The sequence below is a fragment of the Lygodium microphyllum genome, chromosome 26, assembly GCF_053477565.2.
Source record: "Lygodium microphyllum isolate KBCC chromosome 26, Lygodium_microphyllum_v1.1.10, whole genome shotgun sequence".
NCBI lineage: Eukaryota > Viridiplantae > Streptophyta > Polypodiopsida > Schizaeales > Lygodiaceae > Lygodium > Lygodium microphyllum.
In genome coordinates, this window is record NC_141160.1 from 20,902,312 (window position 1) to 20,974,400 (window position 72,089).

The following is a 72,089-nucleotide window of genomic DNA, read 5'->3' on the forward strand; positions in this document are numbered from 1 at the left end:
AGCTTGCTATGGGTAGGAGGAGAACACATAGTCTCTGTACTAGATTTCTTTGATTGCATGGTAGGAGATTGATGGAAACCAAGGGCAGGAGGGATCTCAAGAGGGAAAGCTTAGGATCCACTAATGGCCTTGGCTCTTCCTCACTATCCTTATTATCTATATACACCTTCCTTGCAATCTGCTTTGTCTTGCCATCACCTACTAAAAAATGATAGGTACACAAATTAGAAACTAAAAACATAGGGTAAGATCAGTGGAAGTGATAGTAGATATGGTGCGAAGGGAAAGGATCGCTAGATCCAATGCCATGCATTCACGCCATATTTGCAAATAGTGACTATCTCACTTAAGACACATATGGTGCAAACGATGTAGAGTGGTAGATTGAAGGTGGTGCCCTCACACTGTATCTACAAATCCCAAGTGTGGCAAGGCCAATACGGTGCGAATAGAGGAGAGTGCCATATCGGATAAGATGTTATCATGCCAATACAACGTGAAGAGAGAAGAGCGTGCTATCGAATAAGATATCCTCACGCCAAATCTGTAAATCCCTAATTGCAAGACCGATACGACGCAAAGATAGGAGAGTGGGATATTGGATAAAATGTCCTCACATCGTATCTGTGAATGCACGAAGAAAGGATAGATATGGTACGAAAACAGCAAGGGGCAGGATTGCACATGACCTAGTTACACTATATTTGTGTCTACATACTGGTGATAAATTCCAACACCAAACCGAATTGCATATACGACATGAATAGAGCAAAGCGCAAGATGGCAAATGACCTATTCGTGCTGTATTGTGCAGTGCGGATATGGTGCAAAAGGAGGATACCAAAGTCGTGTAGTACCAAGCTTATTTGCATCGTATCATTGGTTGGATCCTGGAAAGCACTGCTATATTAGCCTTTTTACTGGATTATCCGATATGATGCGATGGTGGAAGAGCATTGGAAGTGCAAGAGGTCACTTGCTCTGTATCATTGTTTGCATCATGGATGTCAAAAGTGAGCCACGTAAGTCAACACTCGTCTTTTATACTTGTTTGGTAGGCATCATGTGGCGTTATATGATTGGTTAGGGTTTTGGAAGGCCAACCACATGGCTGTTGACATGGCTGTCCATGTGGCCAATCCCTGTCCTTGTCTATATATATGTACAATTAGGTATTTATGGATTTTAAAATAAATTTTCAAGTCTAGGCAGATTCGAGCTCCTCCTACTATTCTACGTTTGTTATCATGTGGTATCCCACTCAATGATATAGAGCAAGTATTGTCATCGCATCTTGTCAACTCTCTCGATTCACACTGTATCATGCACCCTTTGATAGAATTAAACGGGCTTTCTCGTTGTGAGGGAAATCATCTTTTCACACTATATCATGGATCCTTTGATACAACGAAGCGAGTGGGATTTCTCATTGTGAGGGAAATTATCTTTTCGCGATGTATCATGGATCCTCTAATACGAAGCAAGCGGACATTTATCATGTGGTCGTGTGCATCTTTTTGCACCGTATCGTACTTCCACTCATGTCTAAACCAAAGGATCTTGTAGGCTCCCAAGAGGTGGCCATCCCTAAGAGGAAAAGAAGAAGATTGTCTTCAGGAACAAGGGCCTCTGGTTGTCTTGCCTTTTCCCCTAAAATTTCCACTGCTTCTTCCCCTTATTCCAATGAGTGTTAGAATGCCTAGAAAGTCTCCAATCAAGGGCAAGTCACCATTGATGATTCTTGGATTGTCTCATTTAACAGAGGTTTCTCCCTCAAAAAGGCTCCTAGACTTTCTTCTTCAAAATGGCATGGAGTTATCTTACTATGGAATTGCAAATGATATTTTCAAACCTGACTGGGATATTGACCATGTCTTGAACTCTTGCAAGATGTTTTTGTGGAGGATTGTACTTATTTTTAAGGTCTTATATTTCCTGTGGTTGAAAAGGATGCAAAGGAATATGTTCATATACTTATTGGGAGCTCACTCTCAAAGAAGGCTTTGTTTTCAAGGAAGTGTACATCTCATTCTCTTGATTGAATTTATGCACTATATTTGTTTTGTTCTTTTCATTCTAGGAAATGCAAGCTTATGTCAAAAGCAATTACATTCATTACTTATACTCTTGTTAAATATCCTATCAAATTTGATGAACAACAATTAGAGGATCCCAAATGTTCCAGATTTTGCCTTTTGGATGAGGTGGAAAATGATAGGGATACAGAGGAATGTTTGGACCCTGAGCAAGAAGCATATATTGCTGGCAAGAAAGATGTTGCCCAATTCAAATCTGAGACCATTATTGAAGAAAACCATGCAAATGTAGATATTGTATGTGACTCTTCTTTCTATACTATTCCTTCCCTTCCAACTTTCCCTATCAAGGATAAGGAATATATACTGCTATCAGACATCCAAAAGCTTTTCAATCTTAGGGAGGATTATTATTTAGCGATCATTGCAGAGGCTTCCGATGCTACAAATGGCATTGTTGATGTCAAAAATGAATCGAAAGAAGAGTTACTTAAAATGGATATTGAAATTATAGATGACAAGTTTATTGAAGCAGGGGATGCCCTTTCTCTTTGTTTTGACAAGGCAAATAATGTTGAGAAAGAGTATACGATTTACTAATGAGGTGTTCAACCACCTTCAAGACTGACTTGCAATGCCCAATTTTGGAAGAGAGGAGTTGGAGTATATTAAAGAATTAGGAGATACCAAATGAGGCACAATCATTAATTAATATTTTATGGAATACAACTATGCTAGAGAATGATGAAAATAAATTGGTACTATTATTTTGAATTTTGTAAGATACATTCATATGTTTGATTTCAATGTTCATTTGACATTCATCTTTTTTTTGCAGTTGGAGATTGAAGATTTTGATAACTTCTTGGGATGGGGTAAAGGGTCAAGAGCTAGTATTAGTTCACTCAAAGATGTTGCACTTGGCCATTACTTAGTAATGATTGATCCCCATGTTTTCTTGGTATTTCATAACATCTTCTCAAAGGAAGCAACATGGCCTATACTATGTATCAAGGCACTTTACAAGGCTACTTGGTTTCTTTGGGTTACAGTACAATGCACACAAGCTAATGTTTTTGCAGAAGACTATAGCAATTAGGAATTTTGGTTATGGTCTTGGTTTCTTTGCTTCTAGAGCAGGATACTTTCTGGTCCTCTCATCTTATGCTTTGTAGCAAACCCAACTGACATAAAATCAATACTTGGCTACAAGAGAATAAAATTTCTACATTCTAGAGGAAAGATGTTTACCGTAGCACAGAGGAGCGAGAAATGGAAAAAAGAAAATAGCAAAAGGCATAGGACAAAAGGAAGAAAAAGGCGCCTTAACCAGTAACCAGACCCTGAAAAAATTAAAAGCACGGGCACGACCTTCAGGAAGTCTTAGAGTCGCCCAAGGAAAGTAAAAGAGTAAAAAACGCACCATTAAGTGTGAAAGCGCTCCCAAATCCTTGTAAAAGAGCATCAAGCTCACTCCTGTGCAAATTGTATGCATTAGTTGGGAATAGGATAGATTAGAACGGTGGGAAATGAGAAATGGGCTTAGGCTAATGGCCGGCCATGTAAACAACGGGATGACCGCCCATGAAAAGTAGGGCACGTATATAAAGTTCAAAAAGTGAATGAGAAGATCATTCTTGTGTGTGGCCAAAGCTTCTTCTTCTTCTTCTCTTGTTTCTTGCCTTCTTGCTTGTGCTTGAGAGAGGGATTGACAGAGTGTGAGGGAGTGAGGGAGTGATCATGTGAGAGTGAGGGATCTTGGAGAAGAAGCTCTCAATCTTCTCTCTTCATCTTCCCCTCCTCTCTTCTCTTCTTTTGTCTCACGTGTGGCTATGGAGGATGAAGCTCATGGGAGAGGGATTGAGGTTGCTTGAGCTTGCCTCAAGGATCGTGGAGCTACCAGTGTGCAAGAAAGAAGAGGGTACTCGATTGAGCATCAAGGTAAGCTCACTACACCCGTAAGGTAGGCATTGTGCGTCGGCTATGTGAGAGGTAGCCATGGCCACTCAGTTCGAAACACTTGAGCAATAAGTGGTCCGTAGGTCTCGGGGTAGAGCTTGTAGCTCCCCTTCAAAAGATCCCTGAGGACAAGGAAGATATAAAGGCTCTTGAGACCTAGCTTTGTACATTTCTATCTTGAAAATTACTATGAAATCTCAAGTTTCATTATCATCTTTAGTATTCATTCTTTGAAGATGTCGTTGAAAAAACCAATTGAATAGCTCCTCAAGAGCATTGCTTTTTGTAACTCCTCCTCCATGTCTTGTGTTTTGAAAAAACTTGTACATGTGAGATTTTTTCATGCCTTGGTTGCTATAAGTTGCTAGGGGGCCTTGCTCCTCCACAAAGTAAGGCCCATGGATATGAAGGATATGCTACAAATACAAGAGAGTAATAATCATTTTATGCCATTGGAAAATTTATCAAAGAAAGCTTGGATTAAATATTCTCTCTTACTAAATAAAATGTGATATCCTTTTCTCCGCCTCTTTTATTTCTTGAATAAGAATTGTAATCAAACATTTGAACTCTTCTAGATATGTGTAGGTTGTCTTTTGTTGCTTGAGGAGCTTTAGGAAGACATCGAGGTGTCTCCAAACCTCCATCCTTAGAAATTCAAGTCATGGTGTGCTTGCAATGTTTGTCATTATCCCACATAGCTCTCTCCAATGCTCCGAAGCAATGCTCACTTGTTTTCTTGTATGGTTTCCTAAAAACTAGATTGCTAAATGCATTGTGTTCAAAGCTAGATCTTCTTTTTGTCTTTTTGTATGGCATAGACGCTTCAATATGAATGTATTCCCCAAAAACATGTGGAATCTTATGATTCATGGCAGTCCTTGCAACCGATACTGTAAGGGCTCAAGGCAACCCAAATGCAGCTATTCTATTATATTTAATATTTTTAAACCATAATCTAGAGATAGCACGATAACCTTTTTGACTTATATCCACAGTATCACATGTCTCTATAATTTTGTTTGGTTTTACTGTGTCATTTTAAGTATTTTACCAATTATTTGAGAGTTAGGTCTCTCAAATCCATGTTCTGAGGTGACTTAAGAATCCTCAAAGTATCATTCTTATTATAGTCTTTTTTAAAATACAGATTCTCTCCTCACTCTCTCAATTATTAATGCCCGATATGCTAGAGACATATTTATTTGCAAGATTCAATCTTCTTTTCTTTACTCTCTCACACAAGCTAGTTATATTTTTTAATGGTCTATTTCTCTCTCTGAATCCTATTGGAGTTTTCTTTAAGTGTGCTAGCTTGCCTTCTAATGACTTATTAGCATTTTCTAGAATGTCAATCTTATTTATAAGCTCAAAAATGCTTTTCTGTGCAATTAATAATGCTTTTTTCATTTCATTCATTTGAGCTATATATGTGTAAGATGCAGAGTATAACCTTTGACAATAGCCAAGCATCCCATTGTAACCTTCCCTAACATATCTCATGCAGCCCTATCCGACTGCAAGAATTGGACCGTCCGACTACTAGAGTCGGACCAGCCCTGTTCGACTGCAAGAATCGGACCGCCGTCCGACTACTAGAGTCGGACCAGCCCTGTCAGATTGCAAGAATCGGACTGTCCAACTACTAGAATCGGACCAGCCCTATCCGATTCCCAAAATCGAACAGTCCGATTCTAGGAATCAGACCATCCTACCAGAAGGAAAAATAAGGATCTTTAGTTGACCCTGCCACAGACCTGACCCCCAGGACACAACCCTGAACACCCCCAAGACCCAGTTTGACCCATTAGAACCTCAAAGACCAATCGAACTTAGAGTAGAATAGAAAACGCAGTAGAGACCTTCAAAAATACCATAGAATAGGCAGAAACCGAGCTTAGAAATCAAATTAGGCTAAGAATGTGGAGAGAAACAGAGTGGAGTTCGCATTAAACACTTTCTGCATCTGCACTTCACTCTTGTGTTCCACTAAGTTTGCACTGCAAGAAAAGAGAAAAGCATGTTTTCGCACCAAGCACCATGAAAGCACTAAGCATAACGTGTGAATAAGGATTGCAACTGCTTTCAAATAACAAGGAACACATCAGGATATCTAATAACATTAAGGAACCCACTAGTAGGAGAAGACCCCAAGACTTAGACAAGTGCTTGAGTGCCCTACTAATAGGACCTAGAGAAGACACGAAGACACAAAAAGCAACAATATAGAGGATTGGATGCTACCAGAGCTGCTTGGATTTATTGACAACCTCGTGGAGCTAGAAGCAGAAACAATGTCGGGATCAAGAGGCGAATGAGGAGAGGACCAATTAGACTTAGGAGAATTTCCAACCTCAGTCTAGGAACTAGTCCACAACTACGATTTACTCACTAGGACCGTGATCCAGGGCAGACCTATAGAGAAAGTGGTAGCAAACCTGGAAGAAGAGAGAAGAGCAATCAAGAGAGCACTAGAAGGCATAATTGCCTACAACCATGAGCAAAGGGCTAGAAGGCTACAGCAAGACGTAGATATGTACGAGGCTAGACGAGTGCTAGACCTAGCTGGAGCGGCCAAATCTGGACCGAATGTAGAGAGGGAATGGGCAGCAGAGGCTGACATGATATTGAGCGAACTGGTAGCAAAGCGACTCTTGGACAATACGTCCATTGAACAGAGCGCTACTACCCTAGCCACCACGCTACTATCGGGATTGGGAGTCACACAAGGGGCTAAACGGCAGGCTAGAATCCCCATCGTAGCAAAACAACTAGCTAGATACGAACCTAGCAGTGACCCGTACAGCTTCATGGAGAAGTTTGAGCAAGTATGTGAGGTAAACGGTCTTACTGACCCTGCGCAGCGAGCTCAAGTTTTCGGCATGTGCTTAGGCGATAAGGGGAGGACCTAGTATTCTAGTCTAGATGACATAGAATGTACGAACTTTGTTCGCCTTAAGGGCCTCTTTATCAAGAGGTTTTCGGAGGCAGGGTATTCGGATAACCTCATCGTTAGGTTGATGAATATTAGTTAAAGGGAGAAGGAAGACGTTAGGGATTGCGTCACTCAGGTGCGTAGCCTCTACAAGAGAATCCCTGCCAATGAGCGACCTACCGAGAGGGCAGTGTCTACAGTGTTCATGAACGGGATTCGGAGTGAGGAGCTCTACAAGGCTTTGGCCAGTAACTCCACCTAGCAACGAGATGTGATAGCTAGAGTTTTCGAGGAGGCAATACACGTAGATGATCAACTCAGGGAACGCAGCATGAGGACTACCAACCGAGAGAGTGCAAGCCAGAGGGACCCTGAGAGATCAACTACTTCGGGGGAAAAAGCAATTGCTAGTGTGCAGGATAAGGGAACGAGTGTAGACCACGACCAGGGGATGGCAGAAATGAGAATGGAGATTGCACGGTTGCAAGAGCTGGCAAGGAAGCCTGTGAGATCGCATGTACAATGTATATACTGCGGTGGCAATCACTTCCCAGTTGAGTGCCAAGATCCTAGATCTCAGCCGTGCTCAAATTATGGTAGATTCGGGCATGATGCAGTGCATTGCAGAATGCCAAGTGTAAAATATTACACGGCGCAGCGAACAGAATCTGAGAAAGAGATAGAGAGTACACAACAGATAAGAGGAGAATCAGTAAATTCTTTAACTTCAAACAACTGATACAAAGATGGCTCTGTCCACCCATGCGCTTCCACTGTGTGAAGCTTAGATGGCGATCTAGACAGAAGATAGGTGAAGAGCTTAAGGCTAGCTGGAACAACAACTCTGACTGGGTGAAAGATGAGTGAATGATGGCTGCGAAGGGGTTTAGCTTTTATAGCCCACGAAGGTCGTTAGGTCGGCCTGCTGACCAACCTACCATATGAGCCTCCACTAGTCGGCCAGGGAATATTCCAGGGAATATTCCCTTTACCATCGGGCCGGGGGCGCTGCCCCCGGACCCCCGCCAGGGGGGCCGCTGGCCCCCCTGGGAACCCCCAACCAGGGGCCGCGGAAGCGGCCCCCGGACCCCACAATAGGGGCCCCTTTTAACTCCCTTACACCGCAACTCGATGCAATGCGCCTCGAGTTGCTACCAGCTTAACCACTCTGTCTAACCCAAAGATTAGACCCACAATGGTCACCTTTTTGCCATCCGGTCACATAGACCTCATCTGATATACAAGTCAGGACTCCACCAATGTCCGGGCTCACACTTGGCTTCTCCTCATAATGGGGGCCTTACAACTTTGAGCACCATGGATCATTGGTAGCACCTAATGAGGGTGGGGCATTGATCATATCTAACACCCCCCCTCAATGTCCACCCATATGTGAACTATCTCCTTGGCCCAATGTCGAGTCTCTGAAGATGAACTTGAAGCAAATCCTTCGTAAGTGCTTTGGTGAAGATATCTGCTCCATTCTCCTCTGTTGGACAGTAGACCAATTCCACTATCCCATCCTCCATCAAATCACGCACATAGTGATACTGGATCTCTATATGTTTGGTGCGTGCATGAAACACTAGATTTTTGGCAATGGCGATGCAACTCTAATTGTCACATCTCAGCACAGTTGGTTCTTCATCCTGCACTCCCATATGCCATAGAATCCTTCTCAACCATACGGCCTCACATGCAGCAAAACAAGCTGCCTTGTACTCTGCTTCGGTAGAAGACAATGCCACTGTTGGTTGCTTCTTACTAATCCAAGAGAAAAATCCTGAACCCAAAGAGAAACAATAACCAGAAACTGACTTCCTGGAATCAATGTCTCCTGCCCAATCTGAGTCACAGTTCCCCACAAGAGAAGTTCCGAAACTGTATGTGATACCATAGTCAAGAGTTTTCTTCAAGTATCTGAGCACCCGCATCCCAGCCTTCCAATGACTCTCATGAGGTTTGTTTGAGAACCTGCTCAAAACACCAATAGCAAAACTGATATCTGGTCTGGTGTTACACAAGTAGATCAGACTGCCGACCAACCTCCTATACCTTCCAATACCATCGGGCCGCGGGCGCTGCCCCCGGACCCCCGCCAGGGGGGCCACTGGCCCCCCTAGGACCCCCCAGCCAGGGGCCACGGAAGCGGCCCCCAGACCCCACAATAGGGGCCCCTTTTAACTCCCTTACACCGCAACTCGATGCAATGCGCCTCGAGTTGCTACCAGCTTAACCACTCTGTCTAACCCAAAGATTAGACCCACAATGGTCACCTTTTTGCCATCCGGTCACATAGACCTCATCTGATATACAAGTCAGGACTCCACCAATGTCCGGGCTCACACTTGGCTTCTCCTCATAATGGGGGCCTTACAACTTTGAGCACCATGGATCATTGGTAGCACCTAATGAGGGTGGGGCATTGATCATATCTAACACGAGGAGATTCCCATATGCGCAGCAGTACAACCCTCCATACTTAGCTAATAGGCCACCCAATTTCTTTGGGAGGGGAGCCCAGTTAGCTCTCCTAGCACCGACTGACTCAAGACCTGCCGTACCTAGGATGGAGATGAACCCAACTGGTATACCCAGACCACCAGGGCCTTTTGTAACCCACCCATCTAGCGATGCTCCTGTTCACTTTGTGGAGGAGCCTAATGAGGAAGAAACATATGTCAACCCATACATATCCTATGACGAGGAGGGCAACCCAGTCCTGATGGACTATCGGTCGGTGCCGGTGATGGCTTTAGAAAGAGGAAGAGGCAAAGGCTTTGGAGGGCCAAGCCAAGATCCACTCACATGCTGGACTTGCGGCCACCCAGGCGACATTTCATCACACTGCCCAGAATGAGAACAAGCTAACAAGGACAAAGCGGATCTCCGATGCACAGAATGTGGAATCACACATCTATTTCCTGACTGTCCTAGGTGGAAGCCATCAACCAGCTCTGCCAACATGCCATCGGTGCCTTTGGGGCTTTTTGGAGTGAAAACCTTTGATAGTGAGGATACACCCATCCCACTACATGTTATGACACGAGCTCAAACAAAATAGGCAGGCTCCTCCAGGCTATAGCTCGAGGCTATAGCTAAGGTCAAGGAGTGGGTCAAGGATGCCCAAAAGCACCTCAAGGATGCTGAACCCATATTAGAATATCCTATTGACGATTTCTCCAGCGTGAGCACACCAGTCTCACCTTCAAAACCACAAGCTGCGAGCATACATGCACCACTGGGGGCAACTCAGCAGCAAGGCCAAGGGGAAACTTGCCAGGGCAGACAGAACGCATGGCCTAGAAATGCTAGCCTCAGGGGAAGACAAGAGCCCAGTAGCCTCCTCACAACCTTGTTGTCTACTCCAGTAACTCTAAGCTTGGAAGACCTGCTTAGGTAGAATCATTCCTTATGGCAAGAGTTAAAAGACTTGATGGAGGCACACACAAGACTTGCGGGTGCTGATCCGCAAGATCATGATGTGGTTACACAGATCCCAAGTCTAACTCAACACTCAACTTCCAAGTCTTTGCACATCAATGCTTTTTGGAAAGGCACTAAAATGCATGTAGTTTTACCCGTCCTAGCCTTAGGAGATATGACGCAAAAAGGAATTGTAGACACAGGCGCAGGTGTTAGTGTACTAAGCCATGCAGTCTTTGTCAAGAATCGCGTGGTGGGGGGACTTGCTCAAGATGCTGCGCCGATCACACATAGAATATACAAGGAGAAGCTCACTCAAGAGACAAAAAGAGAGATGGAGGCTAAAACGTTTTCTTTCTGGTTTCTTCTTCTTCTTTCACACACTTTACAATGTACACAAATTATAGATAAGATACAACATAAAGGAAAGTGGCCTGCTAAGTCAAACAATGCATAACCGACTACACTAGTCAACTGGTGCTATAACTATGCCAGCTGTAAATAGGTGTAACAACCTGAATATAATAAGTAATGAGTCAGTGGCCATGTGAGAGTCATAATGACCACTGACGTGCTTAGTGTAGACGTGTGGGCCCATCTAACCAGGCAGTCCATCATCAATGTTCACATGTGTTGAGCTTGTCATGTCAATAGTCTTAGAGGCATGGGGAAACCCTCCTATAGAGACTGCCAGGTTTAACGTCACGTTAGTAAATGGAATGAAGGTAAGACCATTCAGGGTCTTAAAGAATTGGCCAGTAAAGATTGCCGGTGTGCAGTTTTCCGTAAACTTCATTGTCATGAAGGGAGTGGATTATGACATACTATTAGACCGAGGACTGTGCATGTCATTGAGGACTCGGGCAATGGTTTGATTTTCCTAGGGAACAGAACTAGTGTAGTAAGGGTAGAGATGGACACTTGGAAGATGACCCCTGTTCCATTCCATTCTAAAGCCTAGTAACTAAAGCCTAGTTATATAACATTGAACTACGATCCCCTGGGGAAACACCTTCCTCAAGTGAGGGATGCGAGTTTAACTCAGAGTCGAAAGTCAGCACTGAGAGTGATCCCGAGATACCACAACCTTCTAAAGTCAAATGCACTAAGGGAGACTTGCCATTCCACCTAAGGTGCAGGAGGCTAAAGGAGGAGGCCAGGAAGCAAGCAAAGGACTCAGAAGCAGCAAGGCAAAAGAAACCGCAGGATCTACCCAAACGGTTTACAAAATTTAAAAAGGGTGACGGAGTGGTGATTCTGCTAGGTGCAAAAAGACAAGGCCAAACTAGTGAACCGATCGAGGGACCTGCCAAACTCAAGGAAGTTAACTTAGCTGGGGAAGGTGAAAAGCCAAGACATGTATTCATTGCAGATGACTTGACGGAGGATGAGGAGACCAAACTTGTTGCACTCTTGCAAGAGTACATTGATGTATTTGCCTGGATATTGGATGAACTTAAGGGAGTTGACCCTAGGGTTGTGACTCATAATATCCCAATGGTCCCTGATGCAGTGCCAATGAAACAACGACCTTACCCCATGAATCCCGAACACGCCCATGCAGTAAAAGAGGAGATTGATAAACTCATGAGGGCATGATTCATATATGAGATCGAGCACACGGACTGGATATCACCTATCGTGATTGTCATGAAGAAAAATGGAAAAATCCGAGTGTGCGTGAACTACAAGAAAGTGAATGCCACTACAAAGAGGGATAACTATCCTTTACCTTACACTGAGCACATGCTTGAGAGGATAGCAAGTAAAGAAGCCTATAGTTTTCTGGATGGTTTCTCGGGCTATAATCAACTACAAGTGCACCCCGACGACAAGCACAAGACTACCTTTGCCACGGAATGGGGTGTATTTGCCTACATTGTCATGCCTTTTGGGCTTATGAACGCACCTGCGACTTTTCAACACCTAATGTGCACTATCTTTAAGGACATGCTTAGGCGTGAACTGGAAGTGTTTGTAGACGACTTATGCATACACTCTAGTTGGGCCGAACACTTAGAGAAATTGAGAGCTGTCTTTGAAAGGTGTAGGTTGTACCACCTCTCGTTGAACCCCTTAAAGTGCGAGTTCTGGGTGAAACACGGATGCATCTTAGGGCACGTAGTGTCAAGGAACGGCATTGCCACTGACTTTTCTAAAGTCAAAGTCATTGTTGACTTACCGCCACCCGATAACTACAAGGAAGCTCAATGCTTCTTAGGACACATTGGATAATATCAACGCTTTGTACTAAATTACGTACTAATTGCTAGACCATTGTACAAGCTGTTGATAGTGTTCGAGTGGACTGAGGAATGCCAGCGCGCATATGAGGAGTTGAAAAAGGCTCTTACTACTGCACCAATCTTACGAGCCCCAGACTGGAACATAACGTTTCATGTACACATAGACGCCTCTAAGTTCGCTATTGGAGCCATGGTGAACATAACTTAGATTACCCAGTGAGTTTTGCCAGCAGGCAGCTCACAGAGACCGAGATGAACTATTCCACGACAGAAAGGGAGGGGTTGGCCATGGTATTTGCAGTAAAGAAATTTAGGCATTACCTGTTGGCCACTCCCTTTGTCTTCTTTGTTGACCATCAAGCCTTGCTATATCTTGTGAACAAGCCTTGCGCTACGAGTCGCATAGCTAGATGGTTACTCCTTCTACTAGAGTTTGACTTCTCTATGGTTGTACGCAAAGGAAAGCAGCATTACATGGCTGACCACATGTCCCGCATACCCACAGGAGAAGCCGCTAGACAAGGCATACCTGACGATTTACCAGATGCTCATCTCTTTAACCTGTCTAGCGAGAGAGAATTGTTTAAAGCTGATCTCACACTGTATTGGACCGATGACATAGTGCAAGTGCTAGAGAGCGGACTACCTGAGAGACCCATTGAGAAGGCCAGGCTGAGAAGACTTATCCTGAAAATTCAGCCATACCAACTGAGCCGGCCAACTCTACACATTGGGACAAGACGGTTTATTACGCAGATGCATATGTGAGCACGAGATGCACGATGCATTGAAAGAAGCACATGGAAAAATTGCTGGAGGACACTTTAGCGGGGACACAACAGCCGGAAAGGTGCTACAATCCCAACTATGGTGGCCCACCCTTTTCCGCGATGCAGCTAAATTCGTAAAGCACTGTGATGAGTGCCAAAGGACCAAAGTGTCTGTGCGGAAAGACAAGATGGAGTTGACCCCTGTCATAGCCCAACAACCCTTTGAAAAAAGGGGCATCGATTTTATTGGACCTATCAGTCCTGCGGCACAATATTCCCAAGCTCGCTACATCATAGTGGCAACAGATTATCTAACGAAGTGGGCAGAGGCACGAGCCATGAGGAAGAATGATGCTAGAACCACTGCAAAGTTCTTGTGGGAGTAGGTCATTTCACGGTTTGGCTATCCAATCAAACTTGTAAGCGACCAAGGCACGCACTTCATTAATGAGGTGATTTCCCACCTACTCTCTACCTTTCTAATAATTCATCAGAAGTCCTCTCCCTATTACCCTTAGGCTAATGGCCAAGCCGAATCCACGAATAAAATCTTAGTCAACGTGCTTACAAAGGTAGTGTCTACTTCAAGAAGTGACTGGGACAACAAGCTAATGGTGGCCTTGTGGGCCTATCGCACAGCTTATAAAACGGCTGTAGGACAGATGCCTTTTAGGTTGATGTACGGAACTGAAGCCATTTTACCCTTAGAATTCTTCATTCCTAGCTTAAGGATAGCAGTCCAGGAGCGTTGGGAGGGAAGAGAGGCTTGGACCAATTGCTTAGTGGAGTTAGAGCGCCTAATGGAGACCCGACTCCTCGCCACTCACTCTGTGATTTGTGAGAAGGCTCGACAAAAGATGTGGTTTGACAAGCATGTCAAACAGCGAGACTTTGAACAAGGGGACCTTGTTCTGCTATACTTTGTAAAAGGACATAAACAAAAGATGAAGTTTCGGGGGCTAAGGCCTTTCACAGTACGCATGATTGGTAGAACAAGGAATGTTGAGTTCGAGACACTTGAAGGTGAAGGAATAGGCTTTTTTAATGGCAGCCGCATAAAGAAGTACCATCCTCCTTCCCATCCATTACATGAGCCACCCATGCTAGAACCCCCAATGAACGTCTGCATGGCTACTATAACCGACCTTACAGATCAAGACGAAGAAGCAGTGGCACCGGCGTATCTACGAATCACAGTCACAGCAGGAGCAACGTATTCTTTCGATGCCTTGTTTGATGAAGGTTCCGACTACAACATCTTGACGCATGACCATTGGACACGCATTGGTCAACCGAAACTACAGCCCACTAATGCCAAACTCACCCCGTTTGGGGGTAATGCTTATTCACTCCTAGGGAAGTGCAAGGTAGTCGTTTCTATCAAGTCTGAAAGTTTACCAGCTTTCTTTCATGTGTTGCCTAACACTAAATGAGCCGGTAATATGTCACTATTAGGTCGTACTTTCAAGAAGCAAACGAACTGTAATGTGGATTACAACCTAAACCGCATTCATCTTGCTATAGGCAATGTGCATATAGTGACAACTTTCAGCAAGGGCTGTCCTGACTCCTCCACCATTACGAAGCCACCGGTAGAAACCCCTACGACCACGCTTCAGCCCAAGTCTAAACAGAAGAAAACTAAGGCCTCATGCCAGGCTCTCGACCCTAGGCCCAAACCCACCAAGAGTTCTAACAAGGCCAAGGAGTCCAAGCTTATATGGGTGCCAAAACGGCAAAGACCACATCCGGGTAGACCACCCAAACGTGATTCTAAACGCCAAAATAATCAGCCCATCACGGCCTAAGAGGCAGTCTAGACACTATCGACATAGACACACAACCACGCCGTGATGGATTCCCAAAGATCTCTTGCGAGCACAAGGATACTACGAGGGCAACCCCTGGATTTGGGTGCCTAAAAATGGCAAGTTTAAAAGCTCATCTACAAGCAATATCACCCCAGTGAGGGAGGCTTGCACACATGGTGCCCATGGCATAGTCAGCAAACCATTGCCCACTGTGGCTAGTAAGCCCCAGCTCATCTATCGACCAAAGCAAACGCCACAAGCCTTAGACTTACCTAATCCAGAGAACTTAAATACCCCCATGACTGCTTACTCAGAACCCGGCACAACTCCCATGCCCCCAGAGCTTCCTACATCACCTCAAAGTGTTTCGGAGTGCAAAGCCACACGTGCGACACCAATGATGGAGTCACTATTGAGAATCAGCAATCACACTCACTAAACAGCCTCTTTGTATGGAGCTTCAGGGCCAAGGACATGCAGGCTAACCTATCCCATATGCACAGTGGTGCCTACTGCAGTTTCCTACTTTCCTATAAAGCATTGTACTTGCTTCCTTTTCTTAATGCAATGATAGTACTCTTTTCTTTTCAGTGAAGTGTCAGTGTCATTATCCACATACACAAGATTGTGTTTATGAGTCCAAGTCTCAATCTTGGAACCTAATTCACTTGTGTAATAAATAGTGTCTTTGTCTTCTCCATCATGAGTCCACACTTCTCCTTCCATCCACCATAACTCACTGCCATGCTCTAGATCCCGCATGTTTCTCAACATGGTATCGGAGCCTAGTCGGGCATGGCTCAGCTCAGCTTAGCTCTCCTCTGTCCTCTCTCAACTCATGTTAATCTCTGGTCAGCTTAGTTCCATCCCATGACTTCATCTCCCAACTCTACCCTCACTGAAGCTTCCATGGCAGCCATAGCTAGCAGCACCCTGTCAGATTGAGCTACTTATATCTCACTCCACAGGTCAAATCTCTTGGAGATTCCTTCTGGAAAAGTATTCCCAAACTCACAAAGCTTCCTTGTATCACATCAATCCATGACATTTGGCTATCTGAAGCTCAGCATTGTGAAAATTCCCAGTCACTACCATAGTCTTCAACTGTGACCTGCAGGACATACCCTCCATGGAGCCTTCATATCTCTCTCTGTGGAGCATATCTTGATGAACTTTCTTCTAGACATATCTTCCTCTACTTAGGGCACTCCCTCTTGGCACAATAATTGACCACATTGGTGATCTACATCCCTGGCATTGTAGAAATTCAACGTCGCTGTCCAAATCTGCGCCATGGCTGTTCGCGCACTCTGCGTGCATCATGCTGTCCACGATCTGGACGATTTCCATAGGGCTTTGATAGCCCTTGACATAAGCTTCCTAGATATGTAAAAATTTTTGAAAATGATCAACTACAAGTCCTGCAATCCCAAAAAAACCAGGCCCCTATCTGAAACCCTAAATTGTCAGCCATAGCCAAAATCTCTCAAGCTTTTTTTTCCCTCATTTTTTCTCACTCCTAACACTAAACCAAGCTAAAGCCTACTCTAATCCATTGACCCAGCATCAAATCAAGGAGGGGAAGGACCTGAGAAGATTGAAGAACGACCAAACGATCGCGAACAAGAAGAATCAAGCTCAACATCAACACTGACATAGTGTGTTTTCACACTGTCATTAACTGTGTCTCTTGACGCATTGCAATCTGCTCTTCTACTGATAAAATCTCAGAATTCTGGTGTTGATTTGCTGCTGATCTTGCGACCTCAACATGGGAAAAGACTCTCCAAATGCTCGATTCAAAGGAGTCGGGTTTCACACATGGCAAACCCGCATCAAGCTCATCTTGATGAAAAAGGGTCTCTGAGCCATCACAAATGGCAAAGAGAAGAAACCTCGGGACGCGGACCTTGCAACTACTTGGCAAAAGAATGATGACAGAGCCCAGGCCATTATCAAACTGGAGCTAGACGATAGTTATATCCACCATGTGGATAACTGTGAGACCTCACAGGATACATGGAAGGGACTTGATACCTTGTTCGGTGCACAATCTAAATCATAAAAGTATGGTCTCCTTATTGAGTTCTTCAAGCTTGAAATGAAGTCCAGCACATCACTTGCCACACATCTAAATTACATGGAAGGACTCCTAACCCAACTTGCAGGAATCAATATTAAAATAGACAAAGATGTTTGCATCGGTATTCTACTTAAGAGTTTGCCTCCTGAATATAATAATGTATCAACAACTTTAATCAACATGCCAAATCTTGATATCCAGGCATCACTGTTAGAAGAGGAAAAGAAGCTAAAAACTAAGGAAGAACCAAGTACCTCTAGAGATGAGCATGCATTATATGTTGGCAACATGTACAAAGGCAAGAAGGATCAGCTCTTCTGTGACTTCTGCAAAAGGACCGAACACACCGAGAAGTTCTGCTACGCAAGAAAGAGATCCCAAAAGGCCTATCTAGTCGCAGTCAAAGAAGAAGAAGAAAATGGAGCAAAGGAAGAAGAAGATGAAGATGAAGACCACCAAGATCGGAAGGACAAGACTCATCAGTCCTTCTACTCTCATAACTCTGATAGACTGTTTTAAAAGCCTTGTATTTCCTTGCCCTAATGCTTCCTGCCATAAGCTTTGTAAACTCCTCATGTAACTTGGCATTACAGTCCCTGTACACTTTGTGAGGCCCCGGTTACAGCCTCTGGATGTCCATCATGTTTTGGTGCCCACACTTAGCCTTTTTTGTGGCAGCCTCTAGTGTCTACCATGTTTGTGGTATACCCACACTTTGCAGGTGGTTCTCATTATAGCCTCTACACACTTTGTGCCTTTCTAGTTGTGATTGAGGAGGGGTGTTGAGAATCAGCAATCTCACTCACTAAACAACCTCTTTGTATGGAGCTTCAGGGCCAAGGACATGCAGGCTAACCTATCCCATATGCACAGTGGTGCCTACTGCAGTTTCCTACTTTCCTATAAAGCATTGTACTTGCTTCCTTTTCTTAATGCAATGATAGTACTATTTTCTTTTCAGTGAAGTGTCAGTGTCATTGTCCACATACACAAGATTGTGTTTATGAGTCCAAGTCTCAATCTTGGAACCTAATTCACTTGTGTAACAAACAGTGTCTTTGTCTTCTCCATCATGAGTCCACACTTCTCCTTCCATCCACCATAACTCACTGCCATGCTCTAGATCCCGCATGTTTCTCAACAGTCACCACTATCCAGTCTAGTTGCACCATTCCCACCAGCAGGTCTTAAACCTTCCTACGCAGTACAACCTTTCCTTTCCTTGGCTAAAGACCTTGCCGCGACTTCTGGGGATGACTTAGTAACCTACATCAAGATGTTGGACAAAACTTTCACTACATTCGCTAGAAGTTATGAGAGGCTAGACCTAGGTCTTCTTGACAAAACACTTGCTTCGGATGTTCGTGCATTACCATGCACTTGGGAAGAATACGAACTTATGACCAGTAAATTCCCCAAAATTGCTGGCTAAACTGATAGCAAACGACGAAGTCTCAAAGGAGCAAGCTGCCCTCAGAAGACTAATCACTTCATATCGTAAGCCTCCTCATTCTATTTTTGAGCACGAGTTGCAAGAGCTCACGCAGATGGCAAGCTCGCCTTCCACGTTCTTGCAGTAGTGGTTTGCTTTGAGAATCCAATGGGAGAAAAAAGGTTGCCGAATAATGACCAATGCTGAGCAACACAGGGCAGTTAAAACCATTGAATATGACCCTACTTATGTTACACCTATCTCGTATAGGGTTTTGGCCATCACCCGCAACCAGCATTTAGACGACCATGTGCTCACTCACCCTTACATTGACCAATTCCTTACGGAAGAGGAATTACATATTGCAAGCTGCCTTAATACTGGAGATCTCTTTCACGATGTCTTGACCTACATCTCCCAAGTCTCCATCCAACCATCTGCTCTTGATTGTCATGCCCAACTCGAATACAATCCAAGCTTCTATGATTGGTTATTGGCTAAGTAAGTCAATCCACGAAAAACAGCATTTGCCTCGTACTTCCTGTGCTAATCCTAGGAAGGATTCCTTGAAAGATCCAAGACGGGGGAGAGCAATGTGAGCAAGAGCAGAGCAAAATGAGAGTCATGCTATCTAGTAGAATGTTATGATTAATTGAGTTTCAATGGAAGATATTGCAAAGGGAAAACAATAGTAATTGCTACTATGAGCCTGTCTCTAAAATTCAAGCCTCTAAGCAAGTATACCAATTTTTGACACATACATTTTTCTCTCAAAATTGAGTTTTGTTAGAAATAAGCCAATTTTTAAGCATTAATGTTGGCATGGTGTGTTGATAGGTAACCACCATGGCAGGACAAGACAAAGGGGGCAAACTCCCATTTTCTGAAAAAGAGATGACCAAGTTCGGCATCAGTGTCGAGACACGAGGATTCAGTCAATTCACCTTCAAGCACGCGCTGAACCTGGATAAGGCCATCTTGGAGGAACCTGTAGTCAAAGAATTGGTGGACAGATGCCACCTCCACAAGTATGTGGAAAAGGTGGGGCAGGCCGTGGATTACGGCATGTGTGTTGAATTTTTGAGGAACTTTGAGAAGGGCAGGAACTGTGGCACTGTCACAGTGAGGACAGGGGAGCAGGAAAGAAGATTTGAAGTGCCCCTCAATGCGGCAATCATAGAGAAGGCCTTGGGGCTCATACCCAAGAAAGAGAGGCGGCCAAGAAGGGATGTTTACGCCATGCTGGGGGTAAAGAAAGAAGAGGTGCACACAGTGGATGGAATCAGCTTGGCTGACATCCCGGATCCAACAGTGAAGGTGCAAGCGAAGATGATCCACACACTCTTCTCGGGCCAAAGGTACAACGCATTGATGAACAGGATTGGGGTCCCATTGTTAGAAAGCATCACAGCAGGAGTCCCTGAGGAGGTATACTGGAATGGGTTTATACAGAAAACCATTCAAAGCTCAGCTGCCCTTCTCACTCCAGCAGAAGCACGAGCAGGAGGAGAATCCCCTGCCTCAACAGCACTCTCTACAAGGAAGAAACCTGCCTCAAAGGCGACCACAATTAGATATGGTGATGTTTTGACAGCCATCATAAATGAAGCAATGAAGGATGTTGGAGTCATGGAAGGGCAAGCTGCACATCAAAGCCCACCGCATCAAAGCCCACCTCACCACGAAGGAGAAGAATCAAGTGAAAGAACGATAAGTGACAAGGGAGAACAGGAGGTGCCACCTACACAAGCAAGCAAACTAGAAGGACAAAAGAAAGGGGACAAGAGACAGAAGGAAAGGAAAGAGGAATTAAGCAAAGAAGAACGAGCTGAAATCAAGAGGGCTCAAAGAGAGTCTAGGAGGGCTGAGGAAGAAAGAAGGAGGAAAGAGGAGGAAGAGCTTGCAAAGATAAGAGAAGAATCAAAGAAGGTAGAAGAGGACAGGAAAAGAAGGGTGGAAGAAGAAGTTGAAGAGCAGAGACTGAAGGAGCTGGCCGAGTTGGCAGAGGCTACACGAAGATCTGTGGAAGAGACCCACGAGGGTGGAGAGCTCGAACCTATGAGCCCCCATCATAAAGCCGAAGATAGTTCAAGTGTGGAAGCAGCTCCAGTGGGCTGTAGGCAAGGGCAAGTCCCTACTACATCCCTTCCTTCCTCTTTTGTGCCTGCAACGACTGAAACCACGACTACAACCACCACACAACCCACACCTCCCCTCGACACGGCACAGCTAATGAACATGATGCAAATGCTAGTGAGCAAAGTGGCCGAGATCGTGCCAGAAACCGGATTGAAAAGGCCCACTGCCGCAGATGCAGAGTCACGGCAAGACCCTAAAAGACAAAGGCTGGAGGCATCAACCACCACACCCCATACTCCCATACCTGCCGACACTAACTATGATGCATATATGGCTAAGCTACTGGCACAACTAGACAAGGCGAAGGAAGAGAAGAAAGTGCCCTTGATGGAGCTAGAAAAAGAAAAAGAAACGTCAGCTGCTCTTAGGCTAGAAGTCTCAAGGTAGGGAGCCGACCGATGAAGAGAAATGAAGGCCCTGCAGGACCAGCTAGTAGCAAAAGCAAAGGAAGCCCAGGACAACGAAAGCTACCTTAGACAAAGGCTGGAAGCTAAGCAAAGGAGTCTAAAGCTACTAGTGCAGCAATACAATGATCTACAGCAAAAGGTCACTCAAGTGGAAACGCTAAGACAGGAGGTTCAGGAAGGCAAAGCCAGTACACCACAAGAACATACCATGGAGCTTCGTTTGTGGTAGGAGCTAGAAGAACAAAACAGATTAATAAGTGAAATCGAGTTTCTGAAGAGTGAAGGGCCAGGAGTCTCAGCAGACAGCAGAAGCAAAACGGCTACAAGATGAAGCGCAAAGATTACAAGATGCGTTGGAGACCTCCCAGGAAGATGTAGAGGCCCTCATGGCCATGGCTTTCAATCAAAAAAGGCTACTCCTTTGTTGCTGAGATCCAAAGCCAAGAGCAGCTGGTGCAGGAAAAATCAGAAGTACTAACCGAAATGCAACAAAGGCTCAGCATTGTAGATTAAGCCAAAGGGATTGCTAAAGAGCAGCTGGCTCAGAAGTCAAGAGAAAGGAACCAGTTGTGGTTTTTAACAAATGAGCAGCAAGTGACTACCCTGGCAAGCCAACTGGAGGAAGAGAGAACAAGGATGGAAGAAAGAGCTATGGATCGGGAAACGAATAATTTTGACAGGGTGAGAGACTTGACCGAACGCTTGGCAGTGGCAGAATGCGAAAGGGTGCTTGCAAAAGCTAGTGTTGAAGCTGCCGAAATAACTACTAAAACACAGCGGCATACCTTCCTCAACACGATACTCCATGTCACACAAGCTGAGGGTGATGATCTAGTGGAAAAGGTGAAAAGAAAGTTGGAGCTGACCACTCGAGCTCTAAGATATGGTCTTCAAGAGCGGGAGCTCCCAACGAGTACACGGATCACTAAGCAGCAACAATTCCACTACTTATGTTGTACGGGTCTTTCCACCGCTGAGCTCAAGGAGCTAGGTTTTGAGGAGCATGAACAGCCACCACCACCACCACCAGCCATCCCATCTGTGGTTGAGCGACATGTCGAAGAGGGTCCGAATTTCAAGCAAGGTGATGAAGAAGAGCAACAAAGAATGCCGAGTCCGCCTCAACCCGATCTCCCATAGGAAGAACTTGCAGATGCCCATCTGCCTGAGCGTATAGTTGTAGCAAGGAGGAGAAGACAAGAATTAGCTGAGGAGGCCCAATGCCGAGCACGCACAATTCCAAGACAACTTCCTGAAGAGCCCATGCCACTGAGAGGTGATGCACATCCTGTAGACTGGCCCTAGGAGTTGGTCATCTGGCGTCAGCGAGAGTTCCAAAAAAGGCCGTTTGAGCTCTCATTTGCTTTCCCACACTCTCTGGACCGGGCCCTGCCTCTAGGAGTCTTAGCCAAGATCAAGGATCTGGCTAATGAACTTGCAAACAGGTGGATTGAAGAGAGGAGCCTGATAATAACTAGGTGGCGACAAGAACCACAAGATTACTGGGAAGATAAGGTCAATCTGGTTTCCAAAACCGTCCAAGGCTACGAGGCACAGCCGAAATGGCAAAGGAGGATTTGGGACACCAATTTTGATGCATGGACCACCTTTTGAAGTTCACTCCCCGAAGAGCGCAATGATCCTATCTACATGCCCTACCCCCGTAGGTATGGAGTGGACTATGATAGAGACTTGCATGGGGATTACAACTTCCCAAAAATATATAATGTAAATGCTAGGAGCCCTAAGGAATGCTTAGTGTTTAGGTTAGAAGATATACTTCCTTCTATAAATCGTTTCCTTGCAAACTTCTCTTCCTGCCCAGATCCAGCGTTTTTGACCACTTGTAATTACCTCCGGCTTTTCAAATTCCTGCTACTCCAAAAACCCATAGCAGAGGAAGCCCATCTCCCCCCACTCTTCTTTGATATCAACCTAGGAATAGATAGTAGAGCTATGACTAGGTTAATGATGCGGGCTACTCTCCTTCCTGTTCCTTCTGTTTAGAGCTCTTAGAAAATATGAGTGACACCCGCTTCACAAGGTGTAATCACCCTTTCTTGTCAACCACTCCTCTGAGAGCTAAGGCCGATATTAAAGAATACCTACAAAGTTGTGCATTCTTATCTCAATGCCTGCGACCACCCCGTGATTAAATGGGTGTGATATGTCTTGACAATTGTACTCCCTCTCTCATTCTCAAAAAAAAAAAAAGCAAAGAGAGAAAAAGCCACAAGGAAACAAAGACAAGGTGACTAGAGAGAAAGACAAGAGCAAAAAATAGCAAAGATAAAAGATGAATCTACTACTAAGCAAGTTAACAAGGAGAACACTTCACATGTGCTTGCAGTCTCCCTTCATTGTTATTGTGCACCACACTCACTGCATCTAGGGTTCTCCCTAGCCCCTTCCCCACTTCACACTTAGGGCACATAAAGGGTAGGACTTTCAAACCTGTCACCCTAAGTTTTGCACCGCACCTCCAACGACGCATGAACTGGGTCCTCAAGTGTGAGACATTACCAGACCCATCTCCTAATTCCATTGGCACAGGCACCATGCACTACACAGTGAGACTGACACATCCCCTAGGAAGTGCACAACTTTTCTTGCAGGTTATGTTCGTGTTTCAAGAACTGGCTTCTTGGCTGAAGAAGATCATCCACTACATCCTCCAATGACAAGGAATTTTTCCATGAGTCAAACATGACTCCATTACTGCAACTTCAGGAGCTTCGCTGCGAAGGTTTAATTGGCTTAATAGATTTCATGTTGCTAATCATCCGCCTACTGATGGCTGCCATGACTGAACCAAATCAAGCAAAAGGAAAACCGAGTGATGGATCTTCCATTGGCTTAGATTTTGGAACCTCATCTTCCAAAGATGCATGCCTACCACCTCAAGATCTACGGATCGCTTATTGATTCCACAAGCCTGAAGATTTTCAATGCAAGGTTCAAGATCTTCAGCTCAGCACTGAAGATCTTGAAATCAAACCTGAAGATCTTGAAATCAAACCTAAAGATCTTGAAATCAAAGCTGAAGATCTTCAAATCGAAGACAAGGATCCTCAGGATAACAAGATCTTCAAAACAAAGACAAAGATCTTCCATGCGAAGACAAAGCACAGGCATGACCCTCGGGAAGTCTTAGAGTCGCCCAAGGAAAGTAAAAGAGTAAAAAGCGCACCATTAAGTGTGAAAGCGCTCCCGAATCCTTGTAAAAGAGCGTCAGGCTCACTCCTATGCAAATTGTATGCATTAGTTGGGAATAGGATAGATTAGAACGGTGGGAAATGAAAAATGGGCTTAGGCTAATGGCCGGCCATGTAAAAAAGGGGATGACCGCCCATGAAAAGTAGGGCATGTATATAAAGTTCAAAAAGTGAATGAGAATATCATTCTTGTGTGTGGCCAAAGCTTCTTCTTCTTCTTCTCTTGTTTCTTGCCTTCTTGCTTGTGCTTGAGAGAGGGATTGACAGAGTGTGAGGGAGTGAGGGAGTGATTGTGTGAGAGTGAGGGATCTTGGAGAAGAAGCTCTCCATCTTCTCTCTTCATCTTCCCCTCCTCTCTTCTCTTCTTTTGTCTCGCGCGTGGCTATGGAGGATGAAGCTCATGGGAGAGGGATTGAGGTTGCTTGAGCTTGCCTCAAGGATCATGGAACTACCGGTGTGCAAGAAAGAGGAGGGTACTCGATCGAGCATCAAGGTAAGCTCACTACACCCGTAAGGTAGGCATTGCACGTCGGCTATATGACAGGTAGCCATGGCCACTCGGTTCGAAACACCTGAGGTCCGTAGGTCTCGGGGTAGAGCTTGTAGCTCCCCTTCAAAATATCCCTGAGGATGAGGAAGATATAAAGGCTCTTGAGACCTAGCTTTGTACATTTCTATCTTGAAAATTACTATGAAATCTCAAGTTTCATTGTCATCTTTAGTATTCATTCTTTGAAGATGTCGTTGAAAAAACCAATTGAATAGCTCCTCAAGAGCATTGCTTTTCGTAACTCCTCCTCCATGTCTTGTGCTTTGAAAAAACTTGTACATGTGAGATTTTTTCATGCCTTGGTTGCTATAAGTTGCTAGGGGGCCTTGCTCCTCCACAAAGTAAGGCCCATGGATATGAAGGATATGCTACAAATACAAGAGAGTAATAATCATTTTATGCCATTGGAAAATTTATCAAAGAAAGCTTGGATTAAATATTCTCTCTTACTAAATAAAATGTGATATCCTTTTCTCCGCCTCTTTTATTTCTTGAATAAGAATTGTAATCAAATATTTGAACTCTTCTGGATATGTGTAGGTTGTTTTTTGTTACTTGAGGAGCTTTAGGAAGACCTCAAGGTGTCTCCAAACCTCCATCCTTAGAAATTCAAGCCATGGTGTGCTTGCAACGTTTGTCATTATCCCACATAGCTCTCTCCAATGCTCCGAAGCAATGCTCACTTGTTTTCTTGTATGGTTTCCTAAAAACTAGATTGCTAAATGCATTGTATTCAAAGCTAGATCTTCTTTTTGTCTTTTGTATGGCATAGACGCTTCAATATGAATGTATTCCCCAAAAACATGTGGAATCTTATGATTCATGGCAGTCCTTGCAACCGATACTGTAAGGGCTCAAGGCAACCCAAATGCAGTTATTCTATTACATTTAAGATTTTTAAACCATAATCTAGAGATAGCACGATAACCTTTTTGACTTATATCCATAGTATCACATGTCTCTATAATTTTGTTTGGTTTTACTGTGTCATTTTAAGTATTTTACCAATTATTTGAGAGTTAGGTCTCTCAAATCCATGTTTTGAGGTGACTTAAGAATTCTCAAAGTATCATTCTTATTATAGTCTTATTTAAAATACAGATTCTCTCCTCACTCTCTCAATTATTAATGCCGAATATGCTAGAGATATATTTATTTGCAAGATTCAATCTTCTTTTCTTTACTCTCTCACACAAGCTAGTTATATTTTTTAATGGTCTATTTCTCTCTCTGAATCCTATTGGAGTTTTCTTTTAGTGTGCTAGCTTGTCTTCTAATGACTTATTAGCATTTTCTAGAATGTCAATCTTATTTGTAAGCTCAAAAATGCTTTTATGTGCAATTAATAATGCTTTTTTCATTTCATTCATTTGAGCTATATATGTGTAAGATGCAGAGTATAACCTTTGACAATAGCCAAGCATCCCATTGTAACCTTCCCTAACATATCTCACGCAGCCATGAATATTAAAAAAAGTAGGAGGTTTACCTGTTGAAGGATCCTTGGGATAAATATTTCCATCCACCCAAAAATCTATATATTTCTTTCCTTGAGATCACAATCTATTGGCCTCCATCTCATCTGTTAGTACTCGATGATGTATACTTCTCCAAGATGAATAAATTAAATCTAGTTGTATGGTAATTTTGTACTTGCATGTGCTCATATCTGTATTACTTGCAGAGGTATTGGTAAACATTTTAGCAAATCAATGACAAATGAATCTCGCAATGATAAGAAAGTGAGCACAAAGAAGAGAATGACGAAAGAGTGTGTGAAAAGAAGATGTGGGAGTAGACAAACACGATATAGATGGACATTTCTCAAAAATACAAATTCTCCCAAGTTTCAAGACAAAAACGGTCAAAAAGGTGACCCTGACATAAATTAAAGATGAGGGGCAATTAATAGCTGACCTCTTCAATGAATTAAATATTCTCTCCTTAATTGTGTCTAAGAAACCAAATTTGGTGGTTTCATTCTTCCAAAATCTCAACTAATAAGCAACTTAATCATTTTCTTACAAGTGCCTTTCTTGAATCGTTTTTGGTCCTAATGAATATTTTTAGTCCAACTTCACCTACATGGACTAAAAGTACACTTCACGAGCTCCACATTGACACCTCCATCATCCTATTTGAAGCTTCCCTCCCAAAGTTATGAATGTTTTTCTACAAGAGCCTTGTTCTATATAGCATGCTATCCACTTTATCTAGGGCCCTAATTTTCATGAAATGGTGGAGCGTCTCCTGTATGGGCCTCCCTTTATGATGCTCATACTACCTATGTCACTATAAACCCCATTTCACATAGATCTCAGCCCCCCATCCTCTGCTTATTTCCCTTGTATTACTACACAAAGTAGTACTCTGCTACCCCTTCCCTCACCCCTTCCCAATTCTTCTTTTTTCTTTGGGGATAAAAACTCTCTAAGTGGGGATGGATTATAACAAGTAGAATATACAAGAAAATAAGGAAAAAATAAGAGTCACCTTGATGGTATTTAAGGTATAAGATATTTAAGTCAATTATCATGCATTAATCAAGAAACTCTCTCTTCATATTCACAGCTTCCATGGCTTCCTTCCTCTCTCTCTCTCTCTCTCTCTCTCTCTCTCTCTCTCTCTCTCTCTCTCTTCCACACTCTTTATTCTCTCTCTTAGGTCTTGTTAGGTTCACTTCATTACACACTCTCTCCCTTGTCTCTTTCTCTCCCTCCCTTTTGCTCCCTATTTCTCTATCTCTCTCCCTCCCTCTCAATACATCTCTTCACGAATAAAAAGGTAAAGAGAAGAGAAAAAATTTCAAAAACAAGAAGAGGAGAAACAATGAACCTATCTCAAGGGCTTGAAGAAGAAACCCTTCGCTTTTGCGGCTTCCCTTCCTTTTCTCCTTCGCACTTCTCTCCTCCTTTGTGAATGGTGGTGGTGCCAATCTCTCTCTCTCTCTCTCTCTCTCTCTCTCTCTCTCTCTCTCTCTCTCTCTCTCTCTCTCTCTCTCTCTCTCTCTCTCTCTCTCTCTCTTTGTGCCTCAAGCTCTCTCTCTCTCTCTATTTCATTCACTTTTGTTTCTTTGCGCTAAAATTGCCACACTCGAGTTTTTACAACTATTTTTTTTCTCAATATGCCATCGTTATTAGCGTTGTGATGCTAATAATGATTGTACCAATTTGTATTGAAAACAATCATCACTATGTCTTAGTGCCCTTGTAGTGTTCTCTCCATGTGCATGTAGAGTTGGTTCTAAGAGCTTGGATAATACAAGGGGCAATGATTGAATTGTGAAGTATGTGACGAGCCTTGAAGTGGGACTACAATGAAGATGTAAGTTGATACTCACTGTGCTTGACATCAATTTGCATCTACCTCCTTGAATATGAATGGAAGGCACTAAATCTGTTTTGAGTAGAGCACGTTTAGTGATTATGTGAGGTATCTATGGCTCATGTATATCCAAGATTTTGAAGAAATAAGAGTGTGTCCTTTAGTCCTACGTGTTGCAGATGTAAAGCATAACATTTTGATTCCATCATTGGGACCAAAGTTGATTGCACACATAGGCCCAGTTGTTAGGGCTTTCCCATGCTATGTAGGTTTACATACGTATACACATAACTTAGGCACTTTTGCACATATTCTTACGTGCACTTGCACGCATAATCCAACGTACTCCTTTGTAAGCACACACAAGTGCATAAGAGGGACAATATAGTCCAGCACATAGGAACCATCCACATACAAGAACTAGGAACCCTTATGCTACAAGACGTAGCATCCTCACACAGAGGTTAGGGCACATAACTTGCACTCTTGCATCTAGGAGAGGCCACACATAACATTAGGAGGCACCCTCACATAATCACACCCCTTCCCATACTAACATAGGCGTAGCCATACACAGAAAGACACTTGTAACCACAAAATGCATGCTGGTTAATAATGCATAATGTTGATACCATATTCCTTGCTAACACCTTATGAAGCTCCATGCTACTTTTCTGTAGTTGGGTTATAAAGGAGGCAAATGAAGCTATTAAAGGGTCGATTGTGTTTCCCTACTTTAGAGAAATGATTCATCTTGCCTTTTATAATGGCTTACTAGGTAAACTTTCTCCAAGGAATTGCTTCATGGATTTTTTCTTTCTCATTGATGGGCCTTTGCCTTTTCATTTATTACAAGATACATGTTTTGGTTGGGAATTTTCCCCTTTGTTAAAATCCATTTTTAATCATCCAAGGGCCACTTTTAGTGCTTCTCATTACTCTTATAATTGTCGTCTAGCATGTTGCCAATAGTAGTTTGGATATTGTATCCAATGAATACCTAAGGAAGAAATTGTCTATTAAAGGTCTAAACTATATCCCTTCAAAGGCATTCCATTGTAATGAAGCCAAAATTTCCTTAATCCTTGGCTTTCTTGAATTTGTCAAATTCATTGGATTGGATGAACATGTTTATTTGGCAAGGTTAGAATGCTTTATACATAAGGAACTGCAAGATATACCTATCAAGGAGTAGTTCATCGATGATATGTATGATTATTTCCATGATATAAACAAACTCATATAAGTGGCATAGACAAGGCTACAAATAACCCTTCATTCTTTTGCAAGAAACACATGTCGCTTCTTGCTCAATTGTTTAGATATCTTGTGTGTAGACTTTGACATAAGTACCTTGTAGATGATATCCAATTTGTTGCTAGGACAAATCTTACTAGTGATGCCTTAAGTAGCCTTCCCTTTCTTATGAGTACATTTAAAACTCATAAGAACGAATTTCAATGGCTCACCAATGCACCTTGCAATCATATTAGAAACTTGCAAAGTTGTAATGATGAATCTAGTTAGCTTGCTTAATAAATAGGTCTACCTAATTTCTAAACTTCATATAGAGCCCTTTTGGTTGGTAAATTTAGTTCACTAAGACTTTATCAACTTTCCTCATTTAATATGTAGCTACTATTTAGATAATATTATGAAATGTTATGTGAATATCCCACATCATGGGAAATTCAACCTATGTGAAATCATTGGGGAAATCATTTATCTAGCTTTTAAACATAATAAGGCTAGCTTCTTAGCTATTGACCCAACAAGAAAAAAAGGTTAGTGGACAAACCAAATTAAAAGCAACCATTTATGCTTCAGTCCTAAAGAATCCCTCTATCTAAACTCTTTGATCATTGATAATACCTTTATTCAATTTTTTGGAGCAACCATGAGGCAATCTCATGGTATACCCATGGGGTTTAGGCGTTCCTCCATGTGGTGCTCTCTCTCTCTCTCTCTCTCTCTCTCTCTCTCTCTCTCTCTCTCTCTCTCTCTCTCTCTCTCTCTCTCTCTCTCTCTCTCTCTCTCTCTCTCTCTCTCTCTCTCTCTCTCTCTCTCTCTCTCTCTCTCTCTCTCTCTCTCTCTCTCTCTCTCTCTCTCTCTCTCTATGTGTGTGTGTGTGTGTGTGTGTGTGTGTGTGTGTGTGTGTGTGTGTGTGTGTGTGTGTGTGTGTGTGTGTGTGTGTGTGTGTGTGTGTGTGTGTGTGTGTGTGTGTGTGTGTGTGTGTGTGTGTGTGTGTGTGTGTGTGTGTGTGTGTGTGTGTGTGTGTGTGTGTGTGTGTGTGTGTGTGTGTGTGTGTGTGTGTGTGTGTGTGTGTGTGTGTGTGTGTGTGTGTGTGTGTGTGTGTGTGTGTGTGTGTGTGTGTGTGTGTGTGTGTGTGTGTGTGTGTGTGTGTGTGTGTGTGTGTGTGTGTGTGTGTGTGTGTGTGTGTGTGTGTGTGTGTGTGTGTGTGTGTGTGTGTGTGTGTTTTCTAATACAATTTTTGCAAAAGGATCACTATGGAGAATATATTTTATGTTCTAAAGCATTTCAATCATGCTTATAGGTTCTATGATGACCTAGTTTTGATCAATATCCCTGCACTATCTTAAATTGAGCAACCCTCTATATTTTCCATTTAGCCTTGGGTTCCCTTGCAATTTGACATCTTAGAACAATCCTCTCATTTCTTCCAAGGTGGACACTTCATATCCCTAGAAATCCACTTTTGGAATATGCATATAAGGCATTTTCCTTATGCTCTTTTTATTGAAACATGTGACAAAAAGCACAAGCTGCATTTCAGATTTATACGATACTTCCATAGAAGTAGTAATTGACCAACACATCACATAAGGTAATATTATCCAAAATGGGTCCGTTTTATCTATTCAAACAACTTAGACCCACCCTAAAGCATTATAATAAATCAGGGTACTGCTCGAAGATTTTCTTACAATGGATTTGACAATGCACATTTATGGTGGCTTATTCTTGGATATTGAAAAACCAGTCTACCATTGTTCAAAGTGGATTCATACAAATGTGAGAATTGTTGTGGGATTATACATGGTGTGTACCTTGGGACCACACCTACTCATAGCTCAAATGGTATGGGTAGATGGCAAGCTCAAAGTGGAACTGTTGATACCACTGCATGAAGTTTATAGTACAATATTCCAACTCTACAATAGTGTGCTCCAATTAAAGGAAAATTCCATATACATGCATGGTTACTTGTCATGTCCCCAACAACATTATAAACTCCTTAATCAATGGCAAAGGCTTTGAATACTCTTAGTAACTTGCAATGTACCTTATATTATCCTACAATCCTTTCTCTACAACACTTTTAAAAGTTTTATACTATGACACAAGATTAATCTATTAGTCCTTTTAAAATAAAATAATTAATCTCATCTTATTACTAGTAGAATATAATCAATATATTCTATTTACTTAGATAATGCCATGCAATGGGCAGGGGCGATCCATTGTTGCCTTAACTATTACATACCCCTTTGGGTAATATTACAATCCCTACCCCTCTTGATTAACTTTTACCTAATAATTTACTACACTACCTGCATCTAACTCCTAGAAACCCTAACCCTTGGCATAGCAAACCCTAACCCTAGGAGGGCTAACTCTTCGTAACTAGCCCTCCCTAGCTTACCCTCTTTCCTTCTCCCTTTTGGGGCACCAGTGAACTGGATGGCTACGTAACGCTACTCCTTTGGTTTCCATGCTACATTATGCTTGGGTCCCACAAATTAATATTCACACTGTGCATGCAATCACACCTCATGACGGTGATTCTTCATGGTCTCTCACTGTGAATGATAGTAGGTACTTCTCATGGCCCACCCTTGTTTGAAGTAGTATTCCTTTTCCTATGTCTCATAATTAGATAGAATGATTTTGACTAACCAATGTTGGCTCTTGTCCTCTCTCTCTCTCTCTCTCTCTCTCTCTCTCTCTCTCTCTCTCTCTCTCTCTCTCTCTCTCTCTCTCTCTCTCTCTCTCTCTCTCTCTCTCTCTCTCTCTCTCTCTCTCTCTCTCTCTCTCTCTCTCTCTCTCTCTCTCTCTCTCTCTCTCTCTCTCTCTCTCTCTCTCTCTCTCTCTCTCTCTCTCTCTCTCTCTCTCTCTCTCTCTCTCCTCCAAAAAAATTAGATCTATGATTTGATTATGGCAATTTTTACACATTCAGGGGCTAATTATCTGTGTCTATTTTGGCTCCAATTTAAGTTATTTGGAAATAACTAAGGTAGAATAAAATATGTGCATAGTTGGTACCCTATATTTGAATTTTTTAAATTTTTAAACCAATAATAGCTTTAAATTAAACCATTTCATCTGGTTTTTCTTTTTCTGATTGAACATAAATGAGCATAGTAATAATGTATAGTAGGTATACTTAACTGCTACTACTATTGAATTTTTGCATGGGACATTGTGGTATGAAGTATAGTAAATCTCTTCTAAGTAAAGGAATTTTTGTTTTACTTGTGGTAGTTTATATTCCTTAGTGGTATAATTTCGTGATTATTGTTTTTTTAGCATGTTTAAAATGGGGGGATTGTGCATATTCTCTTTCCTTTATATTTTAGCTACCTATTTATGGATTGTTATCAATTGGAAACAACCCCCAAATTTGTTATAAAGCATGGGGAATTTGATTACCTTTTCTAAATAACCATAGGTAGGCCATGATTAAGGAGATGCACTAAATTTTCATGCATTAATGATTACTAATTCTTGATTTCTTTTTTAAAAATAATGTGGATGGTAGTGTATCATCCCTTTATATATCCATCAAATATAATTTGAAAATCTATGTAAATAATCAAGTCTTGCTAATAATGATAGTTATTTCAGTCACCTAATCTAGTAATTTAAGTGGTTTTCATAAACCTACCTTAGCACAGTCTATTAATAAGAAAAATACCTCTATGGAGACAATGATGGTAGATGGTCAATCTTATGGCAAGTATCTTTTCACCTTGAGCCTCTATCCCTAATTAATCAAATACTTATCTACCTATTCTATTATTTTCTCTCACCCATTTTTCAATGAAGACTCATGATGGGATGGTCACATGCATGTATCCCCAAGCCCTCTCCATAGTGTATTGGTAAACTTAACCACCATACTTCTTTGATGTTATATAATCTTGTAGATTTAAATGTTTTAAATGATTTAAACCTAACTAGCATGTTTCATTTTCAAAAGAAAAACTCATTTCATTAGTCAACAAATTAGTAAAAATAGAATGTCCATCACTTCTTCCCACACGTGCTCACCATAGCATCTTATACCCAAAAGGAGGCTAATTGAAGAAGCCTAATTGTGGCTCTATGGAAACATACTTTATGCCCAACCCAAAAGGAGGCTAATCATGACCCCATGGAAACATACTTTATGCCCAAGCCATGTTACCATCTATGGGAAATGGGTAAAATACTCCTTTGGCATGAAAAGCATGAGTTGCTAGTCTCCCACTCAAAGTAAAACCCCATCTTGTGATATTTCATAGAACCAAGTTCTCTCTTGCTTTGCACCTATATATATATACTTGCTCCCAATGGTCCTTAGCACATTAGAACTTCATCAGCAATTCAGTCCCTAACATACTTCAAGCTCAATGGATAACAATCTACTATTTTTGGCATGTTCTATGGGATGATAGGGATGGCAACTAGATACTAACATTGACACCTACAATGCAGGTTAGTTAATACAGTTCTTATTAATAGGCTACCTAATTGGTTTTGTAGGCAACATGCAATACCCCTTCCTCTTGAATTTCCTATTCTTTTTTATGGTCTAACTACATCATCATGCTTCTTGTATCTCTTATTTGGTGCCTTGGGGCCCCTTGTGATGCTTCAACTTCAACGAATACATTGGTCTAAAGTTAATACAAGCCTTGATACATCCATTGTTCTTGATTGATGCAATGTTGTAACACACCATAGTGTATCTCAAGAACCACATAACCCAAGGTCAGTTTCCCTTAGAGCTAAAGCAAGATGAGTCACTCATCTACCCCCCATAGACTAAGCTCAAGACACATTCTCAAGGATCCAAGTTCAATTGGGTCCATAGCCTTTATTATATTAAACCGCATTAGCATTAAGTACAAGAGCATTCAATTTAGGCTATACAAAGTCATGCGTAAGGGGTACATGTAGAAATGTCTTCTCAAAATGGAGGAAGTGCTAGGAAAGGGCTAACACATACTTTGTACATATTTGATGAACTTCATAAAAACATGAGAAAATACCAATTCAAATTTGGAGCACAATGGGAAGGCATTGTCTAGGGTGGTTTTCTCATGAACATGAGTTTAATGCCATTCCATACAACACATACATAAGGAAAATAGGATATCAATTGAACCTATCTAATCAATAAGAAAGAAAATCTAACCCAATGACAAATCCTTGAGAACTTGAATATGTAATTACGTATTTAGCTAATTAGGGGCTTAGGGAACCATGCAAGTGTATATGTTTCAAGAGTGGTCTCGAGATCCTTCTTGTTAATGCTCCTCCTTGAACCATAACTTGATAGCCCTCTTGCACAAAATTAGAATTGCAAGCACAAGAAAAGAAGAGAAAATAGAAGAAAATTCAAAAATGTGAGACATGACACAAATTGGGTGCAAATTTTCCCCCATGCATTGGGAGGGCTATCCCCAATACATGTATTTATAAGTTTTTATTGATCTAGTGCCCAACATAGCACATTACATCCATAATTTATCATGTTTCTATGAGCATCTCCCCTCTCCCTAATATTTAAACAATATCTAAAAATCTATATAATATATTGGGGCTCAATAATAGTAATAATAGTATCCAATCTTAGAAGCATACATTAAAATATCTAGCACATCAAGTATCTTAAAAACACAAAATAAAATTTTTAGCACCTCAAGTATGCAAATGCATAAAAATGCCAAGATTAATTATTTGTGCTCCATCCAATGACTCATAACTTTCTCCGATTTCATGATCTAAATATATATCCACCAACAACACAAAATGCATTAATCCTCTTGAGGTTCACCTTGCACAATGCAATCGGTGCTACACATTCACATGTGTAACAAACTCACGATTGTGTGGTGAATTTATTGAAAGTAAAAATCCACACAAGATTTAAAAAATATGTCATTTAATAAATAAGTAAATAACCATAACATTCCTTGGGTGTAAAAAAGCAACTGTGCTCAATTAACAAAAAAAAGAATAGCATAGGTGATCGGCCACATGCAAATGCTTCCTCATGCAATGGATCAATATTAAGTCACCTAAGAAATAATAAAGAAAAACTTCAAAATTGATAATAAATAAGTAGGTTGTCTCAAGTAGCGAATCGGCACAAGAATAAGTGATCATGGATTACAAATATTACATCTTGTGGCATATCTGTTTTTGATTAAAAATATTAATATGCTTGTGAGTGGTAGAAAAATCATCATTAATATGCTTGTGAGTGGTAGGCAAATCATCATAAGTTTGAGAAAGAGATGTGTTCTTAATCCATTAGGATTCTTCTATGGAATGGTTTTTATATTTCACTAATATCTATGGTATTCATGATTAGTATAGGTAGTAGTTTTATTATCATCAAGAATGATGTACAGGGTTAAAACATTTCTTGGGGTAAAAAGGAAACTATGTTCAATTGATAAAATAAAGAAATAGCATTAGTGATCCGCCACATACAATTGCTCCCCTCATGCAAGACGGATCGATATTAAGTCAACTAAGAAATAATAAAGAAAAACTGCAAAATCAGCAATGAATAATTACGCTATCTTAGGTAGTGAATCAGCGCAAGAATAAGTGGTCATGGATTACACACACTGCCTTGTGCAACATATCTATGTTTGATTTAAAATATTAATATACTTTTGTGCGTGGTAGGCAAATCATCATAAGTTGGAGAAAGATATGTTTTTTAATCCATTAGGATTCTTCTATTGAATGGTTCTAATATTTCATAAATATTGATGATAATCATGACTAGTATGAGTAATAGTTTTGTTATATTGTCAAGAATTATGTTCGAGGTTGAAAATTTTCTTGGGGGTAAAAAATCAAATGTGATCAAATGATTAAATAAAGAAATGGCATGGGTGATTTAGCAGCAAGCAATTGCTCCCCTCATGTGGCAGATTGATATTAAGTCAACTATGAAATAATAAAGAAAAACTTCAAAATCAACAATGAATAAGTAGGTTATCTTAGGGAGCGAATCAACACAATAATAAGTATTCATGGATTAACAACACTACCTTGTCCGGCATATCTATGTCTGATTAAAAATATTGATATACTTGTGAGTGGTAGGAAAATCATGATAAGTTGGAGAAAGATATGTTTTCTGAATCCATTAGGATTCTCTTATTGAATGGTTCTTATATTTCACTAATATCAATGATATTCATGCCTAAGACAAGTAGTGGTACCATCCTAAAGTAATGGCAAATCATCAACCATTAGAGTAATAGACAAATTGCCTTTAAAGGGTTTGAGTAAATGCATATGAAGAGAATTATGAATTTGCCAATGGGAATGGGGTGGAATGCCTAAATGAAAGAAATTATCACTAATCTCATAAACAAGTCGAAGAGATTGATAATACATTGGAGATTTTATATGTATTTGGATGGTTTTCAATGAATTTTTGCTTACTCTTCTATATATATATATATATATATATATATATATATATCACTAGTTAAAGGATTAGCTATACTAGATCATTAGTGATTTTTTTTCATCAGAATGGGTAACTTCTTTAAATAGATTAAGTCAAAAGGTGGTTTATAAATAGAGGAATAAACATCCAATCTCAACTACGTGCCTAGACATTTATACATCTGGAGTGTTACACACTTGGAGTCCTTGGCTTAGTCAGGGACTACCTTCAAGAAAGCAAAGAATGATAAAATAATTCCAATAGAAAAAAACCATACATGGTGCGCAGATCGGATGTTGTATGCTCGCGTAGTGAATGCCGGAAGGTCCCCAAGAACAATGAACTCTACTTTTTGCACAAGTTACAAGGTAAAAAGCATGAACGACAAGAGCAAGAGACCAATTTGGTGCAATCTTCCCCCATGCCTTGTGTGAGCGCTTCACAAAGCATGTATTTTATGTATATTTCATCTTCATGCTCAATAATAGGCCAATTTACAAAAATATAACAAGCTCTTAGCTTTTGAGTTTGCTTTTACAAAAATAGAAGTAAAGCTAATGGACGGTGCCCAAAGAGTCTGGCATGCCCAATACAATGTCCAAATAGAAATATTATAACCGTGCGCCCATGCGCATACAAAATAATAATAAATAATCGATGCCTCAATAAATAGGCATGACAAAATATAGGTGTGGCACCTATCAAAATATAATCCATAGATCGAATACTCGCTATCCTCCAATGCTTTCCTCCGCCACTGCTGCTATCTCTACACATCAACTGAAGCATTCACAATCATTAGTAAAATAATACAATTAAACCGACAAAAGTGAATACCTAGCAGTCTTCAGCTACATAAATAAATCAACTGGTTAGAAATAAATCCTAACCTTAATTTGTTACGAGTGCGCACTCTAAACTCATAAACGTTTATTAATTTAATATGCATTTTGCGGAATCACCCGCTATGGAATCACCCATGTACACACTAAATTAATGAAATGTCCGAAAAGGACAGGCGTCGCCATCAACTTCTCGCACAAAGAATCCACTTTGTGTATGAGCCCCGGTCATCAAAGTTTACGGAATCCACCATAAAACCTCACGGAATCCACCGTGAAATATGCCTCCTGGCATCATATCCCCAGGGTGGGATAGCAATTGACCTCAATTGCTATTAGCTCAATGTGGAGCTAACAGAGTGGGGAAAGCATTTAAGTCTCTAGCGTGCATCCATTGTGCTTCCTCTACAAGATGGTTCTTAAATTTAACTAGATATCTAGAATACCTTCTACCAGTTCTAGTGGTCATAAAGTCAGTGTCTATGATAGCTTCAGGTTCAAGTATTTCAGTCTCTTCCTCTAATAAAGGTGGGTTTTCATAAACAGGGTGTACAGGTAATTGGCCTCTAAATGGTCTCAATAAACTAATGTGAAATGTGTTGTGAATTTTCCAATGAGGTGGTAATTCTAACTTGAATGCATTGTCATTAATTTTATGAATGATCCTAAATGGTCCATAGAATCTGGGGGCTAATTTCACAACTGGATGTCTATCTACACTTTGCAGTCTACGTTTTTCTATTCTCAGCCAAACATAACCATCAACTTTGAAATTCATTGCTTGTCTTTTCTTGTTGGCTTGTTTGGTATATGATTGCTGGGCTTTAGCAATCATATCTTTAACCTCATCAAGAATAGTGTTATGCATACTAGCAATATCATCAGCACTTTGAATTCTATTTGACAAAGATGCAATAGGTGTAGATAATCTATATCCATAAATCACTTCAAACGGTGCTTTCTTTGTAGATGTGTGTGGTGTATTGTTATATGCAAACTGTAATAAATGCAAATGTGTGTCCCATGTCTGTGGTTTAGAGATGGTATATGCACGTAAAAGATCTAGAATTGTGTTGTTAGTGGCTTCTGTTTGTCCATTAGTTTCTAGATGAAATGCAGATGAGAAATCAATCTTTGTGCCTAGGTTAGCAAACAGAGTAATCCAAAAGTTGTTACAAAATCTAGAATCACGATCTGAAATAATAACTTTTGGCAATCCATGGTTAGTAAAAACAGTTTTCAAAAATAAATGTGCTGTCTGTGATGCTGTTAAAGTTTTCTTACATGGAATGAAATATGCTTGTTTACTAAATCTATCTACAACTGTCCAAATCATATCATGGTTAGATTTAGTATTAGGTAAACCAGTAATGAAATCCATAGAAATTTGTTCCCAAGGTTTAGATGGAATAGACAAAGGCATAAGTAATCCATACTGTTTACCATGATGTCTCTTAACTCTTTGACAAATCAAACATTCAAAACAAAGTTAGATACATCAGCATCCATATGCGGCCAATAAAAATCTTCAGTTAACGTACGTAAGGTAGATATGATACCTCTATGACCTTGATATGGGGGACAATTAATTTCATTCAAAACAAAAGATCGGAATGGAATTGTAACACACAATCTCTTTTCATAAAACATAAATCCATCATTATATGACAATGAATCAATAGGAATGAAATTATTTTGAACTAATTTATTCCAACCAGCATGAAAAGTAATATCCTGATGATATGTATCTTTCATAGCAATCAAAGAATCAAAAGATATGACATAAATATTATGAATGGCAGGTCTTCTACTCAATGCATCAGCCACTACATTTTCTTTTCCAGGTTGGTATTGAATGATAGGATGAAAACTTTGAATAAAGGAGGCCCATTTGATATGTCGGTCAGAGATTTGGGGTTGGCTAAGTAAATGTCTAATACTTTGCTGATCGGTCTTAATCATAAATTCTAAACCCATTAAGTGGTGTTTCCACTGTCTTAATGCTTGTACAACTGCTAATAGTTCTTTGTCATATGTGGAATATTTTAGCTCAAAGGGTTTCAGCTTACAACTAGAATAGGCTATAGGATGATTGTCTTGCATAAGTACAGCTCCTATTCCTGATCCACTAGCATCAGTCGCTACTAGAAAGAATGGTCTATTAAAATCAGGCAACTGTAGAACATGGGCATGGGTTAATGCATGTTTCAGTAAGTCAAAGGATTTCTGTTGATTTTCGGTCCAATGATAAACAATTCCTTTCTTGAGAAGTTTGGTTAATGGTAAAGCAAGTAATGAAAAATTACGTACAAACTTCCTATAGAAACTAGCAAGACCAAGGAATGAGCATAACTCATGCACGTTTTTAGGTACATGCCAATTCAATATTGCATCAATTTTCTTAGGATCAACTTTAATTCCATCAGATGATACAATATGACCTAAATACTCAATTTCTGTTTTAAAGAATTCACTCTTTTCAGGATTTGCATACAGTTGATTTTCTTTCAATAACTGAAAAACCAATGACAAATGCTCATAATGTTCTTTCTCATTTTGACTAAACACCAAAATATCATCAAAGAAGACAATTACACAATACTGATATTTCAGAAATATACGGTTCATCATTCTACTAAATGTAGCAGGTGCATTAGTCAATCCAAATGGCATGACTAAAAATTCGTAATGACCAAACTGTGTTCTAAATGTAGTCTTGAATATGTCAGACGTATCTAGTCTCACCTGATGATAACCAGACTTAAGGTCGATTTTACTAAATATAGCAGATCCTTGCAGTTTGTCCATAAGGTCATCAACTCTAGGAATAGGATACCTATTCTTTACAGTGATCTTATTTAAAGCGCGATAGTCAATGCACATACGGTAGGTATTATTCTTTTTCTTGACTAACAGAACAGGTGCACCGAATGGAGAACTGCTAGGTCTAATCAATCCTCTATTTAGTAATTCCTCAACTTGACTCTGGATTTCTTTTTGCTCTATATGGTTATGCCTATATGGTGCTTTGTAAGGTGGTTGTGTGCCAGGGATCAAATCTATATTATGGTCTTCTAGACGTGAAGGAGGTAAACCAAGTGGTAGGTCTTCTGCAAAACAGTCCTTAAAATATGCAAGAAATTCTTTATGCCTAGGATGCATATGATTTTCCTTTACTTGCAATTCATTCACCCAGATGAGATAAGATTTACTACTCTTGCGTAATGCACGTTTAGCTTGAGTATGCGAAAGCAGTGGAAAAACATTAGATGCATGCATACCATATAATGTAATAGATTTTCCTTGAAATTTAATATTCATTGAGTGTGTAGAATAGTCTATATCTGGGTTATGCTGGTGACGCCAAGGCATACCTAAAATAATGTCACTCGACTGTAATGGAACAACTAAGAAATTTCTTCTTTCAGTGTATTGACCAATTTGAATCTCTAAGTCTTGCACTTCCTGAGTACTATTATACCTAGTGCCTAAGAATGCAGCTTTGATGCGATAATGCGTAGGTACAGTCTGTAATTTCAATTCTTTTACCAATCTGAAATAAAATCATGAGTACTACCGTCATCATGCAAAATAGTCTTTTCCTTTCCATGCACCAAACATTTCATAGTCAATAATGAATGTGGAGTAGGCATACCTGGTAAAGTATTAGAAGTAGTAGTAGTGTCGTCCTCATCTTCAGTGAAATCAGGCATATCTTCATGTTCGTCTTCGTCCATTGCTCCAAGGTAGTTTATATGAGCTGGTGGCTTCTTTGAATGACAATTTGCTGCTAGATGTCCAGGCTGGTGGCATTTATAGCATACTATTGGCTTGGCTTTGGTTACATTGTTTGCTATGGCAGGAAGTCTAGGTACATTAGGATTTGGATGTGGAATAGGCTTAAGGTTTTGATTGACATTGGATGGTAATGCAGGTGGTTTTGCCCAATTTTTGCGGAAAGGTAATGAAGAGAAACAACCTGGATTAAATCTTCTAAAATTGGAATTGAATTGTTTAGATCCATAATTACCATTAGCTTGGAATTGCTGTGGACGTCTGTCTCTACCTCGTAGCTTATATTCAGTGTCGTGAGCTAGTGAAATGGCGTCTTCAAGAGTAGCAGGCTTGAACATGTTAACTTCAGCGTAGTAATATCCAAGGAGTCCAGATATATACTTGCGCTTGTGTGTCGCTTCTGGTACGTCTTCAAGCATGCGTAGCTGGAGTAGTGCATTCCAAAAATGCTCTGTATACTAAGGTATAGGCTCACGATCCTTGCTGGAGAAGATCCCATTGCTTAATAGCTTTCTCATGAAATTGTGGTGAAAGGAAATTTTGCATGAACTTCTTCTTGAAATCTTCCCAAGTAGCACGACAATCTATACTCTTGTGTACTACAGTCCACCAAAGAGATGCTCTGTCTACTAAATGATTAGTAACACACTTGATTTTATATTTTTCTGCATAGGTTTCCTCATGGAAATAGTCATCAAACTGACTAATGAATGCTAGAACAGTTTTTCCTTCTCGTATGCCATTGAAAGTACAGAATTTGAAACTTCTTTTACGTATCTTTGATTCCTTGCAGATGGTTTGAGCTTCAAGAGTTGTGTCGATGGTACGTCGAATCAGATCTTCAGCTTGAGGTTCTTCTTTGTCGGTAGACGCTCTTTGTAAATTTGCCCGTTGAGCTTGCAATGCTTGCCTAGCCCTTCGTTCTTCTTCCAATTGCATCATGATTAAGTCGAGCTTTTGCCCCATCGTAGGCTCAGGTAGGTCGCCTTCAGCCCCATAAGATCATCCATATGTGGTTCCGTCATCCTGCAAAACTAAAAAGACCTTTCTCACTCAAAATCAAGTTAGCGGGATGAGCGTAGCTCAAGTTCGGGGTTACAAGGCTTATGTGTTTTTTGGGTATAGCTTTCTCAATCTTCGAAAAATCTGTGATTTATCCTTCTTCGTATGCTGAAAATGCTTCAACAAACCTGCATATGGGTAGAGTACCTTCCAATGAACAACTTTGCAGTTCGGAGTTTCTGCGCGCAGGAACGGCTCTTCTAGGAGTTTTGAGCACAAGTCAGTTTCTAACTCCAGTTGACTAATCTGACTTGCAGAGTTGCAGACTTATGTGACTTGCAGAGTTGCAGACTTGCAGTACTTATTCGATTTACGAGACTTGCAAAACTTGACCTACTTTACAGGACTTGCAAAACTTCAGTTTAATGGATTTACTGAACTTGATTGATTGACTAACTTTAGGTGACTTAGAGAAGTAAGAAGCTTTAGTGCTTCTGGTTGACGTCGATTTGGAGGACAAGAGGATGTCAACGGCGCAAATTTCGGCCTTCAGAACAGCTCGCCATCCTCACGATTCGTTTTTTTTTTTTAGCTTTAGTTCAATTAACTAAATCTTTTAAACTTTGAGGTTTAAGCTTGTTTAGCTATGGAAAATAGGAGCTTATCTCTGGTTGTCCACGACTTGATGAAGGAGATGTAGGAGTGGTCCTCCGCCTCTGTAGCCCGGTCCTTCGCGATCTAATGACAGAAACAGGGGTTCTTGATCGCCAGAAGTCTGCCTGTATCTACGGTTCGCGACGAGATTGACCGTACAGCCCGATCGTTCCAGGAGCTCCGCCTTCGCACGAGATGGGTAGCGATTGGAAGCTCTTGATCTCAGCTCCGCTCTGATACCACTGGTACGCAGATCGGACGCTGTATGCTTGCGTAGTGAATGCCGAAAGGTCCCCAAGAACAATGAACTCTACTTTTTGCACAAGTTACAAGGTAAAAAGCATGAACGACAAGAGCAAGAGACCAATTGGTTGCAATCTCCCCCCATGCCTTGTGTGAGCGCTTCACAAAGCATGTATTTTATGTATATTTCATCTTCATGCTCAATAATAGCCCAATTTACAAAAATATAACAAGCTTTTAGCTTTTGAGTTTGCTTTTACAAAAATAGGAGTAAAGCTAATGGACGATGCCCAAAGAGTCTGGCACGCCTAATACAACGTCCAAATAGAAATATTATAACCGTGCGACCATGCGCATACAAAATAATAATAAATAATCGATGCCTCAATAAATAGGCATGACAAAATATAGGCGTGGCACCTATCAAAATATAATCCATAGATCGAATACTCGCTATCCTCCAATGCTTTCCTCCGCCACTGCTGCTATCTCTACACATCAACTGAAGCATTCACAATCGTTAGTAAAATAATACAATTAAACCGACAAAAGTGAATACCTAGCAGTTTTCAGCTACATAAATAAATCAACTGGTTAGAAATAAATCCTAACCTTAATTTATTACGAGTGTGCACTCTAAACTCATAAACATTTATTAATTTAATATGCATTTTGCGGAATCACCCGCTATGGAATCACCCATGTACACACTAAATTAATGAAACGCCCGAAAAGACAGGCGTCCCCATCAACTTCTCGCACAAAGAATCCACTTTGTGTATGAGCCCCGGTCATCAAAGTTTACGGAATCCACCGTAAACCCTCATGGAATCCACCGTGAAATATGCCTCCTAGCATCAATACGCCATTTTAGGCATGTTTTAGGATCACACCACAATAAGAATTTAGTGGCAAACAAGCATTCACTTTCCTTAAAACAACATAAATACATGGGATGTTTAATGCAATGATAACATTACACATTACAATATTGCATATCTCTAAACAAAATAAAAGAGGAGAAAAAAACAAACAATATATTATTGAAAAGAAAACAACCACTTAAGCTCAATCTATATACTCAATAAAACTTGCTAGAAATATTAAATATCATATTAGGGCCAAAAGCATTTCAAAAAGGCACTTGTAAGAAAATGGTTAAGTTGCTAATTAGAGGAGGTTTTGAAAGAAAAAACCCTCCAAATTTGGCTACTTGGATGTGATTAATGAGAGAATATATGATTCATTGAAGAGTTCGGCCATTAAATATCTTCATTCTTTAATGGATGTTAAGGGTCACCTTTTTAGTCTTATTCTCTTGGAACTTGCAAAATTTCATATTTTTGAATTTTTGCACCAAAAGACATTCGTTTGCTCCTCAATGTTCATTTTCTACACCTTTGTTCTTTTTCCTTCTCTGCGACATTGTTGCCCCTTTAAGGGTTCTCCACCAAAATGTTTACTAATACCTTTTTTAGCAACACAGGTGCAACCCCACCATGCAAGTATAAACTTACTATTCAACTACATCTTGTTTATTCATCTTGGATGAGTATACACCATCGAGCATTGTTAGACAAGGATGAAACTAACAAGTTATGATTACAAGGAAAGAAGCATGTAGACTTATGGGTGGATTGAAATATTTATCCACCAGATCCTTCTACAGGTAAACATCCTCCTTTTTACAATATTCACAACTTCATAAGGTATGTTGGAGATGGTTGTGATGGGATGCTTGGCTATTGTATGAGGTTATATTCTGCATCTTATGCATTTAGAGAACAGATACATGAAATGAAGGAATCGTTAACATCGACACAAAAAACTATTTCTACTCACAAACAAGAATGATGTTCTAGAAAATTCTAACAAGTCATTGCAAGAAAAATTACTATGGTTGAAAGAAACTCCAATAGGATTTAGAGAGAGAAAAAGAGGGACTTGTATAGTCAAGTGAAAAAAATGAGACTAAATCTTGCAAAGAGATGTGTCTCTAATATTTTAGGCATTAATATTCAAGAGAACGATGAGAGAGTTAAGCTTATTAAAGAAACCATGACAAAGAATGACATTTTTAGGATTCTAAAATCAATTGAAAATGTAGACTTGAGAAGCCAAACTCTAAAAGAGTTAGTGAAAGATTTAAAAGGAACAATCAAACCAAATGAAATAGTGAAGATGTGTGAAAGTATGGGTATCAGCCATAAAGGTTATTATGCTCTCTCAAAATTTTGTTTTACAAACCTTAGATGCCATAGGATAAGTGCATTTGGTTTGCCTCGGCCTTTTACAGTTTCAATTGCTAGGACAACCATGAATCGTAGGATTCTAGATGACTTTGGGGAGTATATTCATATAAAAGGATCTATGCCCTATGAAAAGGATAAAACAAAGGCTTTTTTTGAATACAACACATTTAATAATATTTGTATTGATCTTAAAAGAGTCCAAATTGCAATGGTCTGTATGTATAAATTTATTGTTCAAAAATGTGATGGTATTTTGAAGTTTGCACTAAAATTGGATGAAGCACAAATTCAAAAGGGACAAAAGATAGAAAGAGTCAGCATTTGAATAATGAACATGGCATTGGATTTTAGTAATGGTAGGGAACAAAAACAACAATTTAAGATACAATCCAAGATGGAACTTTGGTGGATTGGTGCAACCCAAGTACCAATTGAAAGTCATGAAATCTTAAAATGGTTATTCTCTCATACAGGTATTCCTGATATTATAAAGTCTCAAAGTAAAGGGGAAATGTTAATAGTTGATGTTTTTGGTAGTTTAATGTTGAGTGGCATACGAGTGTTGACTTGAAAACTATCAAATGTATGCTTGGAGTAAGTAATGGGGCCAATGCAAAATATCCTTGTATTTATTGTATGGAGACTTTGGGATCCAAAGAATGGAGTACTTTGTAGCCAACAAGAAGAGTCCCAACTAGGAAACTCCATAGATTTGAGCAAGTTCAAAAATGTGGATGGCTTATGGGATCCTATTCTTTCAATCTCTTTAAGGAACGTTCATATTGCACATAGAGATTATAATAATTGATAAGTTGCTTAGGTTGCATCTTGACTATGTATGTTCAATAAAACCAGTGTCTTTGTCAAATGGCTGCATTGATAAATGTGAGGCTTTGCTCTCAAAAATGGGTTTTCATGGAGTTCAAGTTCACCTAAGAAAGGATCCAATACCCTTAGGGAAAACAAGAGATGTCTTAGCAAATGTCTCTAGGGGGGATGCAAAAGCTAGAAGATTTCTAGGAAATAATACATGTAAACAAATGCGTGCATTGTAGGAGTGATGGAGAGAGTTGTGTGCAATCATAACAAATGTGGCTAGTACGCCATGAGTGGCATTCCTACGAATGGAGGTTTGGAGACATCTTGACGTATTTTTAAAAGTACTCAAGGAACAAAAGATAACATCCAATTATTTAGAAGAGTACAAACATTCAATTGTAAATCTTGTTCAGGCAATTAAGGAAGATTAGGGAGAAAAGGATATTACTTTCTACTTGGTGAGATAGACATAAATTTGAGTCTTTGTGTTTTGAAAACAAGGTTTAATGATTCAAAATGATTTTTTATTTTATGGGTTGTCACAACATCTTCTTCTTGTTCATGGGCCTTATTTTGTGGAAGAGCAAGGGCCCCTAGCAACTTACAGTAGCCAAGGTATGGAGAAATCTCACTACCAAACATGTATGTGTTTCTTTCGGAGCACTAGATGCAAAGAAGGAGTATTTAAAACCAATGCCCTTGATGAGTTATTCAATAGGTTGTTTCAAAGACAACTTCAAAGACTGAAGAACACAAAAAATTGCGATGGAATCTAGAATACCCATACTATTTTCAAAATATTGTATACATGGCTAGCTTTCAAGATCCTTTACATCCTCATCCTCATCCTCCTCAGGCATTTTTCCTGTATAATGTAAAAACTTTATTCTCTTGTATCCAGCTATGGACTTGATTTGCTGCTAAATCATAATATGAGAATGCTAGGAAGTATCCAGCCCTGGAGGCAGATAAGCCGGGACCATGACCAAATATTTGGATGGCTAGCAGGCTGTAACTCTCTCTCAGCATCTCTTACCTTGCTTAAACATAGGAAAAATGCATCTGATTCATCTATAAACTTATCATTTGACACTTGAGTATCTAATTTTAGTAAGTCCTCCTTGGATTCATTCTCAACATCCACTATGCCTTCTACATCTACAGATGCCTCTGCAATAACTGCCAAGAAATAATCCTCCCTCAAATTGAAAAGGATTTGTAGATTAGGCAATAATATGCACTCTTTATCTTTAATTGGAAAAGTTGGCAAGGATGGAACAATGAGGTTGGAAGGGGCATCATATACTTCATCAACCTCTGCATTGCTCTCTTCAATTATTGTCTCTGCTTTAAATTGAGCAACGTCTAGGTCTTTTGCAATTGATGCTTCCATCTCTGGGTCTACTTGCTCCTCAACATCCACATCATCTACTAACTCTTAAGAAGACAACAGCTGGACAATTTTGAGGTTTCCTTAAGCTTTTCATTAGATTTGATGGGGTACTTCACAAGGGCAAATATAATAAATGCAACAGACTTACGTGTAAGCCTACATTTTTTTTTTGTGTAAAGAGCATAACTCAAATGCATAGAATCTATCAAGAGAATGATAACCACATTTCTTGGTGAAGGAAGACTTCTCAATGGGGCTGGCCTCCCAGTAGGAGTGTGAACATAATCCTTGGAATCCAACTAAACAATAGAATATGCCAACTCTGCAACGTCTTCCCTACAAAAGTCCTTTGAGTAGTTCACAACCTGATCAAGTTCCCACTTTAGATCAAAAATATCCCTAGCTATTGCAAAGAAGGATAAGTCAATATTGTTTTCAATAAGGAAATCCAAAAGTCTTTTTGAGGCTGTGACCTCCATAAGCTGAGTGAGGCATGGGGTCCTTAAAGGAGATTTTCCCTTTTTTGAAGCCTTCTTTGTAGTCCCAGCACTTGTCACTGACACATGAGATGCAACTGAAACTTCTGAGGCAACTGATTCCCTAGACAATGTGATTTAAGCCTTTTTTTCACATTTTCCAATTGTGGAGGGTCACATGGGTGGGTTCTCACTTGAAATTTTGAACTAGCACAAATATGGAGTGAAAAAAGTTTTTGCAAGAGGCCTACAAACATTATTCACATCGATCCTTACTTCAAGGTGATACAACATGAAGGGAGATAGTTAGGACCTAGAATGTATTCTTATCACACCATAGTAGACAAACCTCGACATGGCATGATCGTAGCATGTGAAAAGAGAAAGCAACATGCTATTGCGCCATATCACAAGCTACTGCACATGCTGAACACAAAGGAGCATGGGCATGTAGTAGGATAGCACCGTTGATGGAGAAGATCAGGTGGGCAAGAAGAGGCGACAGAGAGCTTGGGCAATGAAGCATTAAAGCGACGACAGGAGAAGACGGTGATGGCAAGAAGATGATGTAAACGGGAGGTGAAAATAGCAACAAGGACAATGGGATGATGAGAGAAGACAGTGAGCATTAGAGTGGCATTAGAGATAGGAGAATAGATGGTGACGACAGGAAGATGGCCTAAACGACAAGCGAAAACAGCAACGACAACGATGATGGTGACGGGAGAGAGACAAGAGGATAGTCACGGGGATGGCATGTTGATGGAATCGGGGCACGGGGATAGACGTGTGGACGGCACATCGATGTGAAGATGATGGCCATGGGAAGGAGCATGAAAATGTGGCAACAAGGATGGGGAGGTTGGACAAATGGAAAATCGCAAAAACAGTGCAAAGTGAGACCTCGATTCATTATATGGGCCGTGTGGAACAGTCTCGAACTGTTGGGAAACCCTAATTGGAGAATGAATAGCAAAATGACACATGTCCAAAAACTCCCACGCATATATAAGAGCCTCCCATTTCACACAAAGCCTGTTTCACACTTTTAGTCCTCCCTACCATATGTCCAACACTCCTACCGATTATGATAGTGTTAGTTCTGCATCAGGAGCCTCCTCTTATCGCGCCATATTGTCAAATCTACCCCAGGTACTCCTGAACCTTAGCCTACACAAATGATGGCTAGGACAAAGCAAACTGCAAGGAAGGTTTACTTGAAGAAACCTTCAAGGGAAGGTGAAGAGGAAACAATCAAGGAGACACGTGAAGATATTGGTTGCCCTAGTATCCCTACTAGTATTGGAGGTGAAGGTGAATCCTCAGAGAACTCCAAGTCAACTGGTAAGGTTAAACCTCCAAGTTCCCTTCTTCTTAAACCTACCCAAGAAGCCCCTTTGAAGAGAAAGAGAAAATCTAGATGGTTCTACATGCAGAGATGTTTTGGAGAGATCAAGAAAGCTCAAAATTCCACTAGCCATCTCATTCCTAAGGCTCCTTTTTTTAGAGTGATCAAGGAGATATCTGGCAGGTTGTCTTTAGTTGCTTCTATGGAGGGCCTCAATAAGAAATGGCAGTTGTCTACCCTTCTCTGCTTACAAGAGGCAACTGAGGATTTTTTAATTGGTTTTTTGAACGATGCATACATTGTAGATACTCATGCATGTCAAATTACATTGATGAATAAGGACTTTAGTATGGTTAGTAGACTTAGCTATAGGTTTGACAAAGTTTTAAAGCCTCTACCAACTACTAGTCAAAAGGCATTTGAAATCCTCAGTATTCCGCCCAAGGTGCCTAGAAAAAAAAAGGAGCCACCAGCACTCAAGGTTGAGGATGTTACTCACTTGTATCCTACAAGGGTTGCAAGTGAGTGGGAGGCTGTCTTGGAGGAGAAGAGGAAAGAGATAATAGAGAATGAAGATGTGATTTGGCAAAGAAAGATCAAGTCTCTTGGCCCTGTGAACTATGAGAGGATGGGCAAATTGTATGACCAAATGGTCGTAAATGTTTCTATTAATCCTGAAAAAGAAGAGTACATCAACCTACCTTCTGAATATAAGGCCCTATTCGAGAAAAAGGATTGTCAAACAACAAATTTAGTAGTTTGATGTTGTTTGAGGTAAGGTCTTTTGCTTCTCTTTGTTTATATTGAATTTTTCAAAGGGTCCTTACATTGCATTCATTCTCTTATTCGTTCTTTACTTTGTATACATGTGATATATTGCTTCTCTAAGAGTATATTTGTTGTTGATCCACTTCTCTCAGTGTATTTTTTTTCAAAATTCAGTTCAAATATCACAAATGCTTTTAAGAATTTTGATAGTGTCACAAACCATCATATATTTTTTCCTTATGTTGAAAGGTACATCCCTTCAACATTCTATATCTTGACAATTTGTCTTTAGGGTTTTCGCTCACTAGTGTTTTGGTTCCCAGAGAGCATTGGAGCCTAAACTATATCGACATTCCCGCAAGAGATGTCATCTCTATGAATTATCTTCCAGAAGTACACAGCGAATCAAAAATGTATTGTCAATGGACACTCTTTATTTTTTCTTTTATTGGTTAAAGTTTATACTATTTGCTAATAAGTTAATATTTACAGTGCTCCTAAACATGTTACTACCCACTTGGACACCAACTTTGAAAACCTTGCTAATCCTCAAAGGCCTTTCAAATTTCTCCTTTGAGAGGTCCCATTGCAAAATGACATATATAGTTGTGAGTGGAAAGTGATTTCAAATGCTTCAAGGACAATAGATTCAAAGTTATTGAATGTAGAGGGGATGAATGTAAGTCTCCTATGTCTTGTCTTTTTTATTTTAAAATTCTCTTTCTAATTCAAATAGCTTATATACTTTGTTGCAGTGTAGAGACTACCATGAGCCATACATGTGGTGGATATGGGAGAGGTGTATCGAACTAGTTTTGGCTAGGGAAATTACTCCAATGGACCTCGAATCCCCTCTCCCACCTAAAACTTCCAAGGAACTGGCAACAATGAAGGGCAAAGGAAAAAAGACAACCACAAAAAAAAAAAAGTCCTCAGGGTCAAGAAGGAAGGGGCACAAAAATAAGGGGATGCCTAAGCTTTCTCCATTGAAATTTAATCCATCTCCTCTAAAGCCCTAGGAGAAAAGAGTGCCCACGAAAATCAAGTTCTCTAAGCAACCAAAGAAAACACCTACTAAGAGGAAACTAGTGATGATAAATGAAAGTGATGAAGAATGAAGCAACTATTCCAAAGAAGGAGAAAAGTCTTGAGGGTGGAGAAGTTGAAGATCAAAGAGAAGCTTAGCCTAAGGGTGGAGAAGCTATAGACCAAGGAGAAACCAAAGAACAGCATGAAGGTGAAGAAGCTGAAGATCAAAGAGAAGCTAAAGAATAGCATGTTTGTCTATTTGTACATCAGTAAATTCACCTTGTATATTTGTAGTACAATATTCTAACCCATGATATAATGAAATCTTGTTTTGGTCTTACCCATATAAGATGATTTCTTGTTCATAGAATCAAAAAGAATTGTAAAGTTTATGCCAAGCATTTCCTACAAAATTGTACTACAATTTTATAACCCATGATATAATGAAATTATTTTGTTCCATGAAAGATGATTTGTTATTTATAAAATCACTACAAAGTTTATACCAAGAGTTCCTTTATAATACTAATTAGTATGTATAATTCCATGTTTCTGGCAACAATATCTGTGAGCAAAAGAAAAATTCAAAATTATTTATATGTGCATATTCATGGTCCAAAAGTCACAACACTAGGAGGCAAATAGCTCATACATGATAAAGAGTGCTCAACTCTTTTTCCAATTGTAGCACCATTTACCTTGAACTTATATCCAAGAGTAGCATTGTCTAGAAACTACAAGGTGTCTCTTACATCCTTAAGACTCCACTTTGAAGTAACGTTCACCTCCTTTACTTCTTGTGCAGCATAACTTGCACTGTAAGTTTCAATGCCTTACAATCAATCTCTGAATGTAAAGGAACCCAAGCCCCCAATCTAAGTTTGTATCTTCTGTAATAAAAACCTATGACAAGGGATTGTCAAGATATATTATAGGATAAACCCAATGACTCACGGCATACATTGTACCTTATAAAGTCACCTTTGTGGTTAGATTCCTTGGCTTTCCAAGATAGACCTAAAATTTTGTCCAAATCTTTCTCTGAAAAGTTTCTGTTTAGCCATGAAGCTTTCTCCTTTGTAAACATGCTGTTTTGAAGAAAGCTACAAAAACATGCAAGGGTAAAAACCACGATAAGCGTACTCTTCTCGAGATCCTTTCAGGAGTTGTAACCTTTTGAATATCTTGAGCAATTTTGAGTTTAAAACTCTCCATTGTTGCTTCATCAAGCATCTCCCAATCCAAAGATGAGAGACTTGGTGACTGAAAATCTTCAAGGTATCCATACACACCTCCTCTTGAGGGAACCACATATTGTGCATAATACACAAAAATTCTACTTTCATAAAAAAAACTCACGGTTTGATTAGCATAAATAATGTCTACAAATTCTTTATCAATGGCATGGAATGTTCCACTGAGGATCTCTATAGGTTGCCACTCAAAACTTGTCGATGTAAAGATATCTACAACCAATAATCCACTATTTAGCATTTGCTTCAAACCAAACAATATATTCACATATATTTTGTAACTAAAACTTACAATGTGCTTGGTGAGAAAAACATTTCCGTGGAGCCAAGTACATATCTCTAGCCATGTAAACATGTTGTACCAAAGTAAACCAACCTTGAGGCGTAGATTTGAAAGCAATGATATGTCCCTTCCAATGATATTTAATATACTGACATTTCATTCTTTTCACCTTATGAGAGCCCCTGCAAAATGGTAGCATTGTAACCCAATCATTTATAGTAAATGTTTTGGGTTCCCATTCTCCATTTGCACTTTTGCTATAGATGGTGCAAGAGTTTATGGAATGAGAAGGACGCCTTGTGAACGCCACGTAAAAGACAATGAACTTGTAGACAATGTGTAGAGAAAGAAACCTAAAGAGAGAGACCAAGGATTTAAGGGTGAACCTCAAGGAGACAAATCAAAAATACTACAAGTTCCAAGAAGAGCTTTGAAAATTCTCCCGATTTTCAAAATAGTCTAAATTAACTTAACTCTATAATGTCTTTGTCAGATGTTTTATCAACTTTTATTAGTTAATAGGGCCTTTGGGACTACCAAAACTTGTTAGGATTTGAAGATTTCGACTAAATAGGAGGGAATAACCACAAAATGGACTATACTATCTCAAAAGTGGAGGAGACAATAATACCATATTTTTGTCTAGATGGAAAAATCTCTTTGGCCCTTTCCTTAATCCAGTGATTAACAAAAGTGTCGATTTTAATGCTTTTTGGCCCTAATGAACTCGAGTTGTGAAAGATTGTTTCATAGAAAACTCAACTTCAATCCTATAAGTTGGTCAAAAGTCTAATCCTTTTTCTTTTTAAAGTTACTTTTTTGGAAATACTATAATCTTTATGGAATAGTTATATATTACACCAATCTATACCTAGCTAACCTTGGACTTGAGTAAGTACTTAATATTATATTTAGAAGTGAAACCTTGAATCTAATTGGAGTAAATGAAAATGTTGGTATATCTTTGGTTAATATGAAGGATCCTAGAACAATATGCTACATGATTCTAATTTCGAAACTTACACATGAATTGTCCACACTATGTGACACTCAGGTCATGTCAAAACCATATTACATTATTGGTTGAGGCTTATGAATGGTTGGATCTACCTCAAGAATGACTTTTAGATGAAGAAACTTTTTTTAAAGCTTATACTTGTAGCGATCTACTTCATGTGCAATATTTTGGAAGTCAATACCCATGCAAACCGAGACTTAAGATTTTCCAAACAAGAGCCTTAGTAATCCCAATGTTAAGCTTTAGAAAAGATTGGCTTGTGTTAAATATTTGTAGCTTAGCAAATTGAGATTCCTTACTAAGGAAGGGAAATAATAATAATAATACTAAAAAATAAGTAAGTAAGAAGAGGATAAGCAAGTCAAATTAAGGGCTGAAATTTAAGCTTTCATGCAACATGGATAATGACTTTTATGTAAGCCTTTTAGGTTAGAAAATTAGGCACAGTATGCCCCTTCAGCATTCTTGAAGATTGCACCCTCCTCTGTGAGAATCAACATCCCATTGACAACCATGAAAGACAATTCAAGCCTTGCTAATGATAAGGTTAGAGAGGGGCAAAGATAGATATAAGCATTGCATGGGAAGCTAGACATTGGCATGTGAGACTAGTTGCAGGCAACCCACTTGGTGGCTTAATTGGAGTGAGAGAGTGATCCATCTACAATGGTGAAATTTTTGAGAGGTGGAAAAGTAGAGAAGATGGACTAGTTGTGAATAAATTGGCACCCTCGAGGCTCTTTCTATTATGGTGGCTACAGGCTTGACTTGTCGATCTAGCAAGCTGCATGCATTAGTACCTTTGGCTCTTGGGATCTAAAGAATAGGAATCCCTCCCAACCCAGGATAACAAAATTTAGAGAAAGGCTTCAATTAAGCCTTTATAGGCTTAAGATAGAATCCACCCCCACACTTCATTAAAATAAGCATGTAGTTCAAAGTAGAGAAATTGAATACGAAATTCATTGACTCCCTTTGTCTACGTAAACAAGAAGCTCGAGATTGATAAATGAGGGTCTAAGGAAGAGATAAATGTTCTTTGAAGAGAAAATAATTGAATCCTAGCTTCAATGAGGAGAAAATTTTCCAACAAATGAAAGGGATTATCAACAAAAAACTATTGAATCAAGGAGAACCTAAGCTTTGGTACCAATATTGTTAATAATCCACCATGAACCACAACTTGATAGCCCTCTTGTAGAAAATTTAGAATTGCACACTGAAGAAGAAAAGAGAAATAGAAGGAAATGCAAAAACTAAGACACAACACGAATTGGGTACAATTTTCTCCCCGTGCATTAGGATATCACTAGAAGGTAGTACACAACCATGATATGATTTCTAATGAGAATATGATGCATAGAAAATTCATTAAAATACTTGATATCTACAACATAGTGTTCCAAGGTGGACATCCATCACATGGGTAGCATGTATTGCATGTTCCACATGATGTAGGGCTTGGATAACTAACTAATGCTAAGGTAGAGTGTCACAATTAGGTGGATAACCTCATGTTCTACAATATAGATAGGTGGGATAGAGGCACATGGTCCTATTGAGCCAATTTCATGGCAATCTACAAGGGTTCCTAGACTGCCAAAGAGATACACATCATCTCTAGACTATGCCCTCACTATGCCCAAGTTATGAATTGTGGTGAGCCTTCTTCTTGTGCTAATGTTATGATTAGGGGTGTGTGTTAATCATAAGTGAAACAAGGCTATCCAATCAAATATGGATTCTTTGGTAGAAAATGCTACTTAGGAGTTAGTTTCTTTGCCTAAGGGAAAGCATACACTACCATGCAAGTGGCTCTATAGTACACTACCATACAAGTGGATCTAGAAGTTGAAGTTATCCCCATTTGATACATTGCATAAGTACAAAGCAAGATGGGTAGCCAAGGGAGTTCATGTAAGAGAAAGGGATTAACTTTGGTGAGATCTTCTCACCATAGTCAAGATGACCACCCTTCATATGGTACTTGTATTGTTTGCCAAGGAAGACATGGAGCTTGTTAAGGTGGATCGAAAGATAGCTTTCTTGCATAGAGAATTGAATAATGATATTCATATGCTTCCTAAAGGTTTGTTGTGAAAGGCAAGGAAATATTAAGGAAATATTTGTGTGTAAAATACGTAAGAGCTTATATAATTTGAAATAGGCTCCTTGGGAATGGTATCATAAGTTTGATACCTTTATGCAATCTCAAGGATACACTAGAAGTGAGATTTGTTATTGCTATACACCAAGAAAGCTATGGATGACAACCTTATGATTTGATTCTCTATGTGGATGACATGTTGATCACTGAGAATTAAATCATGCATGTGGTGTGCTAAAGAAAAGGTTGCATGAGACTTTTGTCACATAAAGGACTTGGGAATGTTTGTCACATTATTAGCATGTGCATTATGCATGATACAAAACAAAAAGATACTCTACTTGTCTCCAAAGAAACACATTGAGAGCTTATTGGAGTATGGGCAAGTATAATAAGTTAGCTCAGAGACTTTATGAACCTTATCAAATCATTAAGAAAGTTAGAAACCTTTGCTACAAACTTGAGTTGCCTTCTACTCTTTGCATTCATGATTTTTTCTCTGTATCTCAACTTCAAAAGTATGTAAGTCTAGAAATCAAAGTTCTTGAGGACTTACCTCCAATCAATGAGGACAATCTTATCATCTATGAATCGGAAAAGGTCATTGGAAATCGAGAGAACGTTTTAAGGACCCAAACAACGCTATAATATATTATTAAATGGTGTGGTTTGCCTATGGAGTCCATTTAGCAAGTGTTGTCCTATCTTGACTCTTTTCATGGTTTTTGTATTAGGAATATTAAATATAATGGAAAAAATATGTTAGTATATAAAATTTCTACATTAAAATAAAGTACCCTAACTTGCCCAAACTTAGATTTTTATGCTTCAAGGATGGGTCATTTAGGCAAAGTTATGGACATTTTTCTATGATCGGCTCTATTCACAAAGTTTTGCAAAAAAAAATGATGGATGATCTTCTATTTGTGCTTTCAATGGGAGGTCTTCACCATATATTCATTCTGATCCTTTTTCAATGGTATTTACATATTCATGTAGCATTTATCTTAGTTTTAGTCAAATCATGCGGACTAAGACTTAGGTAGTATAAAAGGTGGAGATACAACATTGTTTGCACCTTTTTGCCATTAATTAATTTCAAGATCATTTTCTTAAGGGTCCCAAGGACCTCCCACCATACATGGAGGTGAGTATGCATGTCCACCAACATGAGGTGCATGTCATGCAATTCACCATTGTAAGCATCATGTTCATTTATAGCTATGGCTTCCTTGTGTTATGGTTTGCTAGATTTTACTATTCATGGCATAACTATGGCTATATATCTTCTTGTGTCTCTTAAAATATTATTATTTTCTTCATATTAGGACCATTCTCCATTATATTTATTGTGTAAAGTATCAAAACAAAGTTGAATCATCTTAAGATGAATCTAAAAACAAAGTTTCATGCAAGGATTATGTATACATTAAGAGATATAGCAGATTTAGAGGGGAAATTTGTAATTTTTTTTAATAATAAGGAATGGTTAAGAGTATTAATGATATATTAAGAGTGAGGCATTAAAATAGAGTTAGAATATATTTAGAGGGACCCATACATAATTATTGATCCATTGTGGAGTTTCAAATATGAAGTCACATAATTTCTAAGGGCGAAATGATGGTTTTGGGATATCTTTTGAGCACAATTAGTGAATATTAAGAGTTAACAATAAACATTGAGGATGAGACTTTATATAAAAGTTACATTGATCCATGAGATACTTTTGTTAAGAGGATCTTAATTTATATGCTTCAAAGCATTTACTAGAAATATTATGATTTTTCTAACTAAAACTAAAGAAAATAAATAAGCAATAACGATTTGCCTGAAGGTGTAAAAAGAGACTATACTTTATTTTTTTCCAAAATATATTGATGAAATTTCATGGGTATTTGAGTTCATTTGGAAGTCATTTGTTTGTAAAATGGATTCATGTTGAAATTGTAATTAGTGATTATTACAATATATATCAAATTATTATGGAAATTTAGGGGTGAATTAAGGGTTTCATGTCAATTACTTTCTCTATTCTAAACGATGGGAGAATTGCATTTAGAATTTTAATATCTTTAGTTCAAAATTGAGGAGTTATTTAGTCAAATTAAAGAGGTTTTAAGTTATATAAGTGAAAATGTTGAGCTATGCTAAAGTTGAACTATATGTGCTAAGGGTATTATTCATATTAATAATTTGGAATTCTTAGGACTCTACTACCCATTCACCTTTAATCCTTAATTAGTACAATGGCTTTACATATAGTCATTTTATCCATGTATCTAGGAGGCTCTTAGGGGGCTGCCATTTTTGACCCATTTGCTACTAGGAGAAGCAAGCATGTTAATTAAGGAAAGGAGGGGGTGGTCTAGGCCATTTTAGATCAACTAAAAATATTTGAAAGGAACTAAAGTATTAGTGAATAAGTCATACTAACAAGGAACAAAAAAAAAAAAAGAGAGAGATCTACAAGATCTCTAAATTATTTAAATGAAACCTCTCCTAAAAGTCAACATCCCCAAAATGGGACAAAGAATAAACTATCACAAGTATAGCAAGGGAAATGTATGAGGAGTTTCCCTTGAGACATGGGGAGAAGCTATAAAGCCTAGGGATATAATCATATACCTACCTAACCTATCCATGAGACTTTAGACACTTCAGAACTTTGTGGAAGAGGATATAAATATGAATATACTTACTTAGTTAAAAGAGTGAGACTCTAATGAGCCATTATGATGTACCTTTCCTACAAGGTTTTTCCCCAAAATGGCATAGAACATTCAAAGACTTATTGTGAATAAAGTTATGGACACCAAGTTGGTGGAAAGGGGTAAACACTTTGAACCCCCAACTGTGGGTTGATGTTGAGAACAACTTTGCACTTGGAATTGTATGTTCCAAGGCGAAGTGAAAAGGATCATTTTGTTAGCATTGCATTTTGGATTGGTCAATTGAATTTGATTCAATACTATTAGTGTGAAACACCATTTTGATCAGTTTTATAGAGAAGCTTACAAGTCTTTTAGGAGAATGGATTGGGCCCACATGTCTCTATGGGTGAAAATATCCAAAGGTATGAAATTAACTTTTGACATAAAGAAAGTGAGAGAAGTGACTAAAATATTGGGTCTATCACACAAGTTGGATGATGATGTACCAAATGGTACTAAGGACAAGGAACTACCAAGTATCTTTATAAACAAGGGCATCTTTTGAAGAGATTGATGGGAGATGTGCAAGGTAGAGAAAGCCACCAAGAATGATAGTGAATGAGTGAAAGTTAATTGAAACGCTAATTAGGAAGATGGAACAAAACCCAGGGGATTCAATTTTTGTAAAAGAGACACATCACCTGCAAGTGAAGAATACTAGAAAACCCCCTATCTATCGCTTGTGCAAGAGTCATATGATCCCCCTTTTTATACTTATATGATGTATCAAAAACTTTTATTGCATATCTACTTCTTTAGATATAATATTTTCTATTGTATTTAAATATATAAATTTGTATTTCATTTAGTATATATGTATATACATATATAAATAATTATCTCAATCTGACTAGCATTATTTTTATTTTCACCAACTAGAAAGTACGAGCTACAAACCACTTAAGTCAAATGCATGACTACACTAATTATGGTATCCCTTCAATGCCAAGCCGCAAGGACATGGAACCTAGACACCACACTTAGTGTTGGCATAAGGAAAGCCTTGTGTGTGCCAAGAGAGCCTAGGACATCAGCACAAAGTACTGATTTGCCATCATTTTGAGCTCATCTTTAGCTGAAAATACTCAGTTTATGAGGTGGATGTATGCTGGAAACTTCAAGGCTGAAGTGGTTTTGTCAGAGGTTTCTTATACCTATTGCAATCGGGGTATGTCTTGGAAGCTTTACATGATGTATTGATGCTTTGGGGTCGACATAGAGCTTGACATTGCTCCCAAATGTGTTGTTGAGCTTGAGATCCACCTTGGTTAGCATTTTGGATCTCTGTTTGGATGTACTTTGGCATGTATTCATCTATGCTTGACCGCCTTTGACATTCTTGATGCTTATGTCACCTACACATGCTAGTTACATTGTTTGGACTTGAATGCTACTAGAGTTTCGTTTGGGCTTGACTTTGGATACTCTTGAGCTTATTTTTTGGTATTCTCACAGATTGATTGGGATTTTCTTCATGACATTGGATCCTTGACCGTTCATATGCTTTTGATGTCTTCTTGATGTATGACCTTGGATACTCCATCTCACTGGTGCTCTTACATGCCTTGTTTGAGCTTGGATGCTTGACTGTTACAGCTTTTGTGTTAGTGGGAGAGTTTATGTACATTGTCATTTGACAGACATTGAGCATACAAGTTATGTACTTGAGCTTTTAGATCTTTGAGACTAGGATCTCCTTATGGATGATGTATGGATGCATGGGTCCATGTAGATGTACTTGGGCTAATTCGGCTTTGTATTCATCACTGAATAGACACCGACTTGTGTCAGGTCTTGGCAGTGATATGTACATTTTGCCCTGTTGATTAGGGGGTGTACTGACTTTACTGATGGACTTTGTCTGACATGCTTGGATATTGGCTCATGTCAGTTTGACTGTTACATGCTTATTAATGCCCACTTGATGCTGGTTTTGCATTGGCAGTTAGTGATTGACTTGGAATATTGTTTTTTTTTTTCCTATTGTTAGCTCTCATTGTACACTACTGCAAACTATTGCAGCAAACATATATCTCCAGATTGTGACATATTTTTCATGCTGAACTTGGTGGGTAGCATCATTAAATACTCGTTTCTTGCCATTTTGCCTTGGTTTTCCTGGTTTTTTGGTCATTTTTTGCAATTTATAGCAAGCAATTTTGAACTATATGCATTGTTTCAACTTGTAGTATGGCATCTTCTTCCACTAACAGTGCTATCTTCTTCCACTGACAGTGCTATCTTCTTCCACTGACAGTGCTATCTTCAACATCACTAAGCTTGATGGTATGAATTATGCCCATCGGAAGAGCCAATTTTGGTAGGTATTGGTGCAAAAATCGTAGATAAAGCCACTAAGGTTGAGTGGAGAGCAACCTAAAACTATGACTAATGATGAATGGATGGATGTTGATGAGTTATGCAAGTCTACCCTCATGTTGTCTCTCAATAAACAAGTGCATTACAATGTGATTGAGGAAGAATAGAGTGCTTGGCAGCTTTGGGATAAGATCAAGAACCTCTATGACAAGCAAAGTCTTGCAAGTCAAATGTATTGGCTGAAACAACCTATAGATCTCCACATAAAAGAGAATATGACCATGTCAGCTCATCTGTGCCAGTTTGATGCTATTCTTAAGAACTTGGTTTCGCAAGGCATTGATTTCAAAGAGGATGTCACTCTATTATTCTTGCTGGGAACTCTCAATGAGTCTTGGGATGTATTCCACACTGCCCTATGTGCTTCTACCACTACTCTAAAGCTATCTGATGTTGAGAGCTCTCTTCTGTAAGAAGAAATAAACTGTAAGAATTTGGATGCTTCTCATATGTCTCATGCTTTGACAGTTAGAGGCCGACATGATGGAAATGCAAAGAATGACCATGGTACTGGCCATGGATGGGATTCGCAGAAATCTCGGTCCAAGTCGCGTGGCAAGTCATCGCGCAGTAATGCAAATCTAACTTGTCATCATTGTGGGAAGAAAGGCCACATAAGGCCACAATGTCATGAATTGCGCAATAAAAGGCACAAAGACAATGGGAAAGATAAAGTGCATGAAAAGTCTTCTGATCGTGGCATAGTACCTTCTAAGTCAAGTGTTGAAATTGAAGAGATCAATGTTATGCAACCCGAGGATAGTGATGGGTATTATATCCTTGCAGCAGCAGCTTCATCTAGTGCTTTGCAAATGACAGAGATACACTCTATGTATGCACAATGTTGGCTCTTAGACTCAGGTACGTCCTTTCATGTGACACCTTACCGAAAGTGATTCCATTCATACCATCATGTTTCGAGTTTTGTGTGCTTGGATGATGACAGGTATCTTGAGATTGTCAACATTGGTGATGCTAGGCTGCTATTTCCTTCTGGCAACAATTTTATTATGCATGATATACGTCATGTATCTACATTGACACGCCGTCTCATGTCTATTGGACAGCTTGATGACCCAGGATATCATGTATCTTTTGGAGACTCTGCATGGAAGATTATTCGTGGCAAGCTTGTGCTTGTGAGAGGTGCCAAGGCTGACAGCCTCTACCCCTTAGTTATTTCTAGATCTATAGTTGATCATGCTTTGTCTGTGGGGTCTTTACCTCATGTATCTCTTTGGCATGCCCATTTGGAACACATGTCCATTAAAAAAATAAAAATTCTTTCTAGTTTGTAGTACTTACCACCCCTTGACTATTCACATTTTGGTTCTTGTGATCATTGTCTTTATGGCAGGCAGACTAGGTCTACGCATAAGAAGTCTGGTATGTCACACATTAGGCCCTTAACTTTGATTCATTCTGATGTCTGTGGGCCCATGCCCTGTCAGTCTCTATGGGTGGTGCGAAGTATTTTGTTATTTTCATAGATGATTTTTCACATAAAGTATGGGCCTATCCCATAAAGCAAAAGTCTGATGTATTTGCAGTTTTTCAGAGATGGCTTGGCAGAAAAGCAGTCTGGACATAGGCTGAAATGCCTACGGATAGATAATGGGGGTGAGTATGTCTCGCGTGCTTTTGAGCAATTATGTGATGAGAGGGGTATTAAGCATCAATTGACTGCCCCCTATGCCCCTCCCTAGAATGGTAGGGTTGAGGGATGAATAGGACCATCCAAGAGAGGGTTCCCAATATGCTTAGCCATGCATGCCTACCCCAGCCCTTTTGGGTTGAGGTAGTTACGATTGTCGTGCGTATGATTAATAGATTGTGCAGGTTGTCGTGCGTATGATTGATAGATTGTGCAGGTTGCAGAGGAGGTATAGATAGAAAAGCCTCCCTCTTATGTGCATTTACATGTGTTTGGATGTGAGGCATTTTGCCATGGGCCCAAGGACAAGCGTAATAAGCTGGATCCTAAGAGTGTTAAATGCATACTCCTTGGCTATGGAGATACATGAGAGATGGGTTATCATCTATGTGATCCACAGGCACGGAAAGTCATCTACAGCCATGATGTAGTCTTCCATGAAGACAAGATGCATAGGTAGTCTAAGAAGATAGTGGAGATACGCAGGGTTATATTTAAGGAGGAGTCGCAAGCTCCCCTACAGCCAACTGGACAACTTGCAACAGCAGTATGTACTCATGACCAGGGTGTTGGACAAAATGTTGAGCAATTAGTAGAGCCTGTAGTGCGGTATTCTACTAGAGATTGACACCCCCTGACAGATTTCAGCCCTCAATGCATTTACCTAGCATGTTTGTGGTCATTATGACTCTTTCATGGCCACTGACTTATCACTTATTACATTTTGGTTTGTTACACCTATCTATAGCTAACATAGTTGTAGCACTAGTTGATCAACATAGTCAGTTATGCACTGCTTGACTTAATAGGCCACTTTCTTCTGTGTTGTATCTTATCTATACTTTGTGTACATTGAAAAATGTGTGAAAGAAGAAGAAGAAACTAGCAAGAAAACATTTTGTCCTCCATCTCTCTTTGTGTGCTATTGAGTAAGGCTTCTCCTTGTGTGTATTATGTATGTTCAGTGCAATAACTTGAGTAAGTCCCCCCCACCATGCAATTCATGGCATCCAAAAGGTATCCTTAACTATTTTGTGTTCCTTGATTTCTGGTTTCAAAATACTTCTTAGCAAGTGCCTCACACTATTAAAGCACTCCACCATAGCAAATATCTTGTATTCAATATTGCACACCTTAGCCCAAAGAGACTTATTATCACCTTACCAAGCCCAAGAACAATCAACACTTCACTTGATAGTAGCACAACACATCATTGAATCACACTCACATTCCATGAGAGCTTAGGGATTTCAAGTAGCTCCACATTATGGCTACTTACTAAGTCTACCTCTCTTCAATGGGTGATTATCTCATTCCAAATGAAGGTAAATTTTTGAGCCTCAAGTGTGTTAGCTCAAAAGTCTTGTAGCCTTTGCCTAATCCACACCTCAATTTCACCCTCCTTACCATGTATTTCAAGAGTATGAAAAATTGAAAGTAGCCCAAGGTCTCTTCACATATCAAGCTATCTTCAAGATGAGGTTTAAGGAGATGGAACTTGCAAAGAAAGGAAACCTTAGCTTGAGCTCTTAAACATTATGGATTTCACCTACACATGCGAGTCCATGCATTTTTCCTTGCTCATACAACTCTTTAGGAGAAGGCTATGGATTGCTTCAGTAGTTATGGTATGCATGCTTTAAATGCATATGATGCATTGAAGATTGCATTATTATAGTGATCTAGGTGAGACAAAACCCATGGAGATATTGGAAGATCAAAAATATATATTGGTTGAGAATTATGCTCAGAAGTTGAGAAACTTGTTGAATCAATTGACTGCCCCTACTGATAAACCATCCTAGGAGATGTGAATTTCTTACTTTCTTAAGGGCTTGAAGATTAGGACTTGAGGCCCTATAGAAAATGTGGATCTTGCACCCAATGACATATTAGATACTTTGGTTACAGCTATCATGATAGTAGAAATAAACATTGATCAAAGAATTGCAAAGATGAATATTCTTTAGACTCGAAGGAAGAGTCGAATTCACAAAGTGATAGTGATGAAGATCAAAAGTATTCAAGATCATATTTAGAAGATGAGTCAAGTGAGTCTGATTTGGAGGATATTAGTAAGAAAATGCATAAGAAGAGAAAAACAAAGCTAAGAACTTGCAAGAAGGAGAAAGGGAAGGATAAGGGTATCTCCCACATCATAAATATTGGCAGTTTCCTTACCCCACGCGCGCAATAATGAGCCCATCCGCATTGTGCAAATGAGGCCGGGACTTAAAAACTGCAAGCCGCACAAGAAACACCCCTTAGATAAAGGCAAGTGGATAAATGATTAAAGTAGTGCAATTTTTATTATTAGTTACCCCTCCCCTCAGCAGAGCCGATGCATGGCAGGGGAGAGAGAGTGCGTGCAGGAGTGAGTTAAGTGGAGAGAGGGAGGAGTGTGGTGTGGGGATGCATGAGGGAGGGAAGGCATGAAGCCTCCACATTGTGGATCTCCCCCCCTTCCTTACACACTTTATAACCTCCCCCTTAGCCTTGGGAGGAGGCACGAATGAAGGGAGAGAAGAGGATTTGGACGCCGTGCAGCAGCTCAACATCGTCGCCTTACAACGCCACGCAGCTGCCATTGCCACAGCCGTGAGGACCGCCAGGCTACCGCCTACTGCCACCGCCCATCCCCCACCATCTTCGTCATCAATCCCCTCCCCTTCAATCATTACCCATCCTTCCATGTCATTCTGCTATAAAGCAGAAGCTTCTAAGGATAAGGCTCCCATAAGCCTTGTGCATGCGGTTTTGTTTTTGGGTTCTTAAAGCCCACATCCTGTAAAGGGGTATTCCTGCACGAGGGAGAAGTAGACATATTTTGAGGCTGTTTTGCCAAGCTGGGAGGGAGTTCAAAGATCACATGAGAGGCAAGGACAAACTGCGGAGTCCAAATTCCACAACATCAATGATGGCTCCAAAACAAAAGATGCAAGGAGCACGTGCGGAAGTCTCCAAACCGAGCATATGCGTAGACATCCCAACGAGCCCTCAAGCCCAGGTTCTTAAAGAGTGATTCCACATTAAAGCAATGCATTAGGCGCATTAAGTTTTCATGGGAAGAATGCATTTACGCATGTTCTAGTTCACGTAGCCTAGTTAAAATACATTTGAGAAATTGTCTCCTTGAACGATTTACAAAGAATTAGTGCATGTCGTGACATTGGGTTGCTTGCATTTCCAAGTTGGAATTCCTAGCACATATTGCTTAGGGTTAAAAGATGAAATTGTTTAAATGCATCTTTGATTGGGCCCGGAAAGAACAAGCGTAGAAGGCATTTAGGTAGTAACTTTCCACCTGGAGATTCATATGACGTAATCATTGCCGCTATTTTCCAAGTAGCTGCACTGCATGGTAATAAAACCATGGACTTGCATGTTGCATGCGAAGATGCTTGTAGAATGGATTAAGTCAACATTAGTCTTATAATATTCATCATACATGAACTTCATTCATCGAAGTTGTAACTAGAAAAGGTTGCATATAATATTAAAGTCTGAAATTCAATTGCATTAAACAAAAGGTTGTAGGCATAGTTCCTTGGTGTAAATCTTTGTAGGTTTTATGCAAGTTATTCTCCAAGTTATCATTCGTCATGACTTTAGCAAGAAAAGAAAGGGTTATTGCAAACCTTATAGTACATAGAGGTAATGAATTGCATATTTACACATAATGTGATATCTTGCAGCTATTTACACATTTAGAACAACTTTAGCATCTCTAAGAAGAGACCGTTTCTTGTCGCAAGACAAGTAGACCGATTTGGTTAGATCACTTGTAAGGACATAACCCTCAAGGGATTCGTATAAGTATAACTAGTTAGTACAACAAACACCTCAAAGTGCTAGCTAGGGTATTCTACCTAGTATCGTACTTGAGATGCCAAGTCGAGACCTTCAAACCCAAATGTCCTACCCACATTCACAGAATGTTTCGGTTAATTGGACGCCCATACACTAACGATCTAGGGTTTTTACCCTAAGGATCGAACGACCTAATACTAAAATTTTGATTGAGCCTAGAAACCCTAGGCCCAAAAGTTATTCGCCTAGCAAGGTTAGCGTTGGGTTGGGTAAGAAGACACCCCAAACCCTACATCTTGGCTAAACAAATTCCTTGACCTAGAAATGTCGTTGATGGGTGAAATGATCTCATGAGTTAGGTGCGACACTTGTGCAACAAGTTGCAACATCGCATGGCTTGTGTTTTAATCACAAGATAGATTTACCACTCCTTGGAATAAGGCTGGCAAGTTCTATTGCAAGCCTATTGTGCAAGAGGTTGAGTAGACATCCTGCTACATCACCCTTCTTGGATTGATTTGCCAAGATAAGGTAACTATGAATTGCCTAGCAAGCAATTGACAAATCAAGTTAGAGCGACATGGTCGCCAGGATTTACTGTCTTAACTTAAGAAACCTAAGGTGTTGGTTAATTTGGGTTGACATGGTATGACCCTAACCCAAGGACAAAAGGGTAAACAAACAAACCCTTGGGGAACTTGCTAAGTTTAATACATAACTGCCCACCGATTTGCGTACCTTCGTGTACCAACTTAAAGAGAATCAAGTGGTTGGAGGACCTGAAGATCATGAAGCTATTCATCTTTGTTGAGGCTCACACAAACACAACCCTACATATTGGAGGTTGGAAGGTCAATCTGACCACGTATGTGTACGAGGTAGTGACCCGAATAATCCCTGCCGAACAAACTCAAGGTGGTGGGACGTTACAAGAAGAACGGCTACCAAAGGAAAGGATACCCTAATCTTCCAATGACCTATCGATTCCTGAAAATCCATGACCCCATCCATACTATTACCCAGTTCTCGTAGCTGAATGTAACACAACCTTATTCTCCCTCAATTAATGTATCAGCTTGCTCTATCATTCCAAGAATAATTGTACTCCGAAAGGGCTATGCCCATATGAATGAAATAAGACTCTTTTTATCAATGATTGTTTTGACTATGAGTATTGATTTAAAAAAAGGTTAAGTGATTAGTTCTCTTGGCCGAAAGCTGAATTGGGCATGAAATGTAATGTGAGAAACGTTTTAACAAGTGTTAACATTAAGAATCTCAATGCCCAGGCACAACCTCAAGTGCAGATCCTTAATCCGATCCCTACCCCAAGTACGGCCCTGATTCAGGAGAAGAACCTTCTTCTTAAGCAAATCAAGCCACCAGAATTTGATGGCAAGGGAAGGACCATCCAAACTGATGCCAAGATCTAGATCGAGTCCATGGAAGATTCCTTTGAAGCGACAGGTACTGCACTCGCTAACCAAGCAATGCTCGCCAAGCTAAAGCTTACCGATGAAGCAAGACTTTGGTGGAAGAAATGCTGCAGAGACCAAGGGATCTCGGAAGGGTCCATTACTTGGGAGAAGCTAAAAAGAGCTGTGCAAGAAAGATACTTACCACCTGCCTACTGCACGCAGAAGATGAACGAGTTCTATGAGCTAAAACAACTTGGTCTATCTCTTCACGCATCCTACTAAAAGTTTGTCTCTCTTTTGAAGTATTCACCACAAATGGATATGACACAACAGGTGTCAAAGTTTTGTGCTGAATTAAACCCACCTGTAAACACCTGCCTCGAGTCAATGCGCCCAATAGATCTTCAGGACACACTCATTCGAGCTGCACCCATAATTTAGGAGGTGCAGACCAGGCCAAGAAGTAACAATACTTGGTCTTACAAGGATCAAAACAAAGGAGTATATAGGTCCCAAGCGAAGAGAGTTCAAGGTCAAAAGCAGGGACAAAGGAAGAAAGCTAGGACCAACAATGTCAATAATTTTGTTCCTACCCAAGGTAATGGCCGCAACCTCCGTAGCTTCCATTGCAACGAGCCCGGTCATTTCAAAAGGCAATGTCCCAAGCTTCGCAGAGAACAACGTCAAGGACCATTCCAAGGAACCATCGTGGCCAAGGAGCCACCACCTGGGCAGAGGAAGAATTGCATGTGTTGCCAACAGGGAAATGTGCGATGAGACGAGGACCCGACTATGGAAACAGACTTTGAGAGGGCAACAGTCCATGCCGCCCTTCACAAGAAAGGCCCGAATCGCCAGTTTTCAATGATTCAAACACCATCAGACTATCAAGGTAAAGGCTTCAAAACCTTGATTGATTGTGGCATTACGCATTCCTTTATTTCACCAGTTTATGCAAGAAGACTAGAAATAGCCACAATAGAAGCACCTACCTTGCTTGTGGAATTAGCAAATGGTCGTGAGGTCACTTGTACCAGGCAAACTGCTAAGGTGGAATTCCTCTTGGGAGGAAAGTCGACTTCAGTCAGATTGAGGGTTATGAACCTAGGTATCCATGAGTGTTTGCTCGGAATGGATTGGCTTAAACCTAATGATGCCCACATTCACTATGGAAAGGGCCAAGTTTCCTTTCAAAATTCTGAAGGGGAATTGGTCACAACTCAAGGAGAGGCTAGAAAGCCAAAAATTCAATTGGCCAAAGCATCTCGGATAATAAAGGGAGTTAGAAAGGGGCTACCTGTCTATTTGATTAAGCTTAACAAGCTAGATCAAAATCAGGAGTCTAGTGAAGAACCTTCATGGCTAAAGGAGTATGCGGACGTATTTCCTGAAAAGCTGACAGAACTTACGCCTCAAAGGGAAGTTGATCGTGAAATCAAGCTAGTGCCAGGAGCTACACCAATTGCAAAGAGGCCATATAGAATGTCCATTCCGGAAGTGATTGAGTTGAAGGAGCAACTCAAGCAACTATTAGAACAAGGCTACATTCGTCCTAGTAGTTCACCATGGGGAACTCCAATGCTGTTCCAGAAGAAGAAAGATGGAACACTTTGGCTATGTATTGATTATAGAGGGTTGAATCAATCAACCATTAAGAACAAATATCCTATTCCAAGAATAGATGAACTTCTTGACCGTCTTCAAGGTGCCAAGATCTTCTCCGAGATTGATCTCAGGTCTTGATATTATCAAATAAGGATCAAGGAAGAAGATATCCCAAAGACGGCATTCAACACAAGATATGGACATTTTGAGTTTCTAGTCATGTCATTCGGGCTGACGAATGCACTTGCCATCTTCAATAGGTTAATGCAGGATATCTTTAGGCAATATCTTGATGACTTCTTACTCGTCTTCTTCGATGATACCTTAGTCTACTCCAAACAGGAAAAAGATCATGAACCCCAGCTTTGCATTGTCCTTGAGCCAATGAGGGCACACAAGATTTATGCCAAAAAGAAGAAGTGTGCATTCTTCAAATGACAGATTGAATATCTGGGATTCATTGTTTCAACTGAGGGAATCTCAGTAGACCCGGCCTACATCAGAGACGTTCTAGAGTGGCCAATACCAACAACTGTCAAAGAAATACACAATTTTCTTGGATTGACAGGATGGTACAGGGTCTTTATCAAAACCTATGCTTTGATTGCAGCACCTCTGACAAATCTACTGAAGAAGCAAACATCGATTGTATGGTCACCTGCTGAACAATCTAGCTTTGATAAACTAAAGCAAAGTTTGGTATCAGCACCTATCCTGAAACTTCCGGATCTTGGTAAGGAGTTCAAAGTGATAACTAATGCTAGCACACTTGCCTTAGGATGTGTGCCTATAGAAGAAGGTCATCCTGTAGCATACTTCTCAAGGAAACTGAAAAGCTTTGAGAAGAATTATGCTACCCACGATCTGGACTTGTTAGCTGTCATCCATGCTCTCAAGCTTTGGAGACACTACCTGCTGCGTAATAAGTTTACCCTAGTGACGGATCATAAAAGTCGCAAGTGGATCTTTACCCAGAACGAGCTCAACATGAGGCAACGTCGATGGATTGAAGTACTGGAGGAGTATGATTTCGAAATCAATTACCAGCCTGGGATGGAGAATGTAGTTGCCGATGCACTCAGTCGCGCAAGGCATTTCTAAATTCTCTGATCCTACAAGATCCATCAACAGCTAAATCTCTAGCCACAAAGGTATCCATGCCAAGCAACGCGATACTTGAGCTAGCTAGAGAAGAGGCATGCCATGATCCAACCTATCAGAAGTTGCTAAGGGAGATCCCCATCAAGGATCAAGACCCGAAGCTACATGCAAAGTATCAAGAATTCTCTATCAATAGTGGACTTGTCTACTATAGAACGAGATTATGTATACCGGCAAGCCAGTCACTCAAGCAAAAGATACTTTGGGAAGCTCATGACTCCCCTTTCTCAAGACATCCTGGCTATGCCAAGTCCCTCAATGCAGTTAGAAAGAGATATTATTGGGAAAGGCTTAAAGGTGACGTTCTCAAATATGTCACAGAGTGTTTGTCTTGTCAAACCATTAAGGCCGAACATGTCAAAATGCCAGGGAAGTTGCAACCACCTGACATTCCCCAAATGAAATGGGAATTCATTAGTATGGATTTTGTTGTTGGCCTACCCCAAGTTCAAGGAGGATACAACTCCATTATGGTTGTGGTGGATATGCTCACCAAGGTTGCACATCTTATTCCCCTTAAGACAAACTATAAAGCCTCAGACATTGCGAGGTTGTTCATCAAGGAGATATTCAAACTGCATGGGTTACTTAGAAGAATCATTAGTGATCGTGACTCTATCTTCACATCACACTTCTGGACCCTACAAGATTCTCCTACACCCAAAGAAGAGTTCCCTATCCTTAGGTGAATGCAAGAAGCTAAGTCCAAGATATTGTGGACCCTACAAGATTCTCAAGTGCATAGGGCCTAATGCTTATAGACTTCAACTCCCTAAGAACCTAAAGGCTCATAATGTATTCCACATCAGTCTACTGAAAAAATATGTACCTAATCCGAGTCATGCACTTGATGATCAACAAGTTGTAATGCCTATCCAAGGAGTCTTTGAGCTACAGCCTGATTGGATCTTAGATGTTAGGGAGAGACAATTGAGATCCAGAACCTTGAGAGAATGTCTCATCCAGTGGAAAGATTATCCCGAAAAGGATGCCACTTGGATGGATGAAAGTACTCTCAACCAACAATAC